General features: G+C 45.2%; 1 protein-coding gene and 1 pseudogene across 1 annotated transcript; both read right to left on the reverse strand.

The window, feature by feature from the left end:
• Positions 1–22,759: 22,759 nt before the first annotated feature.
• Positions 22,760–26,476, reverse strand: LOC147737517 (uncharacterized). The gene is made up of 2 exons (XM_086935970.1): positions 26,183–26,476; positions 22,760–26,013 (listed from the first exon to the last, which is right to left on the reverse strand). Exons 1-2 carry the CDS (start codon positions 26,197–26,199, stop codon positions 25,695–25,697), a joined length of 336 nt encoding a protein of 111 aa, XP_086792096.1. The 5' UTR covers positions 26,200–26,476; the 3' UTR covers positions 22,760–25,694.
• Positions 26,477–26,617: 141 nt separating this feature from the next.
• Positions 26,618–27,882, reverse strand: LOC147737518 (uncharacterized; annotated as a pseudogene).
• Between the last annotated feature and the right edge of the window lie 44,207 nt (positions 27,883–72,089).

Below are 72,089 nucleotides of genomic sequence, written 5' to 3' on the forward strand. Positions count from 1 at the left end.
CCTCACTCAGCTCACAAACCCGTAGAAGTGCAACTAATTCTGCAGCTTGGGCCGATGGGTGTGGGATGCAGGATGTCTCAACTACGGTATGCAGTGTCGCGATTGCATAGGCTGCAGTAGTGGTGCCATCTAGCAGCTTGAAGCACAAGCCATCAACATACAGTTCCCGTTGGGGTTCAGATAAGGGAACGTCAGTCAGGTCTACCCATCCGTTTGTTTCATCCTCAGTCTGAAACAAACATTCATGGACGTCATTGTCCTTTTCTTCCGACGGGAGGGGAAGTAACGTGGCTGGGTTCAAAGTAGCACATCGTTTGATGGTAATATGCTGTGTAAACAAAGTCAATTCATATCCAATAAGATGTGCACTAGTAAGGTGCTGCGTCTTTGTCTTATTCAAAAGTGTATCCACAGCATGAGGTACCATTACTGTGAGATCAGTATCAAGAACAAGCCCTGCCGATTGTCTGATAGAAACTGCAGCAGCCGCGGCAGCTCTCAGGCGGCTCAGGAATGATATGGAAACATTATGGCCGAGAAATAAGTACAGGGTCTCTGCTTACCACCGAAACCCTGTGTTAACACAGAAAGAGCGCAACCATGTGTCTCACGCACATAGAACACAAAGGGCTTTTGATAATCAGGAGTGCCAAGCACAGGAGCAGAGCAAAGCTCAACTTTTAATTGTTCAAAACCATGCTGACATTCAGGTCTCCAAGGCAGGGGTTCATGCGCATCCTTGGTGGTCAGGTAAAGAAGGGGTTTGTTAGTAAGGAATAATTTGGGATCCAATGTATGTATGTTATCCCTATAAACGTGCGTACCTCACGTTGGGTCCTAGGTACAGCCATACTGCTAATAGCAGCCTTACATTCAGTTGTTAGTCTGAGACACTCTTTCAACAGTAGGTGACCTAAGTAGGTGACCTCCTGCCAAATGGTGCAATAATTAAACCGTGGCCTCTTTGCAGCCCTCCTCAGTGTCTGATGTTTCAAGGAGGTCATCAACATACTGGAACAAAACATTACCAGAAGCAAATTCCAGTGAATCCAATTGGGCTTTTAAAGCTTGACTATAAGTACTTTTCTTTCTGTATAGCCCTGTGGAGCACGACATAATCTAAAACTTCGACCAGCTATAGCAAAACTGAAAAACGACCTGCAGTCCGGATGTATTTGGATGCTGAAAAAGGCATTCTTTAAATCGATAACAGAAAATTATTTCGCCGAGGGGGGAATCATTGTCAGTATTGCAGTTGGAACCACAGGATACTGAGGGATCACAATTATATTAACCTCTCTCAGGTCAATCACAAAGCGGTACACATCTGGTTGGACATCAGAAGAGTTCGAAGGGGCCTTTTAAAGAATTGGAAGAATATGGCTAATGCATACATCAGACACTGTCTCTTCCACTACTCCAGTCTTAATCAAATCATGTATAATCTGCAATAGGGCATTTTCTCCTGCTTGGGAAATCTTATACTGGGGAATACGGGGCAGTTTAACATTATCCTTCATACTGATAGACACTGGTGGGAACTGGAGCAGCCCCACATCTGTGTCTCCTGTGGCCCTCAGCGTATGTGGTACACCGTCAAATTCTATTGGGAGGGGCGCAACTTGTAAAAAACATTAATTTGTAGGGGCCATCTAGGCTCAACTGTCATAAAGACGCTATCTGGAGAGCAAGATATTGCTTCGTGCAACCTTTGTAACAGATCCAGTCCCATTTTCACCACCGTTCATTGTCAATAAAAATGGTGAGTCAAGAGTAAAAGGACCGACAGTCAAAGCAAGCAGTTTAGAAATGGGGCTGACAACTGGCACACCTGTTAACCCAACTGAAACATTATTTTGCCCAGACAGAGACCAGTGTATGGGAAACAGAACTATTCATAGCCCCTGTATCAATCAAACATTTCTCCATGGCGCCCTGCAAATCAGCCATGATATAAGGTCAGCACTGATTGACAGGCACCGGAACTGGCCCCTTGCCCTGCCCTGCCCTTGGCTGTCTTAGCTGTGAGACAGCCTCGTCACCTAATCCATGTCGTAGTCCTCATTATAGTACTGTCTGCTCTGAGGGTTATCAAAATAATTCCCACTCTGTCTGAAGCATTCTATGACTGCATCTGTTCCCGGACTCCTCCTCCTCCTCTTCCTCTAAACCCACGGCCTCCCGGTGCTGCATTGTTCTGCCACAATTCCAGGCACTCATTCCGCCAATGCCCCTCTTTTTTACAGTACGCACACTGGTTGTACCCAAGAAAACTGCAGCTAAAGCGGCGATAATTGGTTTGATAATATGCTCTATGGAATTCCAATTGAAGCCCTTGTTAGATGTGAAGGATATCTAACATGAGCTTCAATTGGAATACCATAGAGCATATTATCAAGCCCCTTGTCGCCACTTTAGCAGCAGTTTTCTGCTGCTAAAGCGGCGATAATTTTATCGCCTGCCTTGATAATATGCCCCTATGTTCATAATACTGGACCATTCTCAAAATTACAGACGGGGACGCTGTCGTCCAAGTACTCTCCGAGGCCTGCAACTGTGTTACAATTTCAGGAAGTGAATTAGGGATGAACCTGTTAACAAACAACTGAACGCCACCATCTAAAGACAGGTCCTTCCCACTAAAATCCATAAACACCCCCCTCAAACCTAGTAAAGAAGTCTGATATGCTCTCATCCTTTTTCTGGCGACATGCAGTCAACTTATCCCAGTCCACCTTCCTCGGCGGGATAAGGGAGTGCATGTATGTTATAATCCTGCCCGGCAATACCATCAACTCTGTTTTTGGATTGTCACCGGGCTTGCACTCCTTGTCTCACACCTTTATTTCGTCCCATGTCCCCCCATTTCCAGCGCATGATCCTGCGTATGTACCTGTCGGCAGGTATCTACCAGTACCAACAGTCCAAAAAATAACTCTGTGTCAGCTAACGCCATTATTGTGGAGGAGGCTAGGCTCAGGCAACTGGCTCTTTAAGGATAGGACCTCATTCCTCTTCGAAGGAGTATATATCCATTGTTATTGAATTCAAGTGTCCACCCGCTGTCTAATTACTGTATTCGTGGAATCACTCAGCTCGGGTACTCCGGGATGATATGGGATGAACTTTCCTCGTAGGGTGCAGCGTCCCTACTGTTGGAACCTTTTGAGGCAGCCGTTCTCGATAACGTACTAATATCCTCACATTACTAAAATCTTCACCTGGGGCCATAGCAGTAGCATGCACCCTGTCCCGTATGTCATAAATAGCTTGTGGTGTGACATCCCGGTAACATTGTTCCCATAATGCTAACAATGTGGTCGACATGTGCTTAAGAGCAAGTTGCTGCAAAAATGGTTCATAATCTTTCATCACACTCCACATGTCTTCCACAGTATAAATCGCATTCCGACCCCACAGGGCCGCTTGATTCACCACCATCGTCTTTTCTTCAGTACCCACAGCAGAACGCACCAACACCTTCTCTATACGATCACGTGCTGCTGTCCAATCCCCCTCAAACCTTCCACGTACAGGCGTATCCACATTCGGTAATGTATGGGGTGTCAAATTCAAAGAAGAAAGAGCAGATGCGAAGACAGGTACCATGGCATGAGGGGATAGCACTTAAGGGGTGAAAGGGATAGTAGTGGCCAAGGCAACATCATCAGACAAGAGAGTAGGCAAAAAAGAGAACCGACTGCTCCGGCCCCTCCCGTGTGACAAGGCGGGGAGAGGGCGAGCGCACTCGGAGCTGACGCAACAGAGCTAGGTACTGGGGAACCAAAGGGGGCGGACCCAGAGGTTGCGGACAAAAATGTCTGGACTATTGGATATATCCGTTCAGGGGCATAAGGGGTGGCGGACAAGATTCCAATACTCCTTCAAGAAAATCGTCCTTTTCTTCCATAGTAACATAACATTTTTCGGTCTGCAATCATAACTTCCTGTCGGCACATTCTATTCCTTACTTTATCTTCCCTCTCTCATATGCCACTGCTTTCTGCGTAATTGATTGCCACTGTCACTTCCTTTCCTCCTTTTCTGCTCTCATACGTTTTTGTTTTGCTTGCTTCTGCCACACTCTTAACGAATCAAACATTGACTGCCTGCTTTTCTTAGCGAACAATTTATCTTGAAAGAAACCCAATTTTTGTTCATCAAACAAGCCAGTAAGTGGCCTTTGCAGGTTGGCATTGTCCCTCGTATACTTATCCCACAGCGTGCTAAACATAATAGGGCCAATACCCTGCTTGACATATATGTCAAAATTTGGGGTACCCTCCAGAGGTGCTGGCTGGCTCTCTTCCAATCGGGCATCAGAAGAACAGCATTGGCATCCAAAACACATACATTTACTAAAACAAGGACTCTTAACATAAGACACAAACACCACCCCCAACAGGCAATAAAAACACCACTTTAACAAAAAAAATGGTCTGAAAATCAGACCCACACTGTTCAAAAACCGTACTCCAATCCAAAGACTATTCCAAGCTCAAGAGGACAGGTTCTAACCCAGACCTTTTCAAGCGCAGACCGAGTTACCAGTTGGCCTGGCAGATTGTCTGCAAATGGTCCCGGACCTTTTCAAGAAGCAAAATACCAGTTGGCCCGGTAGACCACTCACAAGCACTCTGTGTCCCTCAAGGGTCCGCAGACCCATCAAGTTCAAGACACTGCAAAATTCCGTTACTAATGAGTGATCTGTTACAAACACTTCCACGCAAGCAAACAGCGTTCAAAAATAAACTATCCATACCAGAACAGGTCACTTTCGCACACTATCATCACACCTCCATAGACTGCCGTTCAAGGCACTCAGCCCGTCGGCTGGTGTCGTTCAAGACGGTCCGAAGACCGTTACCAGGCACTGCCCACAGGCCAGTGTCATTCAAATGTGGCGCCACTTCCAAAGAACCAAAGGACAAAGAACCAAACCACTCATCTGGTGCACTCAGAGTGAGGCAAATTATTCTCCACTGACAAATCTCCGGACCAAACAGTCAAATCCAGGGTTCGCCTTCTCAGGATCCCAGCTGGTGACCACTAGCCGCGGATCCGCCCGATCTGAGGGGCGATTCAGAAAAGGGGGTGGTGATGGACAGAGTATCTGAATTAAGCAGAACACTCCTACCCAGTCAACAGATCAGGGCTTGATCCATCACCGTTTTTTTAGCTCACTGCACCATCCCAGTTCAGAACCTGGCTAGATGTAAATGCGTCTGTCCCTGGCCCAATGCATCATGGGAACAGGGCAGACCAAACTACCAAGCCAATTCTTTACCAGAATGGAAACAAGCTTCCGGGGACCGGTTTCTGGCATTACAGCCGTCTTCGGCCCGGCTTGCTTGAATCCTGATGGTGCAGTGAGCAAGGGACTCACTTCTGAGCATACCCTACCACGCTTGTGGTGGCCAAAACGATTCAGAAAAGGGGGTGGTGATGGACAGAGTATCTGAATTAAGCAGAACACTCCTACCCAGTCAACAGATCAGGGCTTGATCCATCACCGTTTTTTAGCTCACTGCACCATCCCAGTTCAGAACCTGGCTACATGCAAATTAGTCTGTCCCTGGCCCAATGCATCATGGGAACAGGGCAGACCAAACTACCAAGCCAATTCTTTACCAGAATGGAAACAAGCTTCCGGGGACCGGTTTCTGGCATAACAGCCGTCTTCGGCCCGGCTTGCTTGAATCCTGATAGTGCAGTGAGCAAGGGACTCAAATCTGAGCATACCCTACCACGCTTCTGGTGGCCAAAACGATTCAGAAAAGGGGATGGTGATGGACAGAGTATCTGAATTGAGCAGAACACTCCTACCCAGTCAACAGATCAGGGCTTGATCCATCACCGTTTTTTAGCTCACTGCACCATCCCAGTTCAGAACCTGGCTACATGCAAATTAGTCCGTCCCCGGCCCAATGCATCATGGGAACAGGGCAGACCAAACTACCAAGCCAATTCTTTAACAGAATGGAAACAAGCTTCCGGGGACCGGTTTCTGGCCTTACAGCCGTCTTCGGCCCGGCTTGCTTGAATCCTGATGGTGCAGTGAGCAAGGGACTCACATCTGAGCATACCCTACCACGCTTGTGGTGGCCAAAACGATTCAGAAAAGGGGGTGGTGATGGACAGAGTATCTGAATTAAGCAGAACACTCCTACCCAGTCAACATATCAGGGCTTGATCCATCACCGTTTTTTAGCTCACTGCACCATCCCAGTTCAGAACCTGGCTACATGCAAATTAGTCTGTTCCTGGCCCAATGCATCATGGGAACAGGGCAGACCAAACTACCAAGCCAATTCTTTACCAGAATGGAAACAAGCTTCCGGGGACCGGTTTCTGGCATTACAGCCGTCTTCGGCCCGGCTTGCTTGAATCCTGATGGTGCAGTGAGCAAGGGACTCACATCTGAGCATACCCTACCACGCTTGTGGTGGCCAAAACGATTCAGAAAAGGGGGTGGTGATGGACAAAGTATCTGAATTAAGCAGAACACTCCTACCCAGTCAACAGATCAGGGCTTGATCCATCACCGTTTTTTAGCTCACTGCACCATCCCAATTCAGAACCTGGCTCCATGCAAATTAGTCTGTCCCTGGCCCAATGCATCATGGGAACAGGACAGACCAAACTACCAAGCCAATTCTTTACCAGAATGGAGACAAGCTTCCGGGGACCGGTTTCTGGCATTACAGCCGTCTTCGGCCCGGCTTGCTTGAATCCTGATGGTGCAGTGAGCAAGGGACTCACATCTGAGCAAACCGATCTGAGGGTCGGGCAGATGCGAGAACCAAGCTCTGTCTTCAGATTTGGGGCCACAATCCGCCCAACGGACCAGACACCACCCTGGCCCCTGCCCCCGGCTGATGGGTAAGGGGCCACAAATTTGTGGGGTCCCTGTTCGGCCACCAACTGAAGGACAGGGCCACTAAGGGCCCCACGGGTTATATACATTACCAAACTTCTATGCCTTCCCAAATGAAGTCGGTCAGACACTGGAGAATACAAACATACTTTATTAGTATATCTCTGCAGAGCGAGCCCAGTCTGACCCACACCCTGTGGTGTTCGCCAAGGGACACGGTCAGTACGGTCAGTAATGCACAATTATCCCTCCAAGAAACCCCCAACCACGCCCTCAATGGAAAACTAACAGCTTGGGCTGAACAGGGAACAATGCGGGCACAGTAGGATGAGCTAACACCTTGCCAGATTGTGGTATTGGGTTCTCCAGGCCTACATACTCCGCAGAATACCCTCTACACCATAAGAACTGTTGGCACGGAAACTAGAAAATGCAAAAGGCAAGTTAATTAAGACCCCATGGGGTGGTGGTACATTCCTACAGCACCCTTCGGCAATGCAAGAAGTATCACACCGAACATCGGTGTAAGTCCTTCTTTTATACAGGTTTACAGACATAAAAAGATGGGAGGTACATAGTTACAGAGTTTTAATTACATATATGGTCATTTTTGGAACAAAGCCAACTCATGGGAGGGGCTACAACACCACTGGTCAGTTTGGCGGAACATTCCTAAGTGATGACTGGTCAGTCTGAACTGCGCATGTACGAGCTTGACCATTACTAAAAATAGCCTGTTGCTGGGCAAACTCGAGTGGTCAGTGGTATAGAGGAAGGACAAAGGGTCATGCTGACCACGAGGCGACGCATTCTCTAAAATGGCCGCCGTAACATACAAAATGGCGTTTAGCAACTATAGTCAAGATAAGGGAGTAATGTGTAGCAAAGCTTAACGCTAACCCGATCATTGTCAAATTATGACAGACGACCCTTTTAGCGTTTAGCTGAAGCTACCTCATAATGGACATAATCGGGATACTCATCTTCTATATCGATAGACATAATCTGGGCCACTTCTTTATGAATCATTTGTTCATGTTTAGCAAAAGCTCGTCTGGATGGAATACAAGCAGATAGACACAGAGAACCTAATGCAGGGCCACACTGAATACATAAGCATAAGAAGAATAATATCCCAATCATTATACATAGAATCGTCAGTAACTTCCAGCCCCATGTACTAAGCATTGACCAAAACCTCCCTGAAAAGGTCCATGTACCATTATCAGCAATTTTATGTAATTTGGATATGGCATCATACACAGAAGGTGAATTATCTGGCACGTAAACACAGCAACTACTTCCGATAATACGGCATGCCCCCCCTCGATCAGCTAGGACTACATCTAGAACCATCCGGTTCTGGAGCGTTACAATTCTAGATATCTGAAGCTCTTCAGTTAAATTTCCTAACGCAAAAGCAGTATCATTGGCACCAGCTTCTACAACACGAGTTAAGTGTCGTATTTTCCGGCTGTTCAGAGCAGCTCCAACAAAGGAAAACAAACCTAAATTGAAATCGATATATTGCTGCAACGCAGTGTCTGTTTGATCTATCTAATCAAGAACTACTGCTCTCTTAACCCTATTCAATATAAAGTCATGGTAGAGTATGTAATTATTATGGTACATGGGCGGAGCAATAAACACAGGGGGCAATACAAAAGATATATAACATGTTCCTAACCATCCTAAAGGGAGACGATGATAACCTTTATTACCACATATGAAGTACGTATTTCGGGAGGCCACAAATGAAATGCCATTCGGAGTATCAAAGGTGAGAGTTCACTTCTGCCAACTGGGATTGTACCTTTATTACGTACACAGAGATCAGCTTTGGTATCAATAACATTTATAACATGAGAATTGGACATGTTGCCACTTTGATGATTACTGTAAACTCGTGGCGCTGACATATTATCGGGGTGGTACTCCTCCCATTCAAACTTAGTTCCTTCAGCTTGCGGATAGCCGTCTCGATCATTAAAACAAATCTTATTGAGACGAAAGAGCAGCCCCCCTTTTGTTGGCCATCGCAAGGTGAACAGGAGGGTGTACCAGGCATTGCAAGACCCATTATGAGAAAACGGGAGTGGGATAAGCGGTGTGCCCCCTTTCTTCTGATGTCCAGGCAACATCCCACATACCCAGCAGTTAGAAGTGTTCGTCATATTGTGAGTGTGATGCAGAATCTGAATAAAACTATTGTTCAAATAAGTCTGTTGGTGCCGCTCTTCATGATACGGTAGAGTGAAATGGAAATGATCAGATGGAGCCGGGGTAGTCGGCAACATATGTTCTCACACAGGCACCACAAGTTCTACTACCCAGGCCATCACAGCTATTACCACAATTGTCAACACAAATAATACAGCACCAAGAATTTTATCTCGTGCTGCAGAGGACGCCATAGTTCAAAGTTCACAATGTCTCAAAAACACAGCTAAAAAATAAAAATGTGAGTGCTGAGCTCCGAGGTAGCCGTTGGTTTCTTCTCCGGGGTCAAGACGGATGTCGCTACACTTGGCAGAACAGATCCCCCCCCCTTGATATTCCCGGCTTCCGTTTCACAAACCCCAGAGCAGTATCTCAACCAGTCTCGCACCAAAAAAACTTCTTATCGTGGTCGTAGATTGTATCTTTCTCGTCTAGAAACAGTGTGGTCCGGGAAGGCTCCCTCCGATTCGACAGACGTTACAGCTGGGCTCTTTTCCTCGTCCAGGATATCTCGGTAGTCGGACAATGCAGTTGGGCTCACCAGATCCGGAGAGACACGACGGCAGTGAGTAGAGTGCACCCACCGCTTCCTGTTGATGACTCGAACAGCCGTTCGAGTTGCGAGCAACACCTGCTCGGGGCCACGCCACCTCGGTTCCAAGCTGTTCGTCCTCTCGAAGGAGCGGATCATGACATGATCCCGAGGACGAAGATTGTGAGCCTCTCCAATGGAATTGTCGGGGAGCGCTTCTCGAACCTGTTGATGAATAGAAAGTAAATCATTTGTTAATCGTGCCAAATAATCGTTCATCATTATACAAGGCACATCATGTAACAATCGAGGCTTAGGAACTCCCCATATATTCATCGGCCTTCCAAACACCACTTCATAAGGTGTAAGGCCAGTTCGGGAATGGGGCACTGATCTGATAGAGAGTAATGCCAAAGGCAGGGCATCCGGCCATTTCAAAGACATGGATGCCACAATCTTTGCTAACTTTAATTTCAGAGTAGCATTATACCGTTCAACAAGACCTGCTGACTGAGGATGGAACACAGCATGAAACTTCTGCTGGATTCCCAATCCCTTCAACACGTACTCTACAATTTTCCCGACAAAATGAGGACCATTGTCACTCCACAAAAATTTGCAAACGCCGTATCGAGGGAAGTACTACTTGAGCAAAACCTTAGCTGTTGTCAATGCTGTATTATCCTTCGTGGGGAAGGCCTCAATCCATTTACTGAAAGCACACACCACCACTAAGACATACTTAAGGTTATTACAACGCTCAAGCTGGATGTAATCCATTTGCAGTACTTCAAACGGTGCAGTGGGTGGAACGAACCCTCCTTTCGGAGTATGCGTCCCTTTTGCAGGATTGTGCTGTAAACATATCAGACAGGTCTGTACTACTCTCTTGGCCGTATTGGCAATCTCAGGATGCTCCCAAACTCGCGTTAGCAATCGAGTAATTGCAAGAGCTCCAACATGTGCCAATCCATGTGTCATCTGGACCATCGCTTGCAAGTAAGCTGCAGGCAATTTCCATCTTTCCATATCTTTGCTTCGCCAACAACCCTCATCATCCAGCACTCCCTCTGCTGCCCAGGTTGCGAGTTCTGCTTCAGTCGCTGATTTCTGAATATCTAATATCTCCTCTCTAGCATCATGCCATCGCTCAGCCTGCGACTTCACCACATACATTGGAGAGTCATTTCGTGACATAGCCGTTTGTCTTGCTATACTGTCCGCAAAATCATTGCCTTGTCCCACTTTGTCAGTGATCTTTTTATGTGCACTGCATTTGATTATCGCCACTTTCTTTGGACAAAGCAACGCATTCAAGAGATCACGCACTAGCTCTCCGTGCATAATGTGCACTCCATGCGAAGTCAAAAATCCACGCTCTCTCCAGAGTAGGCCAAAGTCATGCGCTACTCCGAAGGCGTACCGGCTGTCTGTGTAGATATTCACACATAAGCCAGCACTCAATTCGCAGGCTCTTGTCAAAGCTATTAACTCCGCTGCTTGGGCCGATTTCTGTGGTATTTGTGCTGTTTCTACCCCTGTCTTAAGTGTCGTGATCGCATATGCTGCAGAAGTTGTACCATTTGGCAGCCTTAAGCACGATCCATCAACCCACAGTTCCCCATCCACATCTGGAAGTGGCGTATCCTGTAAGTCGACACGACCCTTTGTTTGTTCTTCAGTCAGGAAAACACAATCATGGTGTTCTTCCTCTTGGCCCTCCGCAACCGGATACGGCAATAAAGTGGCAGGGTTCAGGGTAGCACATCTCTTTAGTGTGATATGCGGCGCCAAAAGTGTAAGCTCATATCCTGTTAAACGTGCGCTCGTGAGATACTGGGTTTTTGTTTGGTTTAGCAGAGCGTCTACCACATGGGGAACTAACACCAACAGTTTGTGTGACAAAACTATTCCCTCACTCTGTTGTATAGCTACTGCTGTTGCTGCAACTGCTCGGAAACACCCAGGTAATCCTCGTGCTACAGGATCAAGAATGGCCGAAAAGTATGCGCAGGGCCTCTGCTTATCCCCGTGTGTCTGCACTAACACCGACAATGCGCACCCATCTTTCTCGTGTACATACAACGTGAAAATCTTTGTGTAATCTGGTGTACCTAACACTGGTGCAGAACAAAGGGCCTGTCTCAATTGTTCAAAAGCATTCTGACATTCATCTGTCCATTCAAGGGGCATTGGTGTAGTTTTAGACAATAGCGCTAACAAAGGTTTTATAATGTGCGAAAACCCCATTATCCACTGTCTACAGAAGGACGTTAATCCTATGAAGGCACGCACATCTCTCTGAGTGCGGGGGACTGGTGTATCTAAGATTGCTTGAATTCGATCAGATGTTAATGCACGTCCCTCCTTAGACAAAAGATGACCGAGGTAGGTCACCTTTGGTCTACAATATTGTAACTTTTTCCTAGAAACTTTGTGATTGTTATGAGCAAGAAAAGAGAGCAAAGCAAGAGTACTCTCCTCACACTGCGCATATGTGTCTGCAGCCAGTAAAAGATCGTCCATGTACTGGATAAGAGCTACTCCAGACCTCAATTCAAAGGAATCAAGCTGTCTTTTTAAAGCCTGGCTATAAATGCTAGGACTTTCTGTATAGCCTTGAGGAACACGACAAAATCTATATGATTTATTATTCAACGTGAAGCCAAATAGATATCTGCTGTCAGGATGGATGGGAATGGAAAAGAAGGCATTCTTAAGGTCGATGACAGAGAAGGTAGTGGCAGTGGGGGGGACCAAAGTAAGTTAGGTGGTGATATCAGACACCACCGGGTACTGAGGCACTACAATTTTATTTATTTCTCTCAAGTCAATAATAAATCAATAGACTTTGTCGTCAGTGTCTTTCTTGAGGATCGGAATAATAGGGCTGTTACAGATGTTGTAGGGAACTTCCTCCACTACTCCTGCAATAATCAAATCCTGAACAATGTGCGTCAGGGCAATTTCACCTTCTCTAGATATCTTATACTGAGGTACACGTGGCAAAGACGCTCCCTCCTTGACAGTAATTCGAATAGGCGGGATGAGCATCTGTCCCACATCCGTATCTGATGTCGCCCATAACGTGTGCGGGAGAGAGGCTAGCGCTTCAATTTCCTGCATGGTACACAGTCTTCCTGCGTCTGAATAATTGTCATTCAAAATAACCCGCACTCCTTCAGGAGCGCAGCGTATCGTTGCTCGAAAATATTTGAGCAAATCTATGCCCATAATATTGTCTGGGGTATGAGGCGACAATAAGAATGGGCACAGACCAAAAATGTATCAATGCAAAACGCAAGAGGTTGTGACAATGGGCTTGGAGAGGGTGTGCCATCGAACCCTACACATGTAATAGTTTCGCCAGACAGAGGAGGCCTTGGAACCAAGTTTTTAGACAAAGCACTACGAGTAGATCCTTTGTCAACTAAAAACTAATCAGTAGAACCCAAAACGCCCGCTGATACATATGGACCTCTTTGATCTACTGGCACTTCAACCGATTCCACACCCCATCTTACGCAATCCTATGCGTGCACATAATCCTAACTCTCCACATTCTCACCCTCCGATATTTGGTACTGGTTCCGTTGATCAAAAGTATTACGCTCATCCTGGCCATGACCCTTCACCTCAAACCTACCACGATCACTTCCTCCACCTCTCGCTCCCGAATAACTATTCCGTGTCCTTCCACCTCCTCGACCACGCTGGCTACGTTGCTCACGAAGCACCGGACAATCTTCAGCCCAATGCCCAAACTCTTTACAATACGCACATTGGTCCTCAGCAATGTCGGTACGACCATACAACGTATTACCCCCTCCTCGCCTGTTTCTATCGTTTCCTCTCGACTGCGCGCCACGAACCTGTGCCAACATCACCTTCGTCTTTAACTCCTTCGCTTTCTTATCAATACTTTCTTTAGCCTCTAATTCCTGCCGCTCATAATACTGAGCCATAGTTAACAAAGAAGCAGGGGTCGCCGTGGTCCAGGAACTTTCACTAGTTTTCAATCGCTTTGCAATCTCCGGTAGGAGATTAGCCACATACTTGTCGACAAACAGATGCCTACCCGTATCATCCGTTAATAATTGCCCACTGTAATCATGAAACGCTTCTTCGAAACGTGTAAAGAAATCAGATACCGACTCATCCTGTTTCTGTTTGCAAGAGGCTAACATAGTCCAATCAATCTTTTTAGGGGGAACGAGCGTTTTTAATTTATTCAAAATAGCGGTTGGGAGACCCAGAATTAATTGACAAGGCTTGCATGCAGGCTCCCTATCTAAATCAGCTTGGGCTATAGCCTTCCAGTCTGCTCCTAAAAGCGCTTGGTCATCAAACTTACGAATCGCTCTCCACATATCTGGGGGCAGTATTAACCCAAAGAAAAGATCAATATCAACCAGCCATAACACAAGAAGAAATAGCCCCCTCCACTCCTTGATAGAAAGCTGCCGGATTTTTACGGGGATCAGGTAAAGCGTTTTTCAATGCCATAACATCCGCTCTATTCCAAGGCGTATACACCCAATTATATATAAAATACCCTTTTGCATCCCCAGACAATTTATCATCACTGGTACCTTGCCCTTTAGGGGGAACATACAAAGGTGCAGCTTCACGCATGGGCATAACATGCACTTTAGAACTCTTATCTGCTCCAAAGATAGAACACTCTTTGGATTGCTCCGTTAACCCCGGCGTAGACTTCTCTGATGCTTTTCGTGCTTCCCGCAATCTGGACGCCTCATCCCGTAGCTGGACCAATCGTTGGAAAAAAACATCCGCATCTGAAATAACAAATAGACCTTTACGCATATTCTCATGGTGTACTGATATATCCTTAGGTTCTAGATCATCTGAATTCTTACGAAATCGTTCAACAACTTCGTCTGCAAAAGCACTTAAAAAATACAACTGTTCTCGTTCTGACCACTTATTCCTTTTAACATTAATCTCTGACATAGTTATTTTATTCAAATTCAGTTTCCTAGCGAAACTGCGCAAATCCGCACTATCTCGATCTTTTGAGGTTTCGGTTTTGGCGGATCCTCTGGGCAAACGGCTCCATGTAAAGAGCAAAGAGGAGTGGGGAGAGGGGGCACCCCTGCCTCGTGCCACGCTCAATTGCGAAACTACGGGAGCTGCACCCATTGACCCTCACCACTGCGGAAGGGTGCCTGTAGCAGTTGAAAACCATCGAGCAGAATTTATCACCGATGCCCAGTTTTTTGAGCACCTGCTCGCGATAAGGCCAGTGAACCCTATCGAAGGCCTTCTCGGCATCCACCGCCAGCAGCATCCGCTCGCCCGGGATCCGCGAAGCCTTCTCCAGAATGTGCGTCACTCGCTTGGTATTGTCGACAGTTTGTCTGCCGGGCACAAAGCTAGCCTGGTCGGCCTCAACCAGACTGGGGAGGTGCAGGGCCAGCCTGGACGCCAGAATCCCCGTGTACAACTTGAGGTCGACATTCAGGAGCGAGATGGGCCTATATGAGCCGCATAAGGCCCGATCCTTCCCGGGCTTCTGGATCACCGAAACCGTCGCTCTCAGGAGATCCGGTGGGATGGCTCCCGATTCGGAGAAGGAGTTAAACAGCCGAGCGAGGATAGGGGCCACAACCGGGCAAAAGGTTTTGTAAAACAGGGACGTGTAACCGTCCGGGCCCGGGGCTTTCCCGTGCTTAAGTCTGGCTATCGCGGAAATCACCTCCTCAACGTGGATGTCGCGCTCAAGATATTCCGCCTGAGCGGAGTCTAGCGCCGGGAGGGTCACAGACTCCAGATAGTCCACGGTTTCCCGCGGTGAGGAGGGCTCCCCGGTGTACAGCGCCTCATAGAAACCACAGAAGGCTTCCGCCACTTCCGCGTCACCCGAGACGGCCACCCCGTCCCCACCCAAGAGTTCCTTCACTACGTTTCGCTGTTGCGCGACTCGGAGCCTATGCGCCAAGAGTTTGCCACACCTATCCCCCCCTGTGTAAAATGCATGCTTTAAACGTAACGCTGCGTATTCCGCCCTGTCCATGTCCAGCGCCGACAGTAACTTCCTGGCAGCCTTCAACTGCCTCCAAACCCTTGGAGCACCGGTACGGCGGTGGACCTGTTCGAGCTCCCTGACCTGGGAAGTCAGCTCCTCCCTCTTCCGTTGCCGCTCCCTGTTTTCTGCCGAGGAGATGGAGATAAATTCCCCCCTGAGGACTGCCTTCAGCGCCGCCCACTGTGTCGCCAACGAGGTGTCTGAGTTACTGTTGTGTGCCTGGTAGTCCCGTATTGCCTCCTCAATGTGTTTTACCACTGTCTTCTTGTGCAGAAGGGTGTCCCTAAGGCGCCACACCCCTCGAGGGGGGGAGGACGCCGGCCACGCAAACTCACCCATGACCGGCGCATGATCAGACAGTGTCAGGACCCCAATGTCCGCTGCCGTAGCAGCGGCACGCATCGGTCCACTAACCAAAAAGTAGTCCAACCGTGCGTATGCGAATAATAGGAGTAATCCCTATCTGTAGGGTAGAGGGTGCGCCAAAGGTCATGCAAATACATGTCGGTGATACGGGCTTTCCCGGCCTGGGAAAGTTCCCCAGTCTGCGGGAACCGCTGCGCCGACCTGTCTACTGCAGAATCAAAGACAATATTCAAGTCACCCCCTAGTATGACATGACGATCGGGGGAAGCAGTTACATCCACCAGCACTGAATCCAAAAAGCGTTCCTGATGGTCATTCGGGCTATATAAGTAGCCAATAGTAAACGATATGCCCCCCAGGCGGAGGCGGTATGCCAAAAGCCTCCCCTTGTGTTCAGCAAATTTATACAACACCTCCCCCTTAAAGGAGCTCGCTAACAGAATAGCCACCCCCACAGTTTTGGACGCAGCAGAGGAGAAAAACTGGGTGGGAAACCTGGCAGAGCGCATTCTATGGCAGTCGCGGGACAGCAAATGGGTTTCTTGCAGGAGGCATATATCAGCTTGCGTCCCCTCTAGCAGAGACAAAATCGCCCTACGCTTAACAGGGTTATTCAGGCCCTTAACATTAAGGGTCACCACCTTCAGGGCCAACATATCTCCCAGAGGCCGGAGATGCTACGTCGCGGGCAGGCAACCGGAGGGGGAGGGACGCAGGGCAGCAGCGCAGGACAGGCAGGATTAAGCCAAGTGTGTACACAGAAAACATCGGACGGTTCTTTCCCAACCCCAAAACAACACCCAACCCCACCCCAAACGAACCAATGGCAACTAGCCATATACCAACTCAAACAACCCATTGTCTCAGTCATGCCCCAAAACGGACAAGTCTGCAGAAAGTACCAAAAGTGGACGTCCGGCCACTCGCTTCTCCCGCTCCCCCCCGACCCTCCCTCCAACCCCCGAACCTGGCACCGAAGAAGCTATGTCCATCTCCCCCCGGAGTGAGTTTAGGCCGTCAAGGCCACACTGTTCAAGTCAGCCGAATCCCTGGCCGCTTCTCTCAGGGCACTGGCCATGTCCGCTCTGATAGTAGGCGAGTCAGGCCGCCCAGCGCTCGCCGCCGATCTCCTTCTCGCCGACCTCCGTCGTCCTCCTCTATCCGGGCGCCTCCAAGACGGCGTCGCTCCATCCTCTTCCGTAGCCGTGAGCCCCAAGACTCCGCAAATATCCTGCAAGGAGCGCAGCTGGTGCAGCACCCCGTTCCAACGAAATATCAAACAAAAGGGATGCCCCCAGGAGTACGACGTCTCGCAGAAAATCAGTCGCAATCTTGAAGGACCTGCGTTTCTGCAATGTGATGGCAGACAGGTCCTGATACAGCGCCACAGGTCGCTCTCTAAACGTCAGTGGTTGTTTCCTGCGGGCCTCGGACATGATGCGCTCCTTCATCGGAAAGTCAGGAAGGTAGGCCAAGATGTCTGGCGGAGGTGCCGCCGACTGTCGCTGTCGGCCGACTCTGTGGGCCCTATCAATGCGAATCGGAAAGTCCGCGGCCTCTCCTAGAATGTCCCGGAACAGGTCCTGCAAGTAGCCCACCAGGTCTGTCCCCTCATCTGAAGACGGTACACCCCGTACCCGGATATTATTCCGCTTCGACCTGTTCTCCAGGTCCTCGGTGTGGGCCTGGAGTTCAACACACTGCTCCCTGAGACGGAGAACGTCCTGTTGCAGGTGGACAATCTCGTCATCCCGGCGTTGAGCCGCTGTCTCCACCGTCTCTATCCGCTCACCAAGGCCCTCCACTTCCCTGCGGACCTCGCGTACCTCGTTGGCCACCTCCTGCTTCAGCGTCTGGAAGTCTGCTTTAAGCGAGCTGAACAGGTCCTCCATGAAGGATCTCGTGACGGGGGGCTCACCCCCGTCCGTGTCCGCGGTGGCCCGGGACGAGCCCGGAGACGGTTGCGCCCTGTCCCGTTGTTGCTGGGCCCTGCTAAGCATGTCCGGCAGGGTACGATCCCCCTTCCTCGATCCTCCTTTTCCAGACATTTGTGTCTCGCACCTTGTCGCAACCAGCTGAAGCAGGGGCACAGGCTTCGGCCACCTCGAGGAGTTTCCAACGGTCAGCAGAGTCTCTCAAGAAGGAACTCCCAGCCAGATAGGGGACCTGCGCCACAGATGACAAAATGGCGGGCCAGTCCAGTCACAAAGAGCCGATCGGTGCCCAGCCAAGATTTCAACAGGGGCCCCAGTCGGGGGAGCCCCGGCCGGAGCGTCCCGCAGGAAGGGAGAGGCGTGCACAAGCAGAGGTGCAGTAGGTGACTTCAAGCGACATTGAAGGAGGGCTGCCCCACCGTCGCTGTGAAGACAAGATGGCGGTTGGGCGGGGTCGGGAAGATCGTCCAAGCCCGGCGATGTCACCGGGGGCACTCCAGAAGCCAGGCCCAAGGGGAAAAGTTCCAACCAGGGCCGTAGGGCAAGGAAGGAGAAACAGTAGATCTGGCTCCGATCCCAAGCCTTGTCGTCAACCGGCCACGGGGCCGGGGCTCGCACCCCTTGGGAGGCCACCACCGCTAGTCCAAGCACCACCACGCTCATACGGCAGGGTCCCCGTGCAGTGAAGTCACACAGCCGATATCCCTCAGGCGATCCCCGTCGAGCATCGGGGCAGTCTCCACACCAGATCGCTAGACATCAGCACCAGGCCCCAGCTGAGGTGTCCGGACAGCGCCCCGATCAGCTCCGCCTCCAAGGCGTTCCGCCGTCCTGAAAACAGTCTTTTAAGGTGCTTCCACCGGAGCGATCGGGGCCAAAATAGTATCAATGCGTGCCCCAAGGTCTCCGCCGCCCGTCTCTCAGCCGCCGAGCTTCAGCGGGGGGAGAGAAGCTGACGAAAAAGGGCCCGGGCCTAGTTGGGTCGGAGGAGCTGCGGGAAGAAGCGTCCGCTTACCCCGCCATCTTGGCCACGCCCCTCTACTTACTATGTTTAGACCTAGTTACTACTTAAGGGTGAACTTCAGTGATCTGCTTACAGTGCGCAATATCCACAAATCATATAAACTGTGCGCATCAGCGAAACTGCGTGACACTTCAGCAATTAAAATTTAGGCCAATGCGCACAATCACAGAAACTGTATTTGCTGTGCGCATCAGCGGAACCATCACCCGATTACTGATGGCACATATTTATATAGAGAGGAGTCACTTTAGTCTGGTGCTCAATTACATGTGTAGATGTGAGTCTGGTGGTGCCTGATAACTGAAAGGCACACATTTGTTTACATACTTGGTAATCACACTAGACTCAGAGAGTGGGGCTCTTACTTTAATTCTGTTATACCGCCCTCCCCAATACATGGCCAATTATCCAGTACTTTTGGCAGAACAACTGGCCTCCCATGTAATAAAGTACTCTAAAACTGTCCTAGTGGGGGATTTAAATTATTGGTTCGATAGAACAGACACAGACACCCAAGCTGGAGAACTGAGGGATCTGCTTACAGATCTAAACCTGGTCCAACACATTCACTTTCCCACTCACCAGAAGGGTCACAGCCTGGACCAAATTTGGACATATAACTTACCACCATTCTCTCCTATTATAAGCCCTTGTATTTGGTCAGACCATTATCTCATCCAGTTCCCGCTAGAAATTCAAGGGCAGCACAAGGCCAAAACCTCCTATGGGAAAAGAGTTCCGTAAATGGAATCCATGGACCGCTCTGGGTTCATGGACACGTTGAACAACACCCTTCCCCCACTAGGCGAAGACCTGGAGGTTGACGAGAGGGCACTGTCCTCCTGGCTCCTCCACGCAGCAGATCTGTTCGCCCCCTCTGTATACTTATCTAACATTAGAGGCAATGATGCCCACAAATGGTTCACCCAGGAACTTAGAGCACTTAAATTAGGGGTAGACAGAAAGAAAGACAGTGGAGAGCCACCTACTCCTCACAGGATAGGGAAACTTTCTGCGTCACTAGGAAAAAATATCAAAAATTTTTAAGTCAACACAAACTCAACTACTTTTCCACAAAAATTCTATCTTCATCTAACAAGTCCAAAGATATTTTTAATATAGTCAATGAACTCTGTGACAACGACAGGACAGCCCCTTCAATAGCTCCTACGCAGAAGCTATGTGATTCCCTGAATAACTTTTTCAGAGAAAAAATTGTCACTATTAAATCGAGCATTGCCAGTTCCCCAACGTCACTTCCTTTGGATGACGTCTTTTATAATCCCTCTGTACTAGATGCCTTCCCGGCCATTGATGGTAAAACTTTTTCTTCACTTTTGACGAGGGTAAAGTCCGGATCCCCTAATGACATCTGCCCCCCCCCACATCTTCTCGGAAATCGGTCAGACTATCCCTCAGGGTATCCTACCCCTACTAAACAAATCACTGACCCAGGGCAGGGTACCTACTGGCTTTAAACACGCCCTGCTAATCCCTCTAATAAAAAAACCAGGTCTGGACCCCCGGGACTCATCAAATTATCGTCCCATATCCCTGTTGCCGTTCTTATCCAAGATATTGGAGGCTCACGTCTCCAATTGCCTTTCCAACTTTGTGGAAACCACTGGGTTTCTGGAGCCAAATCAAGCTGGGTTCCGTCCAGGCCATTCGACCGAGACGGTAACCCTGGCAGTCCAGAATACACTTCGGTGTAACGCAGACAGGGACGTCCACCAGGCACTGGTGCTTCTTGACCTGTCTGCTGCATTCGACACGGTCGACCACACTATTTTGGTCGGCTGTGTCGGGCAGGCAGGCCTCAGAGGTACTGCCCTGAGCTGGGTGGAATCATTTTTGTCTGACCGAACTCAAGCAGTGAGACTGGGCACCTTCACAGCCCCTAGAATTAAGAACGACTGTGGTGTCCCTCAGGGCTCTTCCCTGTCTCCCCTTTTATTTAATTTATACTTGCGTCCCCTCTTGTACTCCTTGAGGAAATTCAAAGTGTGGATCTTTAACTACGCAGATGATCTGCAATTGATTTTCCCCCTAGGGTCGCCGGATGCTGTCACTGAGTTTAGGGAGGTCATGGCTCATATCCAGAGATGGATGGGCCTTAACCACCTAAAACTTAACCCAGGCAAGACTGAACTGATCCTGCCTGGGAAGAGCGAACTCAGCTGGGGACCTCAATTTTGGCCTCCGGAGATGGGAAATCCCCCCTCCAAATCCCGCACGGTCAAGAGCCTTGGAGTCACCTTTAGTGAAGACCTCTCCTTGAAAGGTCAGGTAGGGTCAGTTGTTTCCGCATGCTTCTTTCAGCTGCGCAAGATCAGAAAGATTGCCCATTTCCTAACCCATTCTGCCCTGATACAGGTGACCATCGCCCTTGTGCTGTCTAGGCTGGACTACTCAAATAGTTTATATTTGGGCCTTCCAGCCGGGCAGCTCAAGAGGCTGCAGCTGGTTCAAAATTAGGCGGCCAGGCTGATCTGTGGGCTTCCTAAATGGCAGTCCATCAGGCCAGGCCTGGCAGATCTGCATTGGCTGCCGGTAGCCCAGAGGGCGGCTTTTAAAACCGGCTGCATTATCTTTAGGGCATTACAAGGCAAGGGTCCCAAATTTATCATCAACCTGCTTGCCAGATACGTCCCCTCTCGCAACCTCCGTTCTGGTCACAAAAGCTTGCTCACGGTGCCGGTTGTTAGGAAACAACGTCAGGGCGGCAGCTCCTTTCATTTTCTTGCTGCCTCCCTCTGGAACTCCTTGCCAGCTTCTTTAAGGTCACACAAGGATATTCTAGCCTTTAGACTAGCCTTTAAGACCTGGCTTTTTAGGGAAGCCTATCCTTAGATGTTCTAAGTTGTCCTCCTGTTGTTGTGTTGTGCTTCTGAAAAATTCCTACAGCGCCATGAAGCCTACGGGCGTACGTGCGCTTTATAAGTTAAATTTAACATAACATAACATACAATTTCATATATGTCTGATTTATTATTCCTATTACAGCGCCTTCTACCTTGAGAAGGCCCATCCTAGACCAGTGTGAGGACAAAACCCACGCCGACAAATGAGCGACCTGAAGTGTAATACTGAGAAAAAGTAACCTGGAGGATTGCTGCAAATTAAAGTAAATGAAAAAAAATTAATAAAGAACTACATAACAACAGCTGTGTGACCTAGAAGCCAATTGTTTCTCAATATAGTCCTAGTTTGTGATTACCTTACAGTGCTCACATTATCATCCACGCTAGAAGAGATGGGAGCCTGGGTTGTCTGGTCACAGAAGCTCATTTATATACAAAGGGGGTGACAGCCTGTTCACAACGCACAGCACAACTTGTTTACGTAAAGTGCTAGTACACAGAACAGGTTAAAGTCTTGTGTCTCTTTTTTTCGTTTTCTTTAATATATCCTACACCTTGCTCTGTTCTTCTCTTTCTCTCATTTCAATTCATCATAAATTACTCAAATTCACTATTGCTTTATCAGCACGGCACAAGTCGGAGGGTAGCCACTGTTTGAAGGGGTCCCCCTACTATTATCTATAAATGGTACTCAGTTCCACCTAGCTCCTTAGCCTGCAACTGGTAATTGTTACTTTGTGCCCCAGCACTGCAGACACAGGCCTCTGAGTGTTTGTTTGTGTGAGTGGCACAGAGATCTTGACAAAATTAGTCCTTCTATTGCTTAATACATTATAAATGTGAACCACTTTGGGGTTTAGGGGCTGGATAAAGAATAACGTCAGGAAACGAGCGCAAATTAAAAGCACATTTTATTTATTTGCTGAAAACTGTTTAAAAATGTAATTTCCAAGTTCCACTTATCTGTTTAAAAATATTTACACTTTCAGTCATTTCTGAATTTAGTTACAAAGTAATAGTGGGCAAAACACATGATGTATAAAAACTGAAACCAAAAACCTATTTTTACATTATTTTATGTTTCTTGTTTCTTGTTTTTAAAACAGGCCGTCAACCTTTCACATGAAAATTATTATAAGGGCCTGACATCACTTCTTGTGATGCCACTACATGTGACGTCACTGTGATTTGCATATGATAATGGGCTCCTTCTCTGTTTTCCTTACTTGTGCCCTGTTTATTGGCAGGACATGGGTCTATTGGTATTAAAAATAAACATATAAATTCACAGGTGTTCAGACCATTTCTCTGGTGATGTCACACATTGACATGTATTCGGCTGCTTCTTCTATTTTTAGGTGAGTACAAATAACGTGCCGTTCCCCCTCCTTCCATTTCTCTCTTTTTCTCCCCCTTTCTTTGTCTCTCTCGCTCTCTGGATCTCTCTCCCTCTCTATCTCCCACATACTCCTGTTAGCGTTAGCTTCATGAATGTCACTGCCACTTCTGGCATTCATATGACAAATCCTTCAGAACATTTGAGGACAAGGGACAATCAAGTGTGGAAGATGAGTTGCTGGGAGTGCAACTGATTGTCCTGGCACATATATGCTTTTGATGTGGGATTTCGCTATTTCACCACATTCTTCAAACAGAGTCTGCTGCTTACAATGTCTCAATTCTGGTACAAAGTAGAGTTTGGCAAGGCACCCAATGAATAGGGAGAGTCAAGTCAGAGAGGAGCCACGGGTCGCACTTAGTAATAAGGCACGAGGCACGAGCTGACCCATCAACTGAAACAGTTTGTATAAGATGCAGCAAACGTTACCTAAAACACAAGGTATATGCGCTTTTATATCTAAAAATAGGTTATTTCTTGAACACCTGTGCTTATTTCATTACATATACTGCAGTGGCATTTGTTAATAGTAATACATGCATTTTACCAATGAAGCTTCCATCTCCAGAGCCCTGACAACATGTCCACTCTGGGTGTGTTGGGTTTATAGGTTCTATCACTAATCTGACAAGTTAGCTGGAAAGACCGTTGTTAGTCCCAGTGTTGTTCAGTGTTGCTTTTACAGGTAGTGTGGTCAGGTGCGATTGAATGTTTTTCTTTGTATCTCTTCTTCACCAAATAAAAATCAACTATGTTTCTTTTCTTTTAATCCACATTGTGCTTGTCTCCCACTGTGCATCCTGGTACATACTGTCACTTTGCTATGTGTAGGGAAGTGAACAATCACTGGAAACAAACACTTTTATAATTCTGCAAATACTGTTATCTGTTTTTCTTCTTTACTGCTATTCGGGTCTTCTATCACCTGGTATTTCAATGTCCTACATAATTTGAATTTTATCTTTTTCCGTAATTCATTCCTCTCACAATAAATGCACTGTTCAGCTCTTGTCTATGTCCTCAGATGGGTCAATATTATTTTTGATGTTCTTAACTTCTTTCCGGAATCTCTGCATCTCTAGAATTATTTCCATGTGAGTTAAATGAAGGAGTGTATTCACTGAGGGCTGTGTGGGATCGAACATTGACAAAAGCCCTTCTCACTTTCAGTGCCCTTCTATGTTTTCCCCCTGTGTGTTCGCTGATGACTTTGTAGCTCAAATCGTCGACTAAAGCTCTTCCCACATTCATTGCACTTGAGGGGCTTTGTAAATGTAAATGTATTTGAGCTTGTAAAGCGCACTACTACCCGTAGGTTTCCTGGCGCTGTATAAAGCGCTGGGGAACCCGTACTGGCTTTCCCTGTGGGATGTATTGTATTGTATTGTAACTAAATTTGTAATGCACACAGCTACCCACATGGGGTCTCCCGGCGCCAGCAAAAAGGTAGTAGTGGTAGGGTCAGGCAATCATCACTGAGGGAAAAGAAAAGTTTTAAGCTTTTTACGAAATTTCGTAAGGGAAGGCTCGAGTTTTAACGGGGCAGGAAGAGAATTCCAAAGTTTAGGGGCAAGACAGGAGAAAGAACGACCGCCCATTCTTGCCAGTTTGTAACGTGGATGGTCCCTGCTGGAAGTCCCTAAGGTGGAGCCAGGCATCCCCGGCGTTGATGGGGCTGTTGTGGAGATTAGGCAAGCTAATGCCCAGAGTTGCCGAGTGGGACCCCTGATTAGAGTAGGCACCGAAGCGAGAATTATCGAGTCCGCTGACCCTAGTCCACGACCCCGAGTTTGTTTGTTGATGTTTTCGTAGGGTTGATAACTGACTAAAGCTCTTCAAACATTCACAGCAATAATATAGTTCTCCCCTGTGTGTATTCGCTGATGTGTTTGTAGGTCTGATAATTGACTAAAGCTCTTCTCACATTCATTGCACTTGAATGGTTTTTCTCCTGTGTGAGTTCGCTGATGATACCTTAATACTGAAGAGAAGCGAAAACTACTGTCACAAGCACCGCAATTATAGGGTTTTTCGCCTCTGTGTGTTTGCTGATGTGTTTGGAGGTTTGATAATCGACTAAAGCTCTTCCCACATTCATTGCACTTGAGTGGCTTTCCCCCTGTGTGTGTTTGTTGATGTTTTTGTAGGATTGATAACTGACTAAAGATCTTCAAACATTCACAGCATTCATATAGTTTTTCCCCTGTGTGTGTTCGCTGATGTCTTTGTAGTTCTGATAATTGACTAATGCTCTTCCCATAATCATTGCACTTAAATGGTTTTTCTACTGTGTGTGTTCGCTGATGATACCTTAATGCTGAAGAGCTGCAAAAACTACTCTCACATTCACTACAATGATAGGGTTTTTCCCCCGTGTGTGTTCGCTGCTGACTTTTCAGGCCTGATAACTGACTAAAGCTCTTTACACATTAATTGCACTTGAATAGTTTTCCCCCTGTGTGTGTTCGCTGATGTCTTTGAAGGTGTGATAACCGACTAAAGCACTTTGCACATTCACTGCACTTGAATGGTTTTTCACCTGTGTGTGTTCGCTGGTGTCTTTGAAGGTGTGATAACCGACTAAAGCACTTTGCACATTCACTGCACTTCAATGGTTTTCCCCCGGTGTGTGTTTGATTATGACGTTGAAGGCTTGATAACTGACTAAAGAACTTTGCACATTTACTGCACTTGAATTGTTTTTCCCCTGTGTGTGTTTGTTGATGTCTTTGAAGGTGTGATAACCGACTAAAGCACTTTGCACATTCACTGCACTTGAATTGTTTTTCCCCTGTGTGTGTTCGCTGATGTCTTTGAAGGTGTGATAACCGACTAAAGCACTTTGCACATTCAGTGCACTTGAATGGTTTTTCCCCTGTGTGTGTTCCCTGATGTTTTTGGAGGTTTGATAAGTGACTAAAGCACTTTGCACATTCACTGCACTTGAATGGTTTTTCCCCTGTGTGTGTTCGCTGATGTCTTTCAAGGTGTGATAACCGACTAAAGCACTTTACACACTCATTGCACTTGAATGGTTTTCCCCTGTGTGTGTTTGCTGATGATACCTTAATGCTGAAGAGTTGCGAAAACTACTGTCACATTCACTACATTGATAAGGTTTTTCCCCCGTGTGTGTTCGCTGATGATTTTTTATGTCTGATAGCTGGCTAAAGCTCTTCCCACATTCACTGCACTTGAATGGTTTTTCCCCCGTGTGTGTTAGATGATGACTTTTTAGGTCTGATAACTGACTAAAGCTCTTTACACATTTATTGCACTTGAATGGTTTTTCCCCTGTGTGTGTTCGCTGATGTCTTTGAAGGTGTGATAACCGACTAAAGCACTTTGCACTTTCACTGCACTTGAATGTTTTTTCTCTTGTGTGAGTTAGCTGATAAACCCTTAATGCTGAAGAGTCACGAAAACTACTGTCACATTCACTACAATGATAAGGTTTTTCCCTGTGTGTGTTCACTGATGACGTTTTAGGACTGATAACTGACTAAATCTCTTCCTACATTCATTTCAGTTGAATGGTTTTTCTCCTGTGTGTATTCGCTGATGTTTTTGGAGGTTTGATAATTGACTAAAGCACTTTGCACATTCACTGCACTTGAATGGTTTTTCCCCTGTGTGTGTTCGCTGATGTATTTGAAGGTGTGATAACCGACCAAAGCACTTTGCACATTCAGTGCACTTGAATGGTTTTTCCCCTGTGTGTGTTCCCTGATGTTTTTGGAGATTTGATAAGTGACTAAAGCACTTTGCACATTCACTGCACTTGAATGGTTTTTCCCCCGTGTGTGTTCGCTGATGTCTTTGAAGGTGTGATAACCGACTAAAGCACTTTGCACATTCACTGCACTTGAATGGTTTTTCCCCTGTGTGTGTTCGCTGATGTCTTTGAAGGTGTGATAACAGACTAAAGCATTTTTCACATTCAGTGCACTTGAATGGTTTTTCTCCTGTGTGTGTTCCCTGATGTTTTTGGAGGCTTGATAAGTGACTAAAGCACTTTGCACATTCACTGCACTTGAATGGTTTTTCCCCTGTGTGTGTTCGCTGATGTCTTTCAAGGTCTGATAACTGACTAAAGCTCTTTACACATTCACTGCACTTGAATGGTTTTTCCCCTGTGTGTGTTCGCTGATGTATTTGAAGGTGTGATAACCGACTAAAGCACTTTGCACATTCACTGCACTTGAATGGTTTTTCTCCTGTGTGAGTTCGCTGATGAACCCTTAATGCTGAAGAGTCACGAAAACTACAGTCACATTCACCACAATGATAAGGTTTTTCCCCCGTGTGTGTTAGCTGATGACGTTTTAGGACTGATAACTGACTAAATCTCTTCCCACATTCAATGCACTTGAATGGCTTTTCCCCTGTGTGTGTTCGCTGGTGTATTTGTAGTTCCCATAACCTAATAAAGCTCTTGACACATTCACTGCACTTGAATGTCTTTTCCCCTGTGTATGTGTGCTGATGAAGCTTGAGTAGTGAAGACAAACTAAAGCTCTTGCTGCATGTGTATGATTCTTCTTTCTTGGTTAGTATCTGTGGGTCGGGTATATATTTGTCTACATCCCAAGACTGCATTTCCTGATGGGCAGACATGGCTGATAAAGCACTTGTGTTTTTCTCACACACTTTATATGTGTGCAGTATTTTGCACGTTTGATTTCTGTTTTAACAATAAAATGCGATAGCCACCAAATAATTGCCACACTCCTAATATGTAGAAGGTGTCTTTGTAGGCGATTGTGCCTTTAGATTGGATTATGGCTATGCCCGATTGCGGGTAAAGTTGTATCTTCCTTTTGGCCGGTGCAAATCGGAACAGTCTGTTGTATTGTAGATACAAGAACTCCTCTTTCCTTTACCCGTCAGTTGTCCAGCTCCGCTCTGTTGTGCTCTTCTCTGGTTACTGTGGTTTGGCCAGAAAGAGTTTACAATTCTCCTAGAGCACGGAGTGATGGTTTGTCATCATTTTATAAAACAGAGCACTGTGGTAATCACATCATACCAATCTCAGGATCAAAGCTAGTATTAGGTACTTGTTTATACAGGAGGTGGTTTGTTATTGTTGTTGCCTTAATTTTCCTAAGGTCATTTATTCGTCTTTTGGCATGGAGGTGCACAGCTCAGCATCTTACAATCACTGAAATGCCCTTGATGCTTCATCCGGGATCTGTCAGTTTGTGTGCACGTTCCTCTGTCGCCGACTGCACTGACGCTGTCCTCAGTACTGTAGCTCATTATTTCTGCTATTATTGAAGATTTACAGCATTCGCTTCATTATTGATGGTCAATTCATACATTCAAGGCTTGTTTTCTGTTGGATGTAAAGATATTGAAAATTACTAAATTGAAACAAAATGGAATGAGAATTCACAATGTTTAACTGGTTGTAAAAGACATTTCTGGGGAGATTTACCAAATCTCCACGCAATGCAGCACAGGCCTCCCCCTGCGAGGCTGCGCTGCGTGACAGGGAGGGAGCAGGAGAGCCCCATATTTTCAAAGATATGGCTCTCTCCTCCCCTTTCCCTTGTGCTGGCAGTGATTACAGAAGCCCTGCGCCGTGCACATACCTTAGCACCAGAGCGCTAGGGTGTTTGTGTGTGTGTGAGTCCAGCATAGGTTTTGTACAGGAAGGACACCCTTCCTGTACAAAATACTATGACTAGACATGAGGGAAACCTTTTCCAACTTTGTATGATTGTTACACAGTGCAGGGGAACAAAGGGAAGGCTTGGGTCCTGTCACTGACCGGCCTGGACCACTGCAATGAAGAAAACAGAAACAAATTGCCAGAAAGGTTTGATTACTCGTACTACCCCCCCAAGTCAGTAAATTACTAGGTTGGACAACAATTTGATTAAATTGATTTTTGTATTATGAAAAACTGTTTTCAAAGAAATTCATCATATGTCATCAAAAAAACACATTCATTGACAATTACATACATTGAAAATAATACATAAATATGGAAAAGATATATATACAACCAATTACTGTACAAAATCGCAAGACAACTCTACAATGCCTCAAATTGATTGATTGTGAGGCACCGGTCATTTATATAAACATAAAGACAAGCGGACATTCAATTTATTGTAACAGCCTTCTTGTCTAAACCAGCCTGAGATTTATATTTTTTGCAAGGGAGTCTAGTTCAGGGGGAATGAGCAGGATGAATTATGCAGTTGTAGTACATTCTTTTGCCCCTGATTGGCCCCTTCCTTTATTCTTTCTCAGGCGGAAAGTAGTACGAGTAATCAAACCTTTCTGGCCATTTGTTTCTGTTTACTTTGTTACACAGTGCAGCACACAAGCAAAGTCAGAAAAGGAAGGAGAAATGAAAGCATTTCTCCTTCCAAGCGCCTAGTTTAAAGGGGCGCAGTTTTCTCACGCTAAACCTAATCTACTATATTTGGTAAATTGAGTTTAGCGTGAGAAACAATGGGTGGTTGCACGGGAACGCCCATGCCCCACCATTATTTACAACAAGGGGTGGTGAGGGACAGAGTCTCTGAATTAAGCAGAAAGCTCTCACCCAGTCAAGAGATCAGGGCTAGATCCAACACCGTTTTTTAGCTCACTGCACCATCCCAGTTTCAGAACCTGGCTGTATGCAAATTAGTCTGTTCCTGTCCCAGTGCATGATGGGAACAGGGCAAACCAAACTACAGAAGCCAATTCTTACACTGGGAAGGAAACAAGCTCCCGGGGACCGGTTTCTGGCATTACAGCCGTCTTCGGCCCGGTTTGCTTGAATCCTGATGGTGCAATGAGCAAGGGTCTCACATCTGAGAATACCCTTCCACGCTTAGGGTGTACAAAAATATTTACAAAAAGGGGTGGTGAGGGACAGAGTCTCTGAATTAAGCAGAAAGCTCTCACCCAGTCAAAAGATCAGGGCTAGATCCAACACCGTTTTTTAGCTCACTGCACCATCCCAGTTTCAGAACCTGGCTGTATGCAAATTAGTCTGTTCCTGTCCCAGTGCATGATGGGAACAGGACAAACCAAACTACAGAAGCCAATTCTTACACTGGGAAGGAAACAAGCTCCCGGGGACCGGTTTCTGGCATTACAGCCGTCTTCGGCCCGGTTTGCTTGAATCCTGATGGTGCAATGAGCAAGGGTCTCACATCTGAGAATACCCTTCCACGCTTGGGGTGGACAAAAATATTTACAAAAAGGGGTGGTGAGGGACAGAGTCTCTGAATTAAGCAGAAAGCTCTCACCCAGTCAAAAGATCAGGGCTAGATCCAACACCGTTTTTTAGCTCACTGCACCATCCCAGTTTCAGAACCTGGCTGTATGCAAATTAGTCTGTTCCTGTCCCAGTGCATGATGGGAACAGGACAAACCAAACTACAGAAGCCAATTCTTACACTGGGAAGGAAACAAGCTCCCGGGGACCGGTTTCTGGCATTACAGCCGTCTTCGGCCCGGTTTGCTTGAATCCTGATGGTGCAATGAGCAAGGGTCTCACATCTGAGAATACCCTTCCACGCTTAGGGTGGACAAAAATATTTACAAAAAGGGGTGGTGAGGGACAGAGTCTCTGAATTAAGCAGAAAGCTCTCACCCAGTCAAAAGATCAGGGCTAGATCCAACACCGTTTTTTAGCTCACTGCACCATCCCAGTTTCAGAACCTGGCTGTATGCAAATTAGTCTGTTCCTGTCCCAGTGCATGATGGGAACAGGACAAACCAAACTACAGAAGCCAATTCTTACACTGGGAAGGAAACAAGCTCCCGGGTCCCCGGTAGCTTGTCTCCTTTCTGGTAAAGAATTGGCTTGGTAGTTTAGTCTGCCCTGTTCCCATGATGCACTGGGCCAGGGACAGACTGATTTGCATATAGCCAGGTTCTGAGCTGGGATGGGGCAGTGAGATAAATAACGGTGATGGATCAAGCCCTGATCTTTGGACTGGGTAAGAGTGGTCTGCTCAATTCAGACACTCTGTTCATCACCACCCCCTTTTGTAAATCGATTTTGGCCACTATAGGTGTGGCAGGGTATACTCAGACATGAGTCCCTTTCTCACTGCTCCATCAGGATTCAAGCAAGCCGGGCCGAAGAGGCTGAAATGCCAGAAACCGGTCCCCGGTAGCTTGTCTCCTTTCTGGTAAAGAATTGGCTTGGTAGTTTAGTCTGCCCTGTTCCCATGATGCACTGGGCCAGGGACAGACTGATTTGCATATAGCCAGGTTCTGAGCTGGGATGGGGCAGTGAGATAAATAACGGTGATGGATCAAGCCCTGATCTTTGGACTGGGTAAGAGTGGTCTGCTCAATTCAGACACTCTGTTCATCACCACCCCCTTTTGTAAATCGATTTTGGCCACTATAGGTGTGGCAGGGTATACTCAGACATGAGTCCCTTTCTCACTGCTCCATCAGGATTCAAGCAAGCCGGGCCGAAGAGGCTGAAATGCCAGAAACCGGTCCCCGGTAGCTTGTCTCCTTTCTGGTAAAGAATTGGCTTGGTAGTTTAGTCTGCCCTGTTCCCATGATGCACTGGGCCAGGGACAGACTGATTTGCATATAGCCAGGTTCTGAGCTGGGATGGGGCAGTGAGATAAATAACGGTGATGGATCAAGCCCTGATCTTTGGACTGGGTAAGAGTGGTCTGCTCAATTCAGACACTCTGTTCATCACCACCCCCTTTTGTAAATCGATTTTGGCCACTATAGGTGTGGCAGGGTATACTCAGACATGAGTCCCTTTCTCACTGCTCCATCAGGATTCAAGCAAGCCGGGCCGAAGAGGCTGAAATGCCAGAAACCGGTCCCCGGTAGCTTGTCTCCTTTCTGGTAAAGAATTGGCTTGGTAGTTTAGTCTGCCCTGTTCCCATGATGCACTGGGCCAGGGACAGACTGATTTGCATATAGCCAGGTTCTGAGCTGGGATGGGGCAGTGAGATAAATAACGGTGATGGATCAAGCCCTGATCTTTGGACTGGGTAAGAGTGGTCTGCTCAATTCAGACACTCTGTTCATCACCACCCCCTTTTGTAAATCGATTTTGGCCACTATAGGTGTGGCAGGGTATACTCAGACATGAGTCCCTTTCTCACTGCTCCATCAGGATTCAAGCAAGCCGGGCCGAAGAGGCTGAAATGCCAGAAACCGGTCCCCGGTAGCTTGTCTCCTTTCTGGTAAAGAATTGGCTTGGTAGTTTAGTCTGCCCTGTTCCCATGATGCACTGGGCCAGGGACAGACTGATTTGCATATAGCCAGGTTCTGAGCTGGGATGGGGCAGTGAGATAAATAACGGTGATGGATCAAGCCCTGATCTTTGGACTGGGTAAGAGTGGTCTGCTCAATTCAGACACTCTGTTCATCACCACCCCCTTTTGTAAATCGATTTTGGCCACTATAGGTGTGGCAGGGTATACTCAGACATGAGTCCCTTTCTCACTGCTCCATCAGGATTCAAGCAAGCCGGGCCGAAGAGGCTGAAATGCCAGAAACCGGTCCCCGGTAGCTTGTCTCCTTTCTGGTAAAGAATTGGCTTGGTAGTTTAGTCTGCCCTGTTCCCATGATGCACTGGGCCAGGGACAGACTGATTTGCATATAGCCAGGTTCTGAGCTGGGATGGGGCAGTGAGATAAATAACGGTGATGGATCAAGCCCTGATCTTTGGACTGGGTAAGAGTGGTCTGCTCAATTCAGACACTCTGTTCATCACCACCCCCTTTTGTAAATCGATCATGCCCCACCATTGGCAGGCCCCAAGGTGCAAAATAACGTGAAGCAGTGTTGCGTGTTTATCTAGGTTCCTGATCGATACTGTGACCTTATGCCCCTATTCGGCTATAAATCCATTTATTCCCTATATTGGCATAACCGTTCAAGTGCGATTTTCTGAAAAGTCATCTCTGGCCTCACACGAACAGAGCCACATTCCAGCATAGTTCTCTCTGCCACTTCCTTTGCGACCAATTAGTGCAATGACAGAGCAGTAGTCATTATCTGATATTCCTAGATAACACTCCGAGTTCTTCAACAAGATAAAAATTTAGCAAACCTGGAAATCCCTGCTTGCTATGTTTTGATTAGTAATGGAACTCTAATGAGCAACTGATAACTATCACTTCCTAGTGACATCTTTAATTGACGTCTTATGTCCAGCAAACTTGCGTCAAACCCGGCACCTGTCAGGTATAAATATTACCAACGTTGCCTTAAGCAATGCGAGCTACTGTTGCTGAAGCCAGCTGCCTGCAAGACCCCGTGTTGGTAAATCTAGCACTCTGTCGCTGCAGCCTGCTGTCCCTGTGGTGGTGAAGCTGCTGATACCATTATCGCCGCTAAAGCGCGAACTCTGGTGCAGTACGCTTAAGGAGCTGAACAGCCGTCCCTCTGCGAAGACATCCAGCAGATTCCAGCTGCCCGCGGACGCTGTCCCCCCTCCTTCCTCGACGCGCTGAAGAGACCCGCTGCCTTTCTCCTGCAGAGAAATCCAGCTACGGCGTTTCCGGTTTACCCTCACGGGTGACTGGGATATCGAGAGAGACCCTGAAGGAGATACCAATCCTCCATCATTCTATTCAGAGGTATGGTGTTGACTAAACCCTTAGACGAGAATTCTTGAAACAAACCTTGGCAAAACCAACTTAACTTAAAGCTACTTACTTGCTCCCCTTTCACGTGTTAGGCTTAGGTCAGGCACACTGGGGTAGGCTTAGTTAGAAGCACCAGTTGAGTATGTTAGCCTAATGTATATATGACTGTATATATGTTTTATTACTTTTAAACCATTGTATGGCTAAGAAACCATATCAATGCTTTTACAGTTCTATTTCGCAATACTTATCTTACTGTACGTACTTTTTATAATAACAATTATTGCAATTGTGGCAATACATTTCTCTTGTACGAGAAGAAAGACTGTTCAATAAATGTTCACCTTTATTGACAAACGCCCGTCTCTCTATTCTCTACATATCGTGAAAGTAAACTGCACTAGACTGACTGAGTGAAATACATGTCTATTGTTTCACACGACCCTAGAGATTGACTCTTGATCTGAGGAGCAAAGTTGTCATGTTGCACGGTTGTTGGAAAACTGAATCCCTTCTTGTCTGTGCCAAGGAAGCCGATCACTTCCTATGCAGAGAAGAAAGTTTCTAGTGACCTCTGAGCTAGTTGGTAACACAACCCAATTAAGTTTAGCATAGTCAGTGGAGGCCTGGAATATCTGCAGTTCCACGTCGATACTACTGTTTATGTTATTCCAATGCGCAGGGCCTAGTGGGAAACTAGGAACTACACTACATGGCGCCCAAACGTTTGGTAAGGCGATAAACTAACGCAAGACTTTTAGAGTAACTCAGTCGTGCATATTTCACACCCCTTTCTCCCGTAAATACTCCACTAGACGTCTGGAGTGGGTGAAAGGTTAAAATCCGCCCGACCTTAGTAGGAAGAGATTCCTATGTAAAGCTCTGGTTTATTCAACGTTGAAGGATACAGTGTTCCAAAATATTGTGCACCTAATCTTTGTCTCCTTGGAGACCTACTCTGCAAAGCCTGCATTTTTATAAAATGTCAGACAGTGAAGAAGAAAGGGAAGCAGCTAGACTGGCATCCCTACTAATAGAGGAAGATACGAGTCTCCTGGAAACAGACCCGGATGCTATTATCATCCAGGTCCACTTAAGAAGATCTATAACTTTAAAACTTATAGAAAACGGACTGACACCTCTAGGTGGTACAGTAGTCTTCGTGATAGAGGCTCACGAGTATCGGCAGACAGAGGTATTCTATTCATGGATAAACTTTCCAGCGGTAAACGCTATAACAAAAGAGTTTCACTATTATAAAATAGAGAAACCTCCGGAAGAGTACGCTCCTTTCGAGGAGATTGAAATTCCACTTAAATTTCAAGAGCACCTGCTCTGGTTTAATGGCGCCCTAAAACACAATGATCACATTACCAGGCTCGGTCCACTAGGTAGACCAGGAGCCACGTGGCCGGTTCTAGCCAGCTACACACCACATCCGGACATTGTAAAAATGTCTAGAGAAGAGCTGTTAGTACAGCTAAACACATTAATAAAAATACATAGGCAATTAGTCCAATATGTAATGCGGATTGCTACAGTCCAGCCAGCTGTTAATACACCACAGCTGACCCCTCATCAGGGGAACACAAATAAAATTACACCACAGAACATACAGTCATGTCTTGGTAAAACACCCGTAAAACGGGAACAAATTCCTTTCTGGTTAGCACAGAAAATCACTCAAATAGAGGCAGTATTTCCTGATACTACCCCTATTGAGAAACACAGAATCTTGACCATCTGCCTTCCTATGGGAATCGCACCACACGTGGAGGACTGTGACACTTGGGGTACAGTCTTTGCTTCCATTTACACAAAAACACACGGTGTTCCGTCTATGGCGGTAATACCAGAAGTGCTAAAACAGATTCAAAATGAATTCGGTCCAGAGCCCGCTTTAAATCTAGGTATGAAATTACTGAAAGACTTCAAGCAGGTCTCGGCTATATTATTAGCCAATATAAGAGGAGAAGCAGCATCTGTGGCGATCCGCCAGAAGTTGAAGGAAACAGAAATAAAAGATCCTGTTGAGCTTGCCAAAATCATAGAAAAATGCTATGAAGAATTAGGTAAAGACAGCTTGGGTGGGAAACCGGTAAAGCCCCAACTGCTCGAAAATCCTGAAAAATTATTTATTAAAAATAATTCAAACACTCCTAAAAAGAGCTGGGATGGAAATAAACAATCCAATCCCAAGGAAAAAGTTTTCCAGTCCAGAGGAAGGTCTCCTCGACGGAGGGAAAGAACTCCGACTCGAGAACGCCAGTCTCCCCAACGGGAGCCCTCTGAGAAAAGATATAACCTTAGAAATAGGGATAATATAAAAAAACCTGATAGATATCAAAGTATTGATACACGTCCCTCTCAATCTCTTCCACAGAATTCGGAAAGAAGAGGACGGTCACACCCAGGAGAGCACACCAAGTCCAAAGACAAGGAACCTGCTCAGAGTAAAAAATCTCAATTTCAGAAAAAGAAGGTAGCCAGTATTAGAGTAATCAACCATGCCGAGAATACTGAGGACACAGTTGAAAAACGGGGAGTGGGCATTGACAATGTTGGACAGTGCAGCAGAAATCAGTATAGCGCGCAAGATCTTGATGAGTCATCTGGAGACAGTGGACACGAATGAATACATTCAGGTTGAAACTGCCGACACCAGACTTAGCGAGCCCCATAAAATATACGAAATAACATTGCGTATGGAGGGTGATAAGACTAGGAAAATTAAGGGTCTATTTTGGGATAAGCTCTCAAAAGGCTATGATATTCTGTTAGCTGAAAAAGATTGGCCCCCAGAGTTTGTCAGGGAGTGCCCTCGTGGCGAAGAAGTGATTATGCCTGCCTTCTCGAATCACATTCCGATTCACAAAAAATATACCTATGCAAGGAAATGGGCAGTAGCCCAGGCACCTTCATTGTATAAAAATCATGTAGGATGGGATGAGGATTCACCTCCTCACAAAATCCAATTAGAAAGTGAACCAACTGCCCAACGGCAGTATCCCATAAAGCAAGAAGCTAAAAAACAGGTCAGGGAGATCTTAGATCAACTTGAGTACCAGGGGATGATTGAAACATGCACCTCTCAAATGAACAATCCTTTGTTTCCTGTCTCCAAGCCAGACAATTCATATCGTCTAGTTTTGGACTACAGACACCTTAATACATGTTGCAAAACTTTTGCAGTACAAAACTCGCATAGTGCAGCCCTAATGAATAATATAGTTAGGAAAAAATATAAAACGACATTAGACATTTCTAATGGTTTCTTTTGTCAAAACATTGCACCAGAAAGCAGATATTTGACCGCTTTCTCTGCATTTGGGTCACAGAAAAAATTCTGTCGACTCCCACAGGGGTTCAAGAACAGCCCAGGACTATTCTCAGCTAGGGTAACAGAGTTACTACAAATCTATGATGATGAGGCATTATCTTACGTAGATGATATTTATCTCACAGACGACGACTTGGATACTCACTTGAAAAGAGTGAACACCATCATACTTGGGTTCGCAGCAGAGGGTTACAAATTCAACTTTAAAAAGTCCCGAATTGCCCATCTGACAGTACTGTTTTTAGGGTACGAATTATCAAGTGAAGGGAAAAGCCTAGCGGACAACTTCTTAGAGAAGAGCGCTGTACTCCAAGCTCCAAAAACGCTGAAGAATTTACAATCCATTCTAGGTTTTCTGAATTTCGGAAGAACTTACATTCTAAATTACGCAGAGAGGGTTAAACCTCTCTACGAACTAATTAAACCTGATTTTAAACAAATCAATTGGACTCAAAAACACACAGAAATTTTGAGATCACTGCAAACAGACATGTTGGCAAAAACAAAATTAGATACACGTGACAACACGATCGATCTTGTAATCCGAGTCATCCCAGGAAGATGCGGATTCACGTACCTAACCTCTAATGAGGGAGAAAAGGTACCAATTGCAATTAAATCTCACTTGTACACACAAGCAGAAAAAGCATTCAGTCACACAGAAAGAACTGTGAACGCAGTGCAAATCGCATTAGCAAATGAACGAGAACTAGAACACGGCAAACGGATTAATATCCTTACAGCGGAATCCGCCTTCGAAGCGCTATTCAGCCCAGTAAACCTGCCTACAGTGTCACTGGATCCGAAATGGATACAGTGTATAGATTCTCTAGGAGCGGAAGACGTGAAATACTATTTCGCCCCGCAATACGAAGAACTGAATGATTTAGAATATGAAGAAGAAAATCCTCTGCCAATCGAAATTCTACCTCTCCCACAATACGCATGTATAATCTATACAGATAGCTTTGTACAGCATTTCAACGTAGAGAGAAAATCCTACGATGCAGCATGTGCGATCATCAAAGGTCGTTGGCTGTGCGGTAAATTCAGACCGAAAGTAACAAAAACTGAATCTGTAAGAAACTGTTCGGTTCAAAGAACTGAAATCAGATCTTTAAAGATGGAGCTCGAAAATGCAGAACGCTAATTCCCGACACTTATAGTGTGCGATTCTCATTTTTGCGTCAACTCTTACAACAATAAACTGCAGAGTTGGATCGAAAACGACTACAAAGATGACACAGGTGCCACAATAAAGCATCAATTGCTCTGGAAACAGGTAGCTCTTTTACACAAAGAACTACAAAAGACTCACGTGATTCACGCACAGAGTCTACGACGTGATGGCGTTCACGTTGCAGGGAATTCATTGGCTAATACAGCCACAGCGGAAGCAACTAAACCGGCTTCCGTAGCCACAAAAAAGCATACAGATAAGTCCATAGATGGGGAAACCATGCTGGCAGTAAAAACGACCGTAAAAGGCGACTGTGCAGCACTACCCGTGAACTATCCACTCAATTATGCATACGTAATCGATGCAAACTCCGTTCCTTTTGCTCGAATCCCTGGAGTGGGGGACAGAGTAATTCCAAACAGGAGCAGGAGGGGCTTCCTCTTACTGGAAGCACACATGGGGTTGGGTCTGAAACACCAAACAATCAAAGCCTCTCTGAAAGAATTACAATCAGAATACTGGCGGCCAGGAATGAGTATAGATATTCAATGTTTTGCTCAAAATTGTGAAGACTGCAACAGAGATCGCAGTAATGAACAGGCCAGTGTAGTTTCAGGATCCCTTCTAGACAGCATAAGGCGGTCTATCTGCGCAATCAAAGAAGAGAAGCGCGTCCCAGTGTACACCATTAAGACGAAAAGCACTTAAAAAATGAGGCCTCCAGCGCTCGGCTGACGCTAGAACGGTTATAAAAGATTTGCGAGTCCATATCGGCATATACGCAATTACCACGTTCCATTCTGACCAGGGTCCTGCTTTCAGCTCTCGAGCTTATAGGGAGGCCATGGCTAGCATGGGAATTGGGTTGCGGTATTCTTGTCCGTCATACCCCGGAAGGGAATAGTGTGGTAGAAAGAAAAAACCGGGGCATAAAGCAATCTATAACAGCGAAGGTATTAGGTTCAGGCGCTGGGTGGGTCAAACATTTAATAAGTGTCCAGACTAGTCTTAACAACATGCCAAGAAATTCTCTAAAAGGTTTCAGCCCATACGAACTATTGTTCGGAATTAGAATGCGAGTTCAGGACCTCGATAGTCAGATGTCAGTGGTACAAGAAAAAACAACAGACTTTGACATCAAGGATCGTTTGGCTGTTTTACAGGAACTGAATGAAACAAGAAAATCATTAAGCAACATAAAGTTAAAGCAACAGCCAAGTACCACTGACAAGGCACCACCAGCAACAGCCCCAGCAAGGCCTGTCTGGATTCCAAAGATTGGGGATCTAGTCAGAGAAAAGATCGCGGTTAAGAAGGAATTTGGGCCTTCTTACAGAAAAGCAGTACCTGTCTTGGCAGTCACCGGAACAAGATCAGTTGTGCTACCGCCCCTTGCTGGTAAAAAGGAGAACAGAGTCGTGTCCATCGATCTGGTAAAACCACAAGCATGTGGCCTATAATCAACAGTAGGCCCAGTGGACTCCCAAGAAACAACAGAATACCCAAACTTGCAACGATCCAAGAGGTTCAAACTGAAAGACTCATCACATTCGATCAGCCTGCAGTGCACAATGAAGGACTATGCAATAATGCCATGGAACTCGTGCCTCTTTATTTATTTATTTATTTTAAACATTTCTAAAGCGCAACATATACCCGTGGGTGTCTTGGCGCTATGACTTAGGCTAGCGGTCTCCGGTTAATCATGGTATCTACCTTGGGGAAAGTTTGTGCTGGACGGTTATTGGTCAAATAGCCATGTTTTTACAAGTTTTCTGAATTGAAGTAATGAGGGTGCCGATTTTAGTTCCATTGGAAGCATGTTCCAAAGTTTGGCTGCAGAGTTGATGAAGCTTCGGTCGCCCCATTTAACAGTCCTAGTTCGTGGCACAACCAGAAGAAGTCTCTGTTCCGATCGAAGAGATCTTTTCGGGAGGTAGTGGCATAGTTTTTGTTTAAGAAACGCTGGGCCCTGACCCTTGAGAGCTTTAAAGGTGAGACACAAGGTCTTGAATCTGATACGATTTCTCACCGTTAACCAGTGGAGGTTTCTTATTGCTTGTTTGGTGGACTGAAATCTGGGGATGCCTGCTAGCAGCCTTGCAGCAGCATTTTGAATAAGCTGCAATTTGGCCACCACCCTTGCCTGCGCGTTTACAAAAAGTCCATTACAATAGTCAAGTGATGAGAGTACCAAGGAGGTCACCACTGTTTTCCTTGTGCTTTCGGGTAGATATGGTAGGATTTTTCTAATGATCTTGAGTTTATAAAAGGCAGAGGACGCTACCTGGTTGGCATGGTTAGCGAAACTGAGGTTGTCGTCAAAGACGATTCCCAGATTCCTAACTTTGTGTACCGGTTCTGGGGGGGCTCCAAGCGAAGTTGGCCACCATGTGTTGGACCAATGTGGGGATAATTTTCCGAAGATCATTACCTCCGTTTTATCTGAATTGAGGCGCAAACAGTTCTCGGCCATCCAATCCTTAATGGCCACCATACCTTCCTGGAAGCTGGCAGCTACTTCTTCACCGTCGTTCTTAATCGCGATCACCAATTGGGTGTCGTCGGCGTATGAGGTAAGGCTCATCCGGTAGTTCTTAATTACCCTAGCTAAGTCCGACACGTAGATGTTAAAGAGTGTCGGACTTAGGGATGAGCCCTGCGGAACGCCACAAGGGAGGGCGAGCTCGGTGGATTGAAATTCGCCCAAGGTCAATGCCTGCGTCCTATTCGACAGAAACGAGGCTAGAAGCTCTTTGGCCAGTGAGCAAATGCCCATCTCTTCGACACGGTCAATCAGGACCGCGTGATTGACCGTGTCGAAGGCTGCCGAGAGGTCCAGTAGGATCAATATCGCTGTTCCTCCTTGGTCTCTGATGGTTCTTATATCATCGGCAGCCTTTATAAGAGCGGTCTCAGTTCCATGAAGTTTGCGGAATCCGAACTGGGACTCGTCCAGGAGATTGTTCTGTTCAATATACTCGGCTAATTGGCTGTTCATCGCTTTTTCCACTATTTTGGCCAGGAAAGGCAGGCTAGCGATAGGTCTGTAGTTTTTAAGGATCGTTTTCTCTAAACCACTCTTTTTGAGGAGGGGTTTTAGTAGTGTATTTTTTAACTTGTCTGGGAAGATGCCAGAATGGAACATGGCGTTGCAGATTGGAGTGATGACTTCACTAACCAGGTCATTTACTGGAGAGAGAATTTTGGGGGGGCAAGGATCCAAGGATGAGCCGGTTTTTACCTGTCTCATGATATCTATTATCTCTTCCTTAGTCACGTCCCTGAATTTAGCAAATAAGCAATCCGGGATCTTTTTTGGTTGTTTTGGTTGTTTGTTGGTGTTAGATGCAGTCACCGAAAATTCAGAATAGATGTCATTGACTTTTGAGTAAAAGAAGCTTGCCAAATTGTTACAAAATTCCTGTGTTTGGGGGGGACTCAAGTCTATCACTTTTCCTGACAAGGTCTTGACTACTTCAAACAGTTGCCGACTTGAATTTTTCGACTTTTCAATTTGCTGCTCAAAATATTTCTTTTTTTCCTCCTGAATCATGTATTTGTAAGTGGCTAGTTCGTTTTTATACTTGGCCTTACTCATGTTATCATAAGTTTTTCGCCATATTCTTTCCTCATGTCTACAGATCTGTTTTTGCTTTCTGAGGGTCTCTGAATACCACGGTGCAGAAGGCACTTTTCTATTTTTCGAGATAGTTTTTAATGGAGCATGCTTTTCCACCGCGTTGCCTACCCAGTTAAGAAACTGACCTACTGCTTCAGTAGGATTGGGCTGGATTTCCGGGCGAGTATTGGTCAGAGATGTCCTAAAGGTGTCGTAGTCGATGTCCTTCCATACTCTAAATTTGTTCTGAGAGGAGGTCTGTTTAGCAGGGTTGATCCGTTTACTCGGTAGGCGACACCCTATGGCATGATGATCTGTCCATGTCAATGGCAATATGTCGGAAACCTCCAACTCGTTGATATTAGAGAATATGGCATCCAGGGTATGCCCAGCTTCGTGAGTGGGTGCCTTTATGTGCTGGTTTAGACCCAATGTGTGGCATTCAGCTAGAAGGGCTTGAGTGTCAACTTCATCTGTCTTGTCTAAATGAAAATTTAGGTCTCCCAATGCCATAAAGCAATCCTCGATGGCTAGGGGTTCCATCCAAGAAGTAAAAGAGGAAAGAAACTCTGTGCGGGGGCCAGGAGGTCTATATATAAGCACTCCTTTAAGGTTGTGTGAGGGGTTTAAGTGAATAGTAAAATGTAACGCCTCGCAGGCTAGCGATGGCACGGGGGAGATTCTGACTGGGAAGATATCTCGGCTAATAATTGCCAAGCCTCCTCCTCTTTTTCCCCCCTGCCTATCCCTCCTAAACACATTGTAGCCGTCTGGTACTGCTACCTGTAGATCGGGTTCGGATGAATCATCCATCCATGTTTCCGTTACAAAAAGGATGTCTATTGCATGGTCCACTATTAAATCGGCTATATCTTGCCTATGACAGGCCAGGGAGCGAGCGTTAATGAGGAAGATGGATATGGTAGTGGGTTTATTAGAGCCATTAGTCCGTTGGTTGGATTTATTATTGAATAGCGGTACGGAGGATTGACAGTCCCTACAACCAATTTTCGTTTGTTCATGAAGATCCTCGGGATTGTGCTTGGCACAAGACGTCAGATGTCCTGCATTCCACGTATGTATTTGAGCAGGCGTGTAGGTAATCCTTTCAGAACTGAGCGGGGCAGGGGGTATGGCGCTAGGCGCGGGACTGGCGCGGACGGGCGCAGACGGGCTTGCCTCTGGCGCGCCTCCGGCGCGCCGCCGGCGCGCCCGCTGCGCCCGCCCGATGCGCGGACGGAATGGCCGTCAAACACAAATTGAAACAGTTCGTCAAGAAACAACACCAGTCTACAATGATGTGGCATCAGAAAGTGCTACCGAGAGACAGATTGAAAGAACAATCCCATCAATTGACAGAACTGCCTCTGGTTATTTCATCAACTTCGACAACTTCTCTGAAGATTTAAACGACCCCGAAGTGATGCCAGAAACAAAAAAGTCTTTTAAAGAAAAAGCGACGGAACTCTTTCATCAACTGAAGGAAATCTACCTCATTTCCCCTTGGCTAGAGTTCTGGTTCGGTCTAGGTGTATTTTTCCTCCTGCTTTGGCTCATCATGGTACTATGTTTGGGAAAATTCATTGAAGGAAAATATATTACAATGGACACAGCAAGTCAGAACATCAACCTAGTCCTGAAACCACACAGATCATCCCACGTGAAGAAAAGAGAACTGTCAACAGTATATGTCACAGCTATTCCAATACCTGGTGGGGTAGTATGGGAGAAAACAGACTATGAGATCTATGGTCCGGTCGAAATCCTGAAGTATCCTCATCAACTAAAGGTTTCCTTAAGTGACTTTGTTAAACCTAGTACATTCTCTGATGATTGGGACTTTAACAGTATTAATGACATGATGTCTGATTTAGTAATGTCAGCTAGATTCACAGATCATGATTATTTACAAGGTTCATCTAGTTATGAGCAGTTATTCTGTTACACCCACTATGGGGATCATTACTTGCATAAATCTGCACAGCCTAGAAATATTTTTATGTATAATCAATGGGAACATTGTTCTACACCACCTAAAAGCAGTTCTAAAGCATTTTTTGAGAAATTCAAATACTTCTCAGGGTTTAACACCAGTGATGCAGAAACGTTTTATTACAAACTGTTAGATAAAACAGGAATGAAAACAATGCTGACAAATTCTAAATGTATATATTCAGAAGCATTTTATGGCAAAATGATGACATTTGGTTTTGATTATTGGAAAAATAATATTGAAACGAAAACGATTTGGGGTACAAAAGATTGGCAGGTGCAAGGCATTGAAGCACTATTTAGAACCTGCATGATACCAGAACAAATGTTATTTTTAAATGACACAGTACACCAAACATCTTTTCTTGGCCTAGCTAAGAACAAAGACCTTAAAACACCGTCTATACCAAAGCCAATAGCTGAGAATGCAACCACAGATATTGAGTTAGACGTGTCACAAATTTTACATTTCAACAGAACACATCCTGATTGGAAAAAGTGGTTAATCTGGCCTACAGACACAAATAGCTGTCAAGATAGATTCCTGAATAAAACACAGGGGTTAAAAATGACCAGATTAGACTCAAGATATTCCCAGAGACAACATCCAGGAATAATAACAACATACAGTGTAGGGAAGCTCTGTCTTGAATGGCTAACTTCGTCCACACTGGCTGAAATTAAGCAACACTTGTCTTTACTAAAAGATGGTGCTGATTTGCGCGATTTCATTCTTGGACCACGCAAACAGCGTCAAAAGCGTTTCATAGCGACCAGTATCTATGCTGCTTACAACGAGGCTTGGAAAGTAAAGCAAATCGAAACTGCTGAAAAAATACGAGAAATTGATCGTATTAATTTGGAGAAATCACTTTCTGTGGTAGACAATGGGTTAATGACTCTGTCTTCCAGAATATATTCGTTGGACAATATTGTATCCTCTGCCTTTGATGTGATAGACAGAGATTTGCTTATATTACAACATAGCCAGTCTCAATTACGCTCTATTATAGAATTAGGCTGGACGCTGCAAAATCTTCGTTCAGGCTATGTGCCTTGGCGTTTAATCAACACAACGTCATTATTTTCCAGTTTTAACCTTACTGATAAACAGATCAGTTTGGCACAGAAAGGAGCAGACTATACAATCCTGAGCATCGAAAAACTCGAGAGATTACCATTGACAATGTCAGAGAGTCCTGTCATTGAATGCATAATACACGGAATTATCACAATTCCGATAACAACTTTCCGATTTAAAAAGTGCCTTGAGTACATACCTGCTGGCCAGTATGAACAATTGGGTAAAGGATATGTAAAATCTGAATGGAAATTACCATACACTCATTCTTGCTATAGTGACAGCGACAAAAATGTATTTCTTAGTGGTGAGAACTGTAAACATTCACTAAGCGGTATACTTTTGTGTCAGGGTATTAATTTACACGGAGCATGTGATGGAAATTCAAACAACCTTTCATGCCACCAGCTAGTCACACCTGCAACTCAGATAGAGCCCTTCTTTATGCAACTTTCGAACGGGAGTTACATTCTTAGAACGGATCACAGATGTTGTGGCCTCGTGCCAGGGAAAAGTTATCTAGTAGAAGTAACATCCATGGTCAAATGCTGTATGCAAGCATTGTTTCCGAGTGGGCCTCCAGACACAGTGACTCCCATCTGGCCTCGTCTGAATCTCTATTCTATACGAATTGATACATTAAGCAAAATGAAATCTGTACTTTTACAGACAACAGTGCCTATAACGTCATCTAAAGAGACGTATGATCTTCTAGTTGCAAGGACAGCTACTGAAGTTCATGACCTTTTATCAACAAATTGCCCCGTGCATTTCGTAGAAATGTTCAGCCAACTCCTTAACATGTCTAGTGCAACAAGCATCCCAGGCATATTTAAGACAGTCTTTACGGGACTGCTAACACCCTTCCAGGCAATTTTGGGAATCTTTCCTAATTTTGTGCACTCCATTTTTGGCGGCATACCATTATTTTTGGGACTCGTCGCAGGGATTCTATTTTTGACCCTCCTGCTATGTTATGGCAAGCCTCGGCTCAGACATAGCTCCCATGGGAATGGAAGAGACAATCCTAGCAATGCGCTACCGGGACAGGATAACTAACGTCCTCGGATTGGCCAGGCTGAGAGATCTAAACATGACCTGGTTCCTTTCATTCAGACCGATATGGCAAAATCGCATTTTACCTGTGCTACGGTGTATGCTTTGCGGCGATGAATGCGTGTTGGACATCTGTCCTTCACTTCCATCAGCAGTACCAATGGACGTCGATACTTTGCTCAGTCCAATAACGGCTCACGCATTGTGTTGTCCCCAGCGGCTACCAATCCTGATGACGGCATTCGTGGAGACTCCTGTACTACAACCAAGTGGTAACAGTGGAGCGAGTGACAAAAGCAACATCATCCAGGTACAACGAGCTGTGAGCATTGCTGGTCCTGCCTTCGATGACAGCAATCATTCTCACACCTGCCAAGTTAGAGCGCTATCTAATTTGGTTGAACTGTCACCTGAATTTGTAGACCAATTCTTTGAGAGCCTGTCTGATACGATGTTCTCACCCGTAGAGAAACAATAACTTTTAGAAGCTTTCTGACACACAGTGTTCCCATGAACTCTGAATTCGGCCTTCAGTTTTGATCAACAAAAACTGCCAAGAGCTTTGGAAATCTCTTTTCTTTGAATTGGACAATTTTTCTAATATTGACCTTTTTTGGCACGAACAATTCTTTGCTTAACGTAAAAACTATTCTTAGAGAGCAGAAGCTTCACACTTCTATTTCTAAACACATCTAGAGACATAACAACATTACACCAGCCTCTAGCACACATGTTATTACAATGCATTTTTATGTGATGATTTATCTCGCTTTTCTTCTGTCAGAGATACTTCATGTGTAATTTTTATGCATAATCGTTCATTGATTTCATATGCAATAATTTTTGAATGATTTCTATGCTTTAAGAAACGTACAGTACCTAAATTCCATGTATTACAAGTACGCCTATTTTGAATGCATTTATGTATTTTGGGGTGGGCAATGTTACACATGCATCTAATTGCTTAGTTTTAGTAATTTTGATGGACATTACCCGTGGAGTGGGTGTTGCGTGTTTATCTATGTTCCTGATCGATACTGTGACCTTATGCCCCTATTCGGCTATAAATCCATTTATTCCCTATATTGGCATAACCGTTCAAGTGCGATTTTCTGAAAAGTCATCTCTGGCCTCACACGAACAGAGCCACATTCCAGCATAGTTCTCTCTGCCACTTCCTTTGCGACCAATTAGTGCAATGACAGAGCAGTAGTCACTATCTGATATTCCTAGATAACACTCCGAGTTCTTCAACAAGATAAAAACTTAGCAAACCTGGAAATCCCCGCTTGCTATGTTTTGATTAGTAATGGAACTCTAATGAGCAACTGATAACTATCACTTCCTAGTGACATCTTTAATTGACGTCTTATGTCCAGCAAACTTGCGTCAAACCCGGCACCTGTCAGGTATAAATATTACCAACGTTGCCTTAAGCCATGCGAGCTACTGTTGCTGAAGCCAGCTGCCTGCAAGACCCCGTGTTGGTAAATCTAGCACTCTGTCGCTGCAGCCTGCTGTCCCTGTGGTGGTGAAGCTGCTGATACCATTATCGCCGCTAAAGCGCGAACTCTGGTGCAGTACGCTTAAGGAGCTGAACAGCCGTCCCTCTGCGAAGACATCCAGCAGATTCCAGCTGCCCGCGGACGCTGTCCCCCTCCTTCCTCGACGCGCTGAAGAGACCCGCTGCCTTTCTCATGCAGAGAAATCCAGCTACGGCGTTTCCGGTTTACCCTCGCGGGTGACTGGGATATCGAGAGAGACCCTGAAGGAGATACCAATCCTCCATCATTCTATTCAGAGGTATGGTGTTGACTAAACGCTTAGACGAGAATTCTTGAAACAAACCTTGGCAAAACCAACTTAACTTAAAGCTACTTACTTGCTCCCCTTTCACGTGTTAGGCTTAGGTCAGGCACACTGGGGTAGGCTTAGTTAGAAGCACAAGTTGAGTATGTTAGCCTAATGTATATATGACTGTATATATGTTTTATTACTTTTAAACCATTGTATGGCTAAGAAACCATATCAATGCTTTTACAGTTCTATTTCGCAATACTTATCTTACTGTACGTACTTTTTATAATAACAATTATTGCAATTGTGGCAATACATTTCTCTTGTACGAGAAGAAAGACTGTTCAATAAATGTTCACCTTTATTGACAAACGCCCGTCTCTCTATTCTCTACATATCGTGAAAGTAAACTGCACTAGACTGACTGAGTGAAATACATGTCTATTGTTTCACACGACCCTAGAGATTGACTCTTGATCTGAGGAGCAAAGTTGTCATGTTGCACGGTTGTTGGAAAACTGAATCCCTTCTTGTCTGTGCCAAGGAAGCTGATCACTTCCTATGCAGAGAAGAAAGTTTCCAGTGACCTCTGAGCTAGTTGGTAACACAACCCAATTAAGTTTAGCATAGTCAGTGGAGGCCTGGAATATCTGCAGTTCCACGTCGATACTACTGTTTATGTTATTCCAATGCGCAGGGCCTAGTGGGAAACTAGGAACTACACTACAGCAGTGCAATGCAATGCTTCACATTACTTTTACGCTATTTGCTGGTAAGAAAATTAGGAAAAAAAGATTTTGCACTCTTTTGTGCCACTTTTGTGATGCAAACACGACCCAAAATCTTAGTAAATCGCCCCCTTCTTCTTTACTGCCTTTGAAACTTAGTAGGGAATATTTCATCATACACAAATATTTAACTAAAAGTTCTGATGATCAGGTGACATCTTATTAACAATAAATAAGCTCTCGCAACTACATATGTGTATATCAAAACAAGGTTCAATGACCAACAGTAAAAAAGAAGAAAACGCAGAAGCAGGTTCTTTGGTGTGATACTTCTTGTTACAGCAAGTTGTTTACTTTTCTCCAGACTTTGAGAAAGATATCAATCGCCGACACGTGTTTCGTCGTGTGTGGGTGAGTCAAACATGACTCTTCAGGGCTGGTAATACAAAACAATGTGGGCAAATTTTAATCTAGACATGTAACGTTTGATACTGCATATGGTGACCTAAGTGCACTCCAACATGCAGTCTGACGTGCGTTTTGTGTTGCACATGATAGGTGAAAATTGGTGACAGTACTTGCATACTCAGGCAAGTGTTCGGTCTATGGTGCTAATGTGCACGCAGTGAGTGAGATTAAAAAAAGACCTATGTGTGGTCATGATTCACTCGTACACAGTGGTCCTGAAATTAAGATGGTGTCCGTCGTGATGGTGAATACAAATGTGAGATGTACTACATCTTTGCTTCTGATACATGAGTCAGGAGGTGTTTGTGTGACCTCACAGCGTGATAGAGAAACGTGCCTATAATGGGTAAAGAACCAGAGAGCACAAATTCATGCAATTTCTGATGGTCTATAAGTAATGGTTATTACCTTAAACTCCCAATACCACAGTGTGGTTGGAGTAAGTCTGGATCTTTACAAGCTCTGTTTCAGGCTATGTAATGTTAGGGAAGCAAAAGGAAAAGAAAAGAGACTCATGAGGAGGCTTCTAAAGGAAGAAATGATTAAAAGACTTCAATAAAGTCTTGGGCAGCACAACAACCTATTCCTTACCAAAGGGTATTCTGCGTATACATACACAGACGAGGCTGGTTGAAAGAAAGATCAATGGTAGTATAGGAATGAAGTTATCATATCCCCTTGGTAATCCTGTAGAGATAGTGTAGCGCTATATGTAAAAAAGGGGGAGATAGGGAAATCATATGTTACTATCATATTGCGCTGGTAGGTAATTTAATACAACGTTTGCTGGCTAAAGGAATGTTTCATAGTGCCTGCCCAGGTGCTCTCGAAGGATCGTGAATATTAACAAAAAGAAGGGGGGGGGGGTTTTCATTACCTGTATCCCGCTATGCCTTCAGGCGGGAAGCCGGGAGGGGATTCCTATTTCGTGCCAATTTTGAGGAAACGAGTAAGTATCCTCTGAGGCGGTGTGCTGTCGAGTAAAAATAAATTACGGTGAGAAAACTGTCCGTGGGGACCCGCGTTTAGGAGCAAGAACACTCTAAAAGTACTAGACCAAAACTGGCTAACTGTGTGTAGCACAGCGGTGTTGGAGTCGCACTTACCCGCTTCTGGCAATCCCTCCTCTGTTTGTTCCCGGCGGTCGTCTCTCGTGTACGAACACGTGACCCCGGGAGAGGAGGGATTAAATAGAATTGAAAGGACATAGAAGACGTCCTCACGGCGATGCATTTACCAGCGCCATTATTAAGGGGTGAACTGTACAGGAAAAGGAGGGCGTCTATGAGTTTAGCCAAGGTCTATTTACGAGGAGCAATGGCAATACACTAAAGTGTTCAGTGATTTAAAAAGGTAACGCTACTTACATTTATTCCTGTTCCGGAATAAAAATGTCAAAATGATACTGGCAAGATCTGTCAGTTCCATAAGTCCCTTGTCATCTGGTCATAATTAGAGAAAACCTTAGAAAGGAAAAATTATAGCGTCCAGCATGCAGGATCAACCCAAATGTGGTCGGATCATTCGTAATAGGGTGCATGCTCAGTAGAAAGTGAGTTGATTCGTGAGAAGTGTGACAACACAAGGGGGACACATCATACCCCCGCATATTCGAAAGTATATGAACATGTTTATACAAAGTTTCTAAACACAATTGCGTGAAATCTTCAAAAAAGTCTAACATATGGTTTGCCAGTCATAGACATAAGTCTGTGCGGATGGACTTCATGACAAAAAGCATTTAGCTCTATGACATAATACAAAATACAAGGTTGTCTCAATACATTAAAACACAGTAGTGGAAAAACATTTAACTCCTAAAGAGAGAAAAAACTTTTCTATTCTCTTATATCACTAACATCTTGGAGTTCAGTATTGTTGTGTGGGGAAATTATGTTTTCCCAAATCTGTAAATGGTGTGCACCTAGGATCCCCCTGGTGAGATTCTAATCCCCCAGGAAATACTGTAGCTCAGAATCGTAGTTAAGCCCATGTTCTACGCTGCGTAAGCGCATGATCCATGTCGCCTCCCTACGTCTGAGCATCAGTTCACGATTGCCCCCTCTGATATTGAGGGGAATTAGATCGATTCCAAAAACACGTACTTTAATGTCGTCCTCATTTGGTTGGCACTCTGCAACATGAAGGGCTACCGGGTATCTAGCATCCCTCCTTTGTATAGCTCTCATATGTTCAGCTATCCTCTCCTTGAGGGCCCTGATGGTGCTCCCTACATATATTTTGCCACACTTGCATTCAATAATGTACACCACAAACTTGCTCAGGTGCTCAGGCAAGTAATGTTGTGTTTGATCTGATAGACCATTCCATCATGACTTACAAAGTTTTTCGTACCGTGTTTACCCCATATACACATCGAACAAAATCCACATCTGTGGAAGCCAAGGCCCCGTGTGGAGAGCCAGTTCTGTACTGTGGTGTTTGCGGGAACGGTAGGGCTCAGTTTATTTTTCAAGGTAAAACCTTTCCTGTAAGTGATGGAGGGTCTCTCTGATATGAATTCCTTCAGTGTGGGGTCCCCTTCTAGAAGTTTCCAGTGTCTGTTCAGACTCTTTCTAGTGTGTTGGTTCAATGCATTAAATTCTGTTATGAATCTGACGTGTTGGTCAGAGGATTTCATTTCAGTACGTGTTTTTAGACAGTCAGGTCTTGTGATGGCTTTTGTTTTCGTCTCAGCTTTTCTGAGGGTGGTTTTTGTATAGCCTCTGTTTACAAATCTGTTTTTCATGTTTGTGATACAGTTGTCTAGTTCACAGGCTTCACTACAGTTTCGTTTGGCCCTGAGAAATTCCCCGTAGGGGATTGATCGTATCTGATGTTCAGGATGAAAACTAGAAGCATGTAGTACAGAATTACATGCTGTAGGTTTTCTGAAAAGTTTCGAGTGCAAATGATTGTCTTTGACATAGAATTCCAGATCTAAAAACTCTATACTGGTTAAGCTGTGATGCATGGTGAAACTGATTTCCCAAGTGTTGGTGTTAAGGTGTTCAAAAAAGGAATGAAGAAGTTCCTCAGTTCCGGACCAAAGGAGAAAGCAGTCATCTATGTATCGGCCCCAGAAGACTATGGAGTCAGTGTATCGTCTCCCTTTGGTGCCCCAGATAAGGTCAGCCTCCAATGCTCCCATAAAGAGATTTGCAAAAGAGGGTGAAAATTTGGAGCCCATTGCTACTCCTTTCTTCTGTCTGTACCATTTCCGATCAAACATGAAGTAGTTATTCTCCAAGATGATCCTCATCATTTGAATCAACATGTTTGTGTGTGCCCATAGTGAAGCCGGTCTATTGGAAAGAACCTTTAGAACCTTTAGTATATGTTTAGAGTCCTGTATTCAGCGATTCTTTCAGTGGGATTGGGGGTCCCACTGAAAGAATCGCTGAATATGTAGATCTCTTTTTGGGACCGTTAGTGAAAAACCTTCCTTCATATATACAGGACTCTAAACATATACTAAACATCATGGCGGATATTGAATGGCAGAAGGACACTGTACTAGTCACCATGGACGTGGTGTCTTTATACACCAGCATTAACTTAGACCTAGGAATTGCAGCTATTACCAAGGTTCTCTCCAACAGACCGGCTTCACTATGGGCACACACAAACATGTTGATTCAAATGATGAGGATCATCTTGGAGAATAACTTCTTCATGTTTGATCGGAAATGGTACAGACAGAAGAAAGGAGTAGCAATGGGCTCCAAATTTTCACCCTCTTTTGCAAATCTCTTTATGGGAGCATTGGAGGCTGACCTTATCTGGGGCACCAAAGGGAGACGATACACTGACTCCATAGTCTTTTGGGGCCGATACATAGATGACTGCTTTCTCCTTTGGTCCGGAACTGAGGAACTTCTTCATTCCTTTTTTGAACACCTCAACACCAACACTTGGGAAATCAGTTTCACCATGCATCACAGCTTAACCAGTATAGAGTTTTTAGATCTGGAATTCTATGTCAAAGACAATCATTTGCACTCGAAACTTTTCAGAAAACCTACAGCATGTAATTCTGTACTACATGCTTCTAGTTTTCATCCTGAACATCAGATACGATCAATCCCCTACGGGGAATTTCTCAGGGCCAAACGAAACTGTAGTGAAGCCTGTGAACTAGACAACTGTATCACAAGCATGAATAACAGATTTGTAAACAGAGGCTATACAAAAACCACCCTCAGAAAAGCTGAGACGAAAACAAAAGCCATCACAAGACCTGACTGTCTAAAAACACGTACTGAAATGAAATCCTCTGACCAACACGTCAGATTCATAACAGAATTTAATGCATTGAACCAACACACTAGAAAGAGTCTGAACAGACACTGGAAACTTCTAGAAGGGGACCCCACACTGAAGGAATTCATATCAGAGAGACCCTCCATCACTTACAGGAAAGGTTTTACCTTGAAAAATAAACTGAGCCCTACCGTTCCCGCAAACACCACAGTACAGAACTGGCTCTCCACACGGGGCCTTGGCTTCCACAGATGTGGATTTTGTTCGATGTGTATATGGGGTAAACACGGTACGAAAAACTTTGTAAGTCATGATGGAATGGTCTATCAGATCAAACACAACATTACTTGCCTGAGCAAGTTTGTGGTGTACATTATTGAATGCAAGTGTGGCAAAATATATGTAGGGAGCACCATCAGGGCCCTCAAGGAGAGGATAGCTGAACATATGAGAGCTATACAAAGGAGGGATGCTAGATACCCGGTAGCCCTTCATGTTGCAGAGTGCCAACCAAATGAGGACGACATTAAAGTACGTGTTTTTGGAATCGATCTAATTCCCCTCAATATCAGAGGGGGCAATCGTGAACTGATGCTCAGACGTAGGGAGGCGACATGGATCATGCGCTTACGCAGCGTAGAACATGGGCTTAACTACGATTCTGAGCTACAGTATTTCCTGGGGGATTAGAATCTCACCAGGGGGATCCTAGGTGCACACCATTTACAGATTTGGGAAAACATAATTTCTCCACACAACAATACTGAACTCCAAGATGTTAGTGATATAAGAGAATAGAAAAGTTTTTTCTCTCTTTAGGAGTTAAATGTTTTTCCACTACTGTGTTTTAATGTATTGAGACAACCTTGTATTTTGTATTATGTCATAGAGCTAAATGCTTTTTGTCATGAAGTCCATCCGCACAGACTTATGTCTATGACTGGCAAACCATATGTTAGACTTTTTTGAAGATTTCACGCAATTGTGTTTAGAAACTTTGTATAAACATGTTCATATACTTTCGAATATGCGGGGGTATGATGTGTCCCCCTTGTGTTGTCACACTTCTCACGAATCAACTCACTTTCTACTGAGCATGCACCCTATTACGAATGATCCGACCACATTTGGGTTGATCCTGCATGCTGGACGCTATAATTTTTCCTTTCTAAGGTTTTCTCTAATTATGACCAGATGACAAGGGACTTATGGAACTGACAGATCTTGCCAGTATCATTTTGACATTTTTATTCCGGAACAGGAATAAATGTAAGTAGCGTTACCTTTTTAAATCACTGAACACTTTAGTGTATTGCCATTGCTCCTCGTAAATAGACCTTGGCTAAACTCATAGACGCCCTCCTTTTCCTGTACAGTTCACCCCTTAATAATGGCGCTGGTAAATGCATCGCCGTGAGGACGTCTTCTATGTCCTTTCAATTCTATTTAATCCCTCCTCTCCCGGGGTCACGTGTTCGTACACGAGAGACGACCGCCGGGAACAAACAGAGGAGGGATTGCCAGAAGCGGGTAAGTGCGACTCCAACACCGCTGTGCTACACACAGTTAGCCAGTTTTGGTCTAGTACTTTTAGAGTGTTCTTGCTCCTAAACGCGGGTCCCCACGGACAGTTTTCTCACCGTAATTTATTTTTACTCGACAGTACACCGCCTCAGAGGATACTTACTCGTTTCCTCAAAATTGGCACGAAATAGGAATCCCCTCCCGGCTTCCCGCCTGAAGGCATAGCGGGATACAGGTAATGAAAACCCCCCCCCCCTTCTTTTTGTTAATATTCACGATCCTTCGAGAGCACCTGGGCAGGCACTATGAAACATTCCTTTAGCCAGCAAACGTTGTATTAAATTACCTACCAGCGCAATATGATAGTAACATATGATTTCCCTATCTCCCCCTTTTTTACATATAGCGCTACACTATCTCTACAGGATTACCAAGGGGATATGATAACTTCATTCCTATACTACCATTGATCTTTCTTTCAACCAGCCTCGTCTGTGTATGTATACGCAGAATACCCTTTGGTAAGGAATAGGTTGTTGTGCTGCCCAAGACTTTATTGAAGTCTTTTAATCATTTCTTCCTTTAGAAGCCTCCTCATGAGTCTCTTTTCTTTTCCTTTTGCTTCCCTAACATTACATAGCCTGAAACAGAGCTTGTAAAGATCCAGACTTACTCCAACCACACTGTGGTATTGGGAGTTTAAGGTAATAACCATTACTTATAGACCATCAGAAATTGCATGAATTTGTGCTCTCTGGTTCTTTACCCATTATAGGCACGTTTCTCTATCACGCTGTGAGGTCACACAAACACCTCCTGACTCATGTATCAGAAGCAAAGATGTAGTACATCTCACATTTGTATTCACCATCACGACGGACACCATCTTAATTTCAGGACCACTGTGTACGAGTGAATCATGACCACACATAGGTCTTTTTTTAATCTCACTCACTGCGTGCACATTAGCACCATAGACCGAACACTTGCCTGAGTATGCAAGTACTGTCACCAATTTTCACCTATCATGTGCAACACAAAACGCACGTCAGACTGCATGTTGGAGTGCACTTAGGTCACCATATGCAGTATCAAACGTTACATGTCTAGATTAAAATTTGCCCACATTGTTTTGTATTACCAGCCCTGAAGAGTCGTGTTTGACTCACCCACACACGACGAAACACGTGTCGGCGATTGATATCTTTCTCAAAGTCTGGAGAAAAGTAAACAACTTGCTGTAACAAGAAGTATCACACCAAAGAACCTGCTTCTGCGTTTTCTTCTTTTTTACTGTTGGTCATTGAACCTTGTTTTGATATACACATATGTAGTTGCGAGAGCTTATTTATTGTTAAATTGTCTTGTCTTTGACTTGTTTAGACGGTTAAGGAGGTTTTGCCGTCTGCTCTTTACGCACTACACAACGATACTCTTGCTTTTCACACACTTTGTAACGTTTTAGCCCAGGCAGTGCGCCCCCTTAGTCCTAATTTTCTAAAAACCCCATGCTCAGTTTCTCAGACATCTTATTAATGTCTGAAAACTAGGTGATTTAACAGTGTTCACTGAGTAACTTAGCAAAGTAAGGGTGCTTGGAGCTCCCAAGTGCTTAAGGTTTTGCTTAAGATAGATGCATACGGTCAAGATTTCATTCAAACAACAATAGAGTTGAGAAAAAGAGATGGACCAGGCGGGGCTGCAAAATTTCCAGTAACTCTTTACAAAGTATACAACGAAAGTAACTCCATTCACACACTTCTCATTTCTTTCCTATTCACTTAAGATGATCTCAAATACCAACTCCTGTCTTTACCTTGCTGTTCATAGGTCACCGTTGACACTTTCAACAGCTCCCTTGGTTCAAGCATTTTTGGTTTCGTCTAACCTGGAAGATTGGAACACTATTGTGGTTTGTCAGGGTTTCCTATCGCCATAACATCGGTCCATCTCCCTGAAACTAGTGCAGCTTACAGCACCCGGTTCTGGCCCGGAAAGACAACTTTAAAAAGCTAGTCATTAGTTTTTTCTAAAGTTCTGTAAGATGCAGCTCCTTTGGGGGGTTATGTGTAAAACAGAGCGAGGGATTTGCTGTAAGGCCCGTACTTTACATTGTAAGCGCAGATAAGGCAAACAAACATTGATTCATATAATTTAATATTCAACGTTATCAATCATTTAGTACTTATAGAGAATCCATCACAACCACTAATTTACCTGACATATCCCGCATCAGATGTGTGCATATTACTCTTTTTCCCCCTTTTCCACCATTGCATGGCATCTGGCATGATGTTGTCCGTTTGGGGTTCATGATGCCACTTTGTGACCGGATGGGCATTTGGCAGAGCGGGAGGAGGTGTCAGTTATCCACAGGTGATGCGACATTTCTACCTTTCCATATTTCTCATATTCAAATTTACTAATTTCTTGCCTGCGACCCCCCTACTGCCCTCTGACTGCGCACTCACTCTGTTGGGTTCATAAGAAGTCAGATAACGGCCTGATAGTCACAAGGCCATGGATCTCACTTCTTCTACAACACTTATTGCCGACTTAGGGCCTAGTTTAGAGTTTTTCCAACAGATTATTGCCTCAAAACTAAGAGTTGGTGAAGAATTCCACTCTGCCGCCGTAGCTCGTGATGCAGAACTGAGTTTTTTTTTCAAGTGGTTCGCCAACGGTAAGGTGGCGAGCGCTTGTGAGTAAATATAACGCGCTAGACCTCCTGCTGGTTATAGTTCTCACTGCGGGAGGTCACGGCAGGTCGCGACCACTCGAGGGTAGTACTCTGTCATTCTCGTTGATGAAGCTGCCACTCGATTAGAATGTCAATTAGATAGACAGAGGCAGCAGCGCCCTCTGGCACGAAGGGAAGTGCTGTCCGTGCTGATTTTACAGTGCGGGACAAGCTCCTGGTACTAAAAATCAGTGAGAGCAGCGCAGCTTAACAAACTCTGCCACTAGCAGAAGTCAGCGGAGTACGGCAGAGTTTTCCTGGTGCTTCGTGGAGTTCCGTGGAGTAAAACTCTGCGAACTACACAAAGGCCTAATCAAAACGTGACACATATCCTGTCTGCCTTATTATAATTGCCACAGGATGTAATGCATTTTTAATGGGGCGGGCAAGATACCTGTCACATTTGTGATGGAATAAAGCATCTGCTGAAATCTAAATCAGGCATTTGGTGTACATGGTGTCCAGTGTGGCTAGCTGGGCTTGAAGAATCTTGTGGATTGTGGGTCTCTCACTGCTTTGAGGTCACAGCCAGGCAGAACTTCTGTCAGCCGTGCCTTGTGCAGATCTTCCTTTCTAGGCAGTACTTCTGTCAGGTGTGCCCTGTGCAGATCTTCCTTCCAGGCAGGACTTCTGCCTGCGGTGCCTTGTGCGGATCTTCCTTCCAAGCGGGACTTCTGTCAGCTGCGCCTTGTGTGGATCTTCCTTCCAGGCAGGACTTCTGTCAGCTGTGCCTTGTGCAGCTCTTCCTTCCAGGCGGGACTTCTGCCAGCGGTGCCTTGTGCGGATCTTCCTTCCAGGCAGTGCTTCTGTCAGCTGTGCCTTGTGCAGATCTTCCTTCCATCCGAGGGCTTCTTTCCTCAATGATTAGTTCAAAGGTCGGGAGAGGTAAAACTGGTCTAGGTCATCTTCTTTATTGGAGTTCAACTGGTCAAGCCACAGAGCTCAAGCTCTGAGATGAAGGAGAGTCTGGATTTTCTGAGCTCCGTAGAACATTAAGACAGTTCTTCCGCATCTAATACATACTACAAGACTCCAGGAGTCCACGCTACAAGTGCTGCTGCAAGGTTTAATTAACCCACTGTATCTGAACATCCCCTGGCAAATGCCAACTAGAGAATAAACATCCTGTCTGCACCAGCAGAGTGCAGAAAGCTTTTCAAGCTCCTCGAGGTACATGGACTTTCTCTATCTGTTGTAACTGAAGGTGTTAATTCTTGGTAACATCTATCGCCTTTGGACAAGGTCCATCATTTTACTATCAGAATGTAACTCATCCTGCGCAGACACAAACCCTCAAGTCTGTATTGCATGAAGCTGGGTGGTTCTCACGCAAAAGAGGGCCCTCCACAAATTGCTGACATTTTCTTACACCCCCTGGACAGCTGTGGCAACACACAGACTAACTACACCCCCTCAGGGATCACCCATCCATCTGCCAGGATCAAGACTCAGATCTTTCAACCTTCTCTGTTACCGTCTTTGGAACGGCCCATCTCTGAGATTCGTGGAAGCTCCACACTCAGTGAGCTCAGAGTTGCCTTGCAAAACCATCTCATGAGAGTGCAAGAAAAGAACATTAAGTGACACGCACTGCACAGAAGTGTAAATGTATCTACCATTATTGTTTCATGTACCATTGTCCTAATGCTGATGTTTTGAGATGAATTTTTTGTTGTCTATCACAGCAGCTTCTTCGTTTAAAATCGTACGCAATAATTTGTTTTCCATCATACCTACGTATGTACTGTTTCTGACCTTACAACATCTCTGGCAGACATGTTGTGCTGTCTGTTGCTACATAAATAGGAAGTAGATTGTTACTGCAGGAAGTGTCCTTGCAGTCAGATGCACTTGATTGGGATAAAAGGTACCATGTTTCTTAGAAAAGCTGCAACTATTGGAATAATAACATACCAAAAGCCGCGCATACAGTGCAATAACACAGACCAGGTACTAGAAAAACGTGATGCAAACAATGCAATAACACAGGCCAGGCACAAGGAGAATCTGATGCAAACAATGTAATAACACAGGCCAGGCACTAGGTGAATCTGATGCAAACAATGCAATAACACAGGCCAGGCACAAGGAGAATCTGATGCAAACAATGTAATAACACAGGCCAGGCACTAGGGGAGCAAGCTATCTTATCACCAGCAAGGGACACCACAAGCTCCCAGGGTCCATGTAGGAAACGCAGCTAGCGCCATCAGTCCATCCAGGCGCTCAACCTCAGTGTGAGATCTGCCTGCCCCAGCATCCCTTGCTTTCACCGCAGGCGCAGCGGTGAGGGGAGGTGCTTGTAGTCACCACACTTATAGTGCTGCCTCTCCCCCCGGGACACGCGCGGGAGAAGCCCGGGCCAAGGGCTGTCCCGTCCTTGGCCTCATTGCCAGGAAGAGGCAGGGCAGGGCTACCCCCCTTTCCACTGGCATTAGGCATCTTGCCTACTCAGATTTGCTGGACATTAACGAACTGTCATGGACTAGTCGAGGTACTGTTAACGCGGGTATCTCCCAGCATTGCCCAAACTACTCTCTTTGATTCTAAATAATTACGCTCTCTCTCCTGAGGGGTTTGTGGGGCCGGTATAAGGGTGGCCTGAGGGTTCTCATTGTCCACGCGACCAAGAGGCCTGTTCATTGCTGATTGTGTAGACAGCTTGCTTTAGACTTAACTTGCACTATAGAGGTAGCATGGGGAAAAGGAAAACTATGGAGGGCAGTGGGGGAGGGGCGGGAGGGATAGTAAAGGGAAAAAGGCTAGGAAGATACAGAAACATGGAGGGAGTAATTGTGTACTGGATAGGATAGACACCCGCATTACCGAGTGCGAGGACATATTAGTGACAGATACAACCACCCAGGTAGCAAATACTAAATCCCCACAACGCTCTACCCAACCAGCTAGTTTAAACAACCCTACTACGACCCGCCAATTAGCTATTCGAGCTATGTTTCATAACCCACTAAAACAAGCGTTGGCATAGCCAATGGGTCTCGCCTTTGGGACCTTATGTGTTTAGCCATAGCTTTTGGCTATGTTGTAGAGCATTGTGGCTGCTGTGAATTTTGTTGAAAACTTATAATAAAAAGTGTTAAGCATTTTTGTTACGTTTATACAAACAAAGACAACATTATATACAACTGAAAAACCTGATAAAAAAAGATTTTAACATAACTTTTTTTGTAATTGCACTGCTGGCAACTTTTTCCTGCCTGTTCTCATTCTTGTTGGTTACAAAAAAAAATTATGAGAAAGCGGGACATAAATAACGGGGGAGTGTAGGTTAGAAAACAGTAATTTAATTAGAACGCGAGCAGCGGACGGACACTAGGGGAGAATCAACAGATGCCAGATTCCAAGGGAGACTGATGTGATGATTAGGTGGTGCGCTGACACAAAATGGTGGTGGTGAATGATGATTAGTGCTCAGGTGGTGACAATATATGGTGTGGATTGGAGGTACATTGTGGATTGTGGAGTTGAAACATGGTGTTTGGTGAGTAATTATGCAGTGTGTTTTGGAAATGTGGAGTTGAAATGTGTGGCCTGGAACTGTGGTGTTGAGTGAAATTATGCTTAGTAAAATTGTGTCATGGTGTGGAGTGCATTTATGTTGGTTGGTGGTATGTGGTATAGAGTGCATTTATGTGGAGTGTATTTATGATGCATTGAGTACAGTGCAATTAAATGGTGTGTAATTATCTGGCACTGAGTGGTATTATATGGAGTGTATTTATGTTGCATTGAGTAGAGTGTTATTATGTTGTGTAATTATGTGGCACTGAGTGGTATTATATGGAGTGTATTTATGTTGCATTGAGTAGAGTGTTATTATGTGGCGTGTAATTATGTGGCACTGAGTGGTAATATGTGGAGTGTATTTATGTTGCATTGAGTAGAGTGCAATTAAGTGGCTTGCAATTATGTGGTACTGAGTGGTATGTGGAGTGTATTTATGTTACATTGAGTAGTGTAATTATGGGTGTGCAATTATGTGGCACTGAGTGGTATTATGGGGAGTGTACGTTGTATTCAGTGGAGTGTAATTTTGTGGCATTAATTGGAGTGTATGTTGCATTGAGTGTAGTGTAATTATGTAGCATATAATTATGTGGCACTGAGTGGTATTGTTTGGAGTGCATGTTGCATTCAGTTGTGTAATTATGTGGTGTGTAATTATGTGGCACTGAGTGGTATTATTTGAAGCACATGTTGCATTGAGTGCAATTTAATTTTGTAGCATATAAGTATGTGGCACTGTGTGGTATTATGTGGAGTGTATTAATGTTGCATTGAGTAGAGTATAAGTATGAGGCGTGTAATTATGGCACTGAGTGGTATTATGTGGAGTGTATTTATGTGCATAGAGTAGAGTGTAATTATGTGGCGTGTAATTATGTGGCACTGAGTGGTATTAAGGAGAGTGTATGTTTTATTCATTAGAGTGTAATTATGTGGCGTGTCATTATGTGGCACCGAGTGGTATTATTTGGAGTGTATGTTGCATTGAGTGCAGTGTAGTTTTGTAGAAAATACTTATGTGACACTGAGTGGTATTGTGTGAAGTGTATGTTACATTCAGTAAAGTGTAATTATGTGGCGTGTAATTATGTGGCACTGAGTGGTATTTGGAGTGTATGTTGCATTGAGTGCAGTGTAATTATGAATCAAATAATTATGTGGCACTGTGTGGTATTATGTGGAGTGTATGTATGTTGCATTGAGTGGAGTGTAAGTATGTGGTGTGTAATTATATGGCACTGAGTGGAATTATGTGGCGTGTATGTTGTATTCAGTAGAGTAAATATGTGGCGTGTAATTATGTGGCATTGAGTGGTAATATTTGGAGTATATGTTGCATCAAGTGCAGTGTATTTATGTAGCATATAATTATGTGGCACTGAGTGGTATTGTATGGAGTGTATGTTGCATTCAGTAGAGTGTAATTATGTGGCACTGAGTGGTATTATTTGGAGTGTGTGTTGCATTGAGTACAGTGTAATTATGTAGCAAATCGTTATGTGGCACTGAGTGGTATTGTGTGGGGTGTATGTTGCATTTAGTAGAGTGTAATTATGTGATGTGTAATTATGTGGCACTGAGTGGTATTGTGTGGAGTGTATGTTGAATTCAGTAGAGTGTGATTATGTGGTGTGTAATTATGTGGCACTGAGTGGTATTTGGAGTGTATGTTGCATTGAGTGCATTGTAATTTTGTAGCATATAATTATGTGGCACTGAGTGGTATTGTGTGGAGTGTATGTTCTATTCAGTAGAGTGTAATTATGTGGCGTGTAATTATGTGGCATGTAATCATGTGGCACTAAGTGCTATTATTTGGAGTGTATGTTGCATTTAGTGCAGTGTAATTATGTAGAATATAATTATGTGGTAATTATCGTGATACCCCAAAGCGGACTCCATCTATCCATGCACCCGGGATCTGGGGACAACACCCTTAATTCTGCTCGAGTTTAGCATAGTGCAGAACACAAGTCACCTTAAAAAATAACACTACATCACGATGCAGTAACAATAGACTTCTGTTCCCTGAACCCTGACACCCCTCCGATCACTCATGGACTTTCCTTTACCTTTGCCCGTGTATAGTGCTCAGCTGCCTTTAGGGTAGGTTTGCGCTCTACAGATACCACATATGTACATAAATATTGTACCAAAGCCAATCAGGGAGGTTCAGTGCTAAATATGTCAGCAATGAATGCATTTCACTTGCACGAGAATTGTGCGCAGCCTCTCGTCGGGTGGATGGGGTGACCAATTCTCATTCATTTACTGAACTGACTGTGTTCTTATAGAATACAAACTCTGGTGTGTGACTCCTTCTGCGGCACAGTGACTGAATCAAATCATTTGACTCGATTTACAGTGAATTCAAACCAAATGCGTCTAATTACTAAACGTGTGAACTAGAGAGAGAGGGGGCTTAGTTTGAATAAAGGACAAGAGATGGGAAGAGATAATAGAACATTATAAGGAACACAGAAGAGCAGGTTTAAGGAACAGGGTGGAAGAAAGGGTGAAACTGGGGTAAGAATGATCGCCCCTTAAGCATCAGTTTCAGGAACAAACTCAGAACTTTTAAAAGCTGCAGCGTCCCGCAAGTGGTGCACGCGCTTGTGTGAAATCTGACACAAAACAGATGGCATACTGCCTCCGCTGCTCGTAACCGCAAGCCTTAGGCCTTTTCACATGCTTCCAGAGCAATTCCATGAGGTCGTTTTCCTAGAGCAACGCATGCGCACATGGTTTCAAAGGTCATGGTTGACAGGGTACCAGTGGATAGTTTAAAAACCAACAGCGTCAGTCCCAAAACCGGGAGTGATCCAGTAAGATAGCTCCTACATTTATTCCCCTTTGCACATCACTGTTTGAGACTTTAATTTAAGTAGGGAACCACATCAGATATCCCTGAACATAATGGTGCGTATTACTCGGATGATCAAACAAGCTGTGAAGGCTTGCTTGAAGCAACTTTTTCTATCACACTCTACTGACTTTGAAAATAGTGAATAAGAAACACCTTAAGTCAAACTCTAGAAAGAAAACAAAGGATGTGACTGGCACCAGATTTTAGATAAAAAGAGAACGGAATGAAGCACATTGGCTGCCACCAGGGCCTGATCTCATTCCATGCTCTTGGGTCATGGGCAACATCAGAGGAAGAAGCTCTGAAATACTTGATGGCCTAATGATGCCCGGACAATCACTTCCAAGTTTGTCAATCCAGCAAGCAGAACAGGAGGAAAGGGCAAGCAAAAATCACCCTCCACCAGCCAAAGGGATAATCCCCATGTAGGTAAGGGCAAATAAGTAAACAAATTATTGGCCACCAGAGGATGAACGCCGACTCACTGTCCTGCCCCATTTCCATTCACAGAAGGCTGCGGATAGCCTCTTCCACATCAGCACTTCAGGCACTATCCTGTTGTGTTTGTTTTCTTCCGAGACTCTGGCTCAGGTTGCCCTTTTAGTGAATTACATTTCAAAAGGTTCAGCTATTTATTTAGTACGCTATAAAAAACCACTAATAAAGTAAAAATCGGTATCAACCAAATACTCCCTTACAATGTATCCCTACACTTCAAATATACAATTTTAATGGATTTAAAGTACAGAAAAGTGAAAGTTGTAGATGTTTGAAGGGGGCACTTTCCATTTTAGGTCTCACTTACCAGACATTGCTGTTGCGAGTCTATTGCAAGTGGTGCGCGTGCGCTGTGTGAAATCAGACACAAAACAGATGGCACACTGCGCGCCGCCGCAAGTCGTAGGCCTTTTCTCACGCACAAGCATGTGAAAAGTCCACAGCAATTCCAAAAGGTCGTTTTCCTAGAGCAGCACATGCGCTGCTCTAGGCTTGACCTAAAAAGGGGGCCCAGACATAGGGGGTGAAGGAAACCTAGATGCTGGAAGCGATAGCCAATCCTCAAATAAGTCATCTGGGAGTGACATAAAGAAGACAGGGTCGGAAATCCCGTACACTAATAGGTTTCTACCACTGGTGGAGTTGCTGGAGGAGGACACCGAAACGGGGGCTAGGTGTCACCCCCCTCATCAAACACAGCATCCCGAGACATGAAACCGAGAGCCAAATTGTAGATCTTCCAATGTTCCCCAAGAAATACTTGGCCACAGTAATACTCTCTGACTAGAGGTCAAGGATATGAGAACCATGATTGAGGGTCTTACTTCCCTGGTAAATCAGATATTGAATATGGACCCTTCCTGTCCTTCTCGCCCTGTACCCACTGACTCTACATCTCATCAGGTGGTTTATCCAGAGCGGGAGATACCCACTGTAGGTAAAGCTCCCAAGTTGGCATCTTTTTGCAAGCTAGCCCCCTCAACCATATAGTGGTTCCAGCACCCTCCAGGACCGAGCGCCCAATAGCCCCTAGTCATGCCCAATACATGCAAATTGCAGTAGTATACCCCCAAAGTTGGCACACCCACTGGTCACTGGACCCACCGAACCACCCCCATCACAGCGCTTTACACAAAACCATAACGCACGACTGCCAGCGCAGTCTAATATCCTTTTTCCTCCCAAAATTTACATGATTAACGTACCCAAATATGACCCAAGCAAGGGCCATGAAAATAATGATTCCCTGACCAACAAGATCATACACTGGATACGCCATGTTAGCGGCTGTCGCTCTGTAATTCGCGAAGACATCTCAAGGGCTTCTAGGTTTACCTCCCGAACCTAATCACTAGATTGTATCGAGCTTACACTGAATGAGATTGATGTTGCAGAAAATCTTCTTTCCCTGGAATATCGTACTTTCCCCCAGAAAGTTCCTTGATCCCATTCAGACGGTTCTTACAGAACAAGTACGTGCCACTAAACACTAGAAAATACACTTTCTAGGTTAAGAGGTTTTTCCTCTCTTGAGGCTAATGATTGACTGCTTTGTAATACCCAGAACAAACTAGATGGCCTTTTTGCTCCCCATATGATTAAGAAATCCCCTCTCTTACCCTTAGCTGGTACTCAACTCCCTTGTCTTCATCCAGGACGTGAGGCTACTGCCTCTCGGGAAGCACCCTCCTTACCTGTAGGAGTATCGGGCCCAAATGATGTACTTATTGATGTTACAAGCGGACTGCGGCTACGTTCACCTGCTGCCCATGGGACATTCATGTTATCCTGGAATGTAGCAGGATTGAAGATGAAGACCGTCTTCCCTGATTGGTTCACTTTTATTGATCAGTTTGATGTCTGTTGTTTTCAAGAAACCTGGGCAATAGACCCCAGATACTGCTTAGGTTGCTTAAGTTACTATACCCCTGCAACATGTGGGAGTAAGGGTCGACCCTCAGGTGAATTGGTAATCTGGGTGCGCCAAGTTGGCTGTTTTAATGTTGGTTCCTTGAAACACAGAGTAATGATATCGGTGCGATCAGGTTGAAGTGGGGCCACCAAGGGGCTGTGGACGTTTCTAACGTTTATGCCAGGGGCACAAAGGGGAAGAAGTCTAAAGTTATAGCGGCTTTAGAAAACTTATTAGATCTACCGTGGTTCAAACAAACTGATTGCGGGGGATTTTAATGTGACTTTTGAGCCCCTCACTCTTGAACATTATTGTAGGAAGGTGTCATCTGACTGCATGGTTTCCCCCACTTTTTTCCTGGTGTTTTGCTGGTTTTCAACTAAGTTTGGCTGGGATCCTGCTATTCAGGACCCCAGCCTATCTGCCTTCTCCCTAAAATTGATTCCATGTACAATAGGTACACTCCAGTTTGGTTACTGTGGTACCCTTGTGAGTCCCTAGTACATAGTAGACTAGGTACTAAGGGAATAGGTACCCCAGAGGCATACCAGGGGCTGCAGCATGTATTATGCCACCCCTGGGAAGCCTTCCAAAATGACATGCACCCCTTACTGAGATATAGGTTACCTATATCTACCTTAAATCACTATACATAGAGACCTATCAGTCACCCCTATGTCAGGCCTTATCAATCTTGAAGGCAGGGTGCTTGGTTTCATGTGAGAGGGTGCCCATGTATGAGCAGAGCCCCTCTGCAGCTTTCGGAACCATTCTCTGGGGCTGTTCTGTGATGCAGCCTGACCATATACTCTGCATTATATCCTCGCGGTAAATGCTAACTTTGGGATGGTTGTACGGAAACATGTTGTGTTTGGTGTCAAACACTTTGGAATCCTACCCCCTCCAGTCCTGGTGGCGGGGGTAGAATTCCACCCTTCTTGAGGGAGAGACATTTACACACCGGTCTACCCGGTAACCAGTTTTGAGAGCTCTGGCATCACAAAATGGATGCTGCAGCCACAGACACAAGTCTGGCCTCTTGCTGCTGACCGAAACTCCGGCAGGGGAGGCCTGGACAATAGGTTTCCTGTCACAGGGAGGCGTAACCACCTCCCAGACAGGCTTTAGTGTATTGGGGCTGGGTGGTTACACTCCAGGAGTGCTTTGAAGTCTGCACTGGGGGCACATTTGGTGTCCATGTGCACAATTCATAGGTATTACATTTTACAAAGTAAGTTACAATAGAAACATTCATATTACAATAAATAGTTTAAAAGGCATATTAAACATTAGCAGCTTTGTGAATATTAAAAATTTAGCTAAAACTAAGGTCATCTCGTAGCCTTTGATCTGATTATCCAAGCCCAGCTCAGAAATTTGGCAACCCCACACACTAAGCTTGCGCTAGTGTCAGCCTTCAATATTCTAAGTGCTGAGGAATGGTCCCTAGTTCCGAGCAATAAACACACAGGTTTTAGCCATTTCTGTCTGGGTTTTACATAGGCTGGGCATACAAAAAAGACGTGAGCGATACTTTCAGTGACACCTTCACAAATTGGGCAGTCAGGTGAAGTTTGGTACGGGGGCTTCCACTTACAGGTATAATCATGGAGGGGGAGGTTTCCCAACCTGAACTGAATGAATAGGGATCTGTCTCTTGGTTTCTTGATAAAATCCAAGTAAGGCTCCAAGCGAGGCTTAGGTTTGTGCTGTTTAAACGCTTCAGTCAACTTTCCTTGGTTTGGGTCCCTTAGGTCTTGCTCATCAACCCAATTCCAGTAAACTCGCTTAGTTTCGGCCTTAGATAAAGCAACTCCGAGCTCCCAATCAATTGGCAAGCCAGTTTCATGCAGAAGCTTCTTTATATTGCGGATCCAGTTAATTTTATGGGAACCATTAAGATTCATGACCTCTTTCAAACCATCTAGGTACTTTGAGAGCTCTGGGGTCCGCCATAACCTAGCTCAGTATAAAAGAGGCCGTAACCTGGCTAGGTCCTGTATGGAGCGGCGACCCAGATCACTCAATAATGGTTTAACACCTTGGCTGCTAATGGTTTTCCCCTCCTGTGCTGAGTGGCTTTGAAAGCCATTGTTCATGACGAGCTCAGCTCGTCATCAGCACAGCTCCACTTTGCCTCATGTCGAGCTGAGCTCGTCATGAGCATGGAAGGGGTTGATGGGGGTGCCCCTTGGAAGGGATACCAGTTCCCTAAGGAACTTATTCTCAGAGGTGGTCAGGCCGTTGATGCAATCGAAACCCCACAACTCTGCACCAGTAAGGGCGCTGCCCACGGCTTTTGCAGCATAAATATCCAGGGCAGGAGCAATGGGCTTGGAGATGGACATACGATGTTGTCGCCCTAATGCACCTCCCACCCTTTTATGATTTAAAACCATTTTATCAATGTGAGGCTGCCACTTTAAGATTTGTGAAATTCTAATTCCCAGGTAGTCAAATTCTTTTACACGCTCCAGTGATTCTCCATCAAGGGAGAGGGTGGATCTGGAAGACTTACTTGGGTTAAAGTAAAGGAGCTTAGTTTTCAAGGTGTTTATGACAAGGCCCCTAAGCTTACAAAACAAACAGAAGCGATTCAACAACTTTTGCAGACCCACAGGGGTTTTTGAGACCAACAACGGTGGTCTGCAAAGAGTAGGGTGGGCACTTTATCACCCGCCAGAACCGGAGCATCTGCGTCTATTTCAAGCAAAAAAGAGACCACACCATTCACAAATAACGAAAAAAGTGTTGGGGCTAACACACAGCCCTGGCGTACCCCTCGGTTCACGGGTATTCAATCAGTTTTTTGCCCTTGGGATCCCCATCTAATACGGGCATAAGTGCCATCGTGCATGCGGGCCAAATGATTTAAGATTGGTAGGGGGATCCCCATCTCCTCCAAGATTAACCACAGGCGGTCTTGGGGGACCAGGTCAAAGGCGGTCTTTAAGTCAATAATGCCAAATAAAGACCGCCTTTGCCAATTGTAACTACCTTCCAGTGAAGGAGTAACAACCTAAATGCTTGATCCACCGTACCTGTGCATGCCCAGAAGCCTGCCTGAAAAGGAGAGATGATGTTATTCTCCTCTACCCACAAGAGGATCCTCTCCAGGAGAACCCTGCCAACCAATTTCTGCCCAGCGTCTATAAGACTAATTGGGCGATAGTTGGCAGGATCCTTCCTAGGGCCCTTCTTGTAGATAGGGATCACCTCAGCCGCCTTCCATGAATTAGGAACAGGTGAACCTGCTAGCAGTGCATTTATCAAAGTAGTAAAATAAGTTGCCCAACCATCAGGATTGGCTTTAAAAAGGTCACCTGGCACACCGTCCTGTCCTGGGGCTTTAGCAGATACTATTTTAGCTATTGCCGTTAGGACCTCTTTTTTGGCAACTCTAGTGGGTATGAGCCGCCTGGAACCAACATCCAGAGCACCGCTCAAATGCCCTGGGTCTCCGGGCAGCTCATTCCCACCAGAGTTTAGCAAAATGTTCAAACCATTCACTATCTGTAATATGATTTGGAATTTGGTTTGAGTCGCAGCCAGTCGATTTTCTGACTAATGCCCAGAATAAATTACCATCTTAGTTTGGCTTGCATCTCTGAGGTTTACCCAATGGGATTCTTCCCAAGCCCTTCTGGCGGCTATTATAGCCTGTCTATAGTACAGTCTGGCCAACCGGACAGATACTGGATTAGAAGATTTGATGGCAATAATTAGATTGTTTTTCCTCCTTCTACAGTTACTATCAAACCAATTCTGGGCTGGTTTGATAGTTAGAAAAGAACAATTGAAGGAGTATTACCCGATGAAGGGGATGAAGGTTTATTTCAGATGAGGAAGCACTGTTCCTTTGTTAGTAAACCCCTCACTCACCACCTAGTGGTGACTTGCTTCATCATCGGGGCCCACCCAAGTGGCCTAGCGTCACTTGGGTGTGCTTCAACACCTGAGTTGCAGTGGAGCAGGTAGTGAAGTGTGGGTTGTGAACAAAAATAGTGTGAGTGGTAAAATTGTCCTGGTTAATGCTTTTGTATAGATTTTAATAAAAAAGTAACTGGACAATATTAAAAAAGATCGGTGAGATAATAGTAGGGGAGTTGCGGTCTACATATCTCGGCTATGTGTTGGTCGACATGTTTCTACCATAAGGGGCAATCCCCGGTATTCTTCAGGACCAAAACAAGGAAGTGGGAGGTGTGGGTCCCCTAAAAGACGCACCCTGTCCTAAATCCTTGGTCATCCAGAAGGAAAATATGCTTCTGGGCAGACACTCCTAAAATTTAGGGTGCCAATAAAAACTGGAGAAGTACTTAAGTTGGATTTCATCAAGCAGGGGGTAGGTGCTTCGCTTGTAGCAACATATTAGTTGCAAGTCGCGGAGTAAGGCGGTTCGCCTACATCTACCTTCAGCTGCTCGGATACCTGCATATTTTCCTTCTGGATGACCAAGGATTTAGGACAGGGTGCGTCTTTTAGGGGACCCACACCTCCCACTTCCTTGTTTTGGTCCTGAAGAATACCGGGGATTGCCCCTTATGGTAGAAACATGTCGACCAACACATAGCCGAGATATGTAGACCGTAACTCCCCTACTATTATCTCACCGATCTTTTTTAATATTGTCCAGTTACTTTTTTATTAAAATCTATACAAAAGCATTAACCAGGACAATTTTACCACTCACACTATTTTTGTTCACAACCCACACTTCACTACCTGCTCCACTGCAACTCAGGTGTTGAAGCACACCCAAGTGACGCTAGGCCACTTGGGTGGGCCCCGATGATGAAGCAAGTCACCACTAGGTGGTGAGTGAGGGGTTTACTAACAAAGGAACAGTGCTTCCTCATCTGAAATAAACCTTCATCCCCTTCATCGGGTAATACTCCTTCAATTGTTCTTTTCTAATCCTTGACCAGGGAATCAGGAGTATTCCCCGTCCATTAACTACGGACGCAACTCCTTACTCTCCACGTGTTCTTCTGGTTTGATAGTTGCCAGACTCTTTTTGGCTGGGACCGTAAACAACTTACCAATCTGATCCATAGTGGCAGTATAGATGACTTCTACCTCTGCTGGCCCAGCCACCTCATTGCATACTACAGATAGCCTTAGTGACTGCTCATCAAGAATTCCATCCAGCGCGCTCAATCTAGGTTCATCCAGACAGAACTTAGGCCATTAAGAAATCTATTACAGTTGGATGGTATAATTTGCTTGGTTATTAGCCCCCGCTATTTGATGATATACGCTCCCTTCTGTGCCATGGATCTAGCAATGTAGGGGACAGGGGATTATGGTCACTCTCCACCGATGGTATAATGACCATATCCACCACTGACTTCCAAGCCCTCCTGTCTACCATTATGTAGTCAATCCTACTCTCACGCGATACTCTGTTGTAGGTGTTTGCTCCCTGAGCATCGGAGGCAGTACGGCCGTTGGTAGCTCTTAAACCTGTTTCGATCATTAAACCATTTAATTGAATGACTACAGGAGACCATCTCCTGACAGGCTTGAGGGTAAGAGACGGGACGCCCCATTGTGCATCATCCTCATGCACTCCAAGAATATCATCTACTGCCAAAGGTTCAAACGAGCAGTTTAAAGTCCCCAGCGACCGGAACTAAGGAG

Source organism: Lissotriton vulgaris, chromosome 1_1, assembly GCF_964263255.1.
Source record: "Lissotriton vulgaris chromosome 1_1, aLisVul1.2, whole genome shotgun sequence".
In the NCBI taxonomy this organism is placed as follows: domain Eukaryota; kingdom Metazoa; phylum Chordata; class Amphibia; order Caudata; family Salamandridae; genus Lissotriton; species Lissotriton vulgaris.